We start from the raw sequence: 72089 nt of genomic DNA on the forward strand, positions 1-72089 counted from the left end.
AAAAAAAATCTAATATAAAAGAAACTGAAACTGCATGTCTCCTCTTAGGCTGAAATTACTGCAATCAAAGTGGTCATGTTTCCGTATATGCTAGATCAAGAGGGAGCTAAGAAGTAGGGAACACAGTCTCAAGTACTTAAAGAGTTTCCACCACCAAAGAGATTCAATCATTGGATTGTACTCATCAGTAACTTAAGTTTTAGTAACAAGGATTGGTGGCAAGTTTTCTGTGACAAACTTAAGCGAGCCAAGATCATTTGTGTGGGTTCCAAAAATGGTAAAATGAACAGTAATTTACAGTAATGCAGACAATCACATACACCAAAAACTAAACAATGAAAGAAAATCAACATTTGATAGTCTAAGTAACTAATAGAGAAAAAGAAGAACACAGGATTTGCCAAAAGCCAAATATATGGGAGTAAGATGACACCCCAGGTTAATTTATCACCTACAGAAAAATCAGAATCAGCAAAAACTGAAAGGAACCATAATATATTGTTTATTTATTTGACAAGGATCCAACCAAAGGGGAACAATATGTAGAGCATCATGTATCTAAAACATGCCAGAGGCGGCAATCAGCTATTAAAAAAAAAAAGGCACCGGCAAAAAGGCCTTGTTAATGTTGGTATCTTCAAATTTTGACTGAAGTTTTTCTCAAGACATGCAGTTGACTTTTTTTGATGGATGATTAGAGTCAACAATATTATATTGCCATTTGACCTCACACCTCTCTCAAACTTCTAGGAAACAAAGCAGAATGGAACTAACACGAATATGGAATGGCTCAGATAAGATCCAGACATTGTACCTTCCATTAAAAGGAATCTTAGCTTTAGTTGCATTCTGCTTCAACTGATCAAAAGCACTAGCTCTAATTTTTGGGATAAAGCCCTAAATGATCTGTAAAAATGGATGAATGGCATGGATAAAATATATACATCATGGTGGGGCCATAGATCATGGTGGTGCTACAGACGAAATCGGATTGCATACTGAGTTACTCAGTACGCTCTTATTGTACTGAGTAAACTCAGTAGGGCCCACCTTAATCCCTAAATCCCTAAATCCCCAAATCCCAAAATCCCAAAATCCCCAATCCCCAAATCCCTAAATCCACAAATCATTTCAATCGGTATTGAGATTGAGAGAGAGAGAGAGATACCTCATGTGGATGTAGGAGAGAGAGAGCACCGAGAGAGACAGAAACAGAGAGAGGGCGCGGTGGAGAGAGGACCGAGAGAGAGAGAGAGAGAGAGAGAGAGAGAGAGAGAGAGAGAGGATGTACGAGAGTGAGAGAGGGCGGCGAGGGAGAGAGAGAGAGAGAGAGCCCTCACTGAGGGAGGGCAGGAGTGATAGAGAGAGAGAGAGAGAGCCCTCGCCGAGGGAGGGCAGGGGTGAGAGAGAGAAGAGGGAGGATGCTCGGGCGTGCGCGGCTCTTTTGAGCGCGTGCCCAATTTTGGGCGAGACTGGACGGTGCTCTGTGGGCCCCACCATGATGTATGCTTTTCATCCATGCCGTCCATCCATTTTTACAAATCATATTAGGGCTTTAAGTTGAAAATTAAAGGGAAATAAATCTCAGGTGGTCCACACCACATGAGAACAATAGTGATTAGATATCCACCATTAAAATCCTCCTAAGGCCCACTGTACTATTTATTTGACATCAAATCTGTTGATTTGGTCATCTAGGACCATATGAAGGGAAAAAATAAAAATAAGCTTGATCCAAAACTTTTATGGCTACTGATCATATTTTTAATGGTCAACGCTCATTCAACACTGTTTCCTATAATGTGGTCCACTTGAGATTTGCATATATCTCATTTTTGGTCTCATATTGTAAAATTATCTGTAAAAATATATGGACGACATGGATGAAACACATACATCGTGGTGGGAGCCATAGAGCACTGACCACTAGTCATTGGTTGGTGTCGGGGGAGTAGTCAATCTATTCCCAAGCGTACAGAGTAAATCCTATGGGGGCCACCATAATTTATTCATTTTATCCACTCCATCCATCCATTTTAACATATAATTTTATTACATAAGCTCAAAAATGAAGCCTATAAAAATTTGAAGTAGACCACATCATAGGAAATAGTATAAACTGAACGTCTACCATTAAAATAATTTATAAGGCCACCGAAGTTTTGGATCAAGTTGATACTTTAGTTTTCCCTTCATCCATGTATTTGTGATCTATTAAACAGGTTGGATGACAAATAAAAATCATTGTAGGCCATAGGAAGATTTCAACGGTGGAAATCATTATTCCTACTGTTTCTTGTGGTATGGTCCACTTCGTCCACGTCGTCCATCTGAGAGAGAGAGAGAGAGAGCGAGAGAGTGAGAGTGAGAGAGGGTGCGAGAGTAAGAGTGAGAGAGGACAGAGAGCGAGAGAGACTTCAAGTCTCTCTCACGAGCGGTCATGGGTCACGTGGTCGGTGCTCTGTGGGCCCCACCATGATGTATGTGCATGTTTCATCCTTGACATCCATCTATTTTTCATTTTATTTTATGGTATGAGACAAAAAATGAGGTATATCCCAATCTCAACTGGACCACATTATAAGAAACAGTGTTGAATAAGCATCGACCATTAAAAACCTTTTGGGGGCCATATAAAGTTATGGATCAATCTGATATTTTTTTCCCTTCATCTGGGCCTGTATGATCTAATCAACAGATATGATGTCAAATAAAAGGTACAGTGGGCCTTAGGAGGGTTTTAATGGTGGATATCCAATCACTATTGTTTTCATGTGGTGTGGTCCACCTGAGATTTATATCCCTCTCATTTTTAGTATTTGGCCCTAATATGATTTGTAAAAATGGATGGACAGCATGGATGAAACACATACATCATGGTGGGACCCATAGAGCACCGACCAACATCTAAAAATGGTTACTCGCCTTGATCATACTTCGTATGAGAAAGATATTGGGCAAACAAGATTGATCAACAATTTGAGTGAATTTTGATCTAAACATCTGAAGTTATTTACTCTTCATGTCCGGACTGATCAGATTGTCCAAAAACAGTTAAAGGTTGTTCATAATTTCAAAAATATATAAATGAATAGAAAACACAAACATCAGCTTGATCCAAAACTTCTATGGCCTCTAAGAAATTTTAAATGGTAGAGGTTCAATCACACTATTTCCTATGGTGTGGTCCACTTGAGCTTTGGATATGCTTCCTGTTTGTTCTTTAGACCTCAAATTATCTATTAACATGGATGAATGGAGTGGATAAAATAAATAAATAATAGTGAACCCCACAGAGTTTACTCTGATAAAGGTAACGAGTAATTCACTTAAATGTAGTGGAGAATGGTTTCCTTAAAACATTAATAATCATATATTGGGCCTGCCTAAATGTGATTCACATATCCAACCCACTCATTATGTGTGTCCCACTTGGATGAGGGGTCAGACCAAGTTTCAACCGCATCCAAAACTCATGTGGGCCCCACCAAGTGCTTTTATATTTTTTAGGATGTCTTCACATTGTTTTAAATGGTATGGCCCACTCGAGTTTCGTTTACCGATGATTTTTGAGATATCTCATAACTATAAATGGGACACATCAAATCCACGATGTTGATATTCGACACACATCATGATGAGGCCCACAAAACTTACTAACATCAATTCTTAGGTTCTCACAAGGTCAGTTATAAGTTGGGTTACAATTTTAACCAGAATATTTGGCCCATTTTACATGTCTAGTCCATTCACTCTATTTTACCAATCAATTCTCAATTTGACTAGTTACTTGTCTCAATCAGGCTACATATATATGAGAAAGATATTGGGCATACAAGATTGACAAACAATTTCAGTGAAATTTGATTTAAACATCTGAAGTTATTTACTCTTCAATTTGAACTGATTAGATTGTCCAAAACCGATTAAAGGTTCAATTAGTTGATGTGCCTAATAATTTAGTAATTTTATTTTTCACAAATAAATTTAACAAATTTTTTTTTTCAAAATGTATATATTTTTTTACTCTTTTAACTAAATATCATTTTTATTATAAATAAATTTAAGATTTTTTTCTACAAAATTTAGATTTCTTTTTTAAAAAAATATATATATTTTACAATTTGTCAATTTTTTCACAATTTTGTTTAATTTTTTAAAATTTCTTTTTCAAAATATCATTTTTCAAATCTCACTTTTTTTATATAAATTTTTAATTTTTCTTATCAAAATACAAAATCTAGTTTTCTTTTTTAAAAAATATATTTTTTTACAATTTGCCAATTTTTTGACAAATTTGTTTTATTTTTAAAATTTTCTTTTTTAAATATTATTTTTTTATATAACTTTTTAATTTTTCTTGCCAAAATACAAAATCTAGTTTTCTTTTTTAAAAAATATATATTTTTACAATTTTTCAATTTTTTCACAATTTTATTTTATTTTTTAAATTTTCTTTTTCAAAATATCATTTTTCAAATCTCACTTTTGTTATATAACTTTTTAATTTTTCTTGTCAAAATACAAAATCTAGTTTTCTTTTTTAAAATATATATTTTTTTATAATTTGTCAATTTTTTCACAATTTTTTTTAATTTTTAAAATTTTCTTTTTTAAAATATCATTTTTTTATCGAATTTTTTTTTAAAAAAATTATCAACATTATTCAAAGTTTTTAATTTTTTTTTCAAAATCTAGATTTTTATACAATTACAGTTTTTATTCAAAATTTAAAATTTTCTTAAACATTGTTAATTATTTTCTAAGCTTCTCAAATAATTTTTTTCGAAATTCATAATTTTTTCGAGTTTCTTAATTTTTTACCTTAGCAGTAGAAAGAGAGACAGTTGTTAAGAACCGTCTCTATTAGAGACGGTCTTTGACAGTCTCTAATAGAGACGGTCCTTAACCATCTCTAATAGAGACGGTCTTTGACGGTCTCTAACAGAGACGGTCTTTGGCAGGGATATAAGACGGCTAAGGACTGTCTCTAATAGAGACGATCTTTGACAGTCTCAGATGGCAAGTAAAAGATGGCCAATGACCGTCTCTATTACAGACGGCCAATGACCATCTCAGATGACTGTATATAAGATGGTCAGTGACCGTCTTAAATGATTTATGGACGTTTAAATTTTTAAGACAATATTAAGGACGGTCAGGGGCCGTCTCTAAAGCGTCTTTAAACCAAGCAGTTTTAAAGACGGCCCAGAATCGTCTCGAAATCTGTCCTTTTTTTCCATTTTTCACATAGTGGATAATCCTTTTTACTTCATCAAGGGTTTCTGATTTATCCCTTAGGAAGGCTACCCAAGTGAATATGGTAAAATCATCCATGATTGCCAATATGTATTTTTTTCCACCTCGACTCTCCATCCTGGTTGGTCCTATAAGATCCATGTGGAGAAGTTCGAGAGGTTTAGATGTGGCATTAGAGTCCACCTTTTTGTGAGCACTCTTAGTTTGTTTGCCAATCTGGCATTCGCCACATATTTTGTCTACTTTTTACAATTTAGGTAGACCTCTTATTAGTTCTCTTTTGCTCAATCTATAGAGATTGCAGTAGTATACATGTCCAAGGCGTTTATGTCATAACTTGGTCTCATCGGTATGGACCATGTAACACAGTTGACTAGATGAGCTAGAATCACTTACGATGTAGCAGTTTTCAGACGTTCTACGACCAGTTAATATTACTGAACCATTTTTGTTTAAAATTTCACACCCTAGGTTAGAAAATTTAACACTGATTTTTATCACATATTTGAGAAATGCTTAACAAGTTATGTTTTAACCCTTCAACGTATAAAACATTATCAAATAAGGGGAGGTTAGAAAGTTGAACCGTACCTTGGCCAATAATCCTGCAGTTGCTGCCATCACCGAATGTGACTGAACCATCAACCATGTCTTTGAGATCGGTAAATAGACCTTTATCACCAATCATATGCCTTGAAGATCCACTGTCTAAGTACCACTTTGAATGGCTTAAAGCTTTGAAAGTCGTGTGAGCAACCAAGCAAGTAACCTCAGGAATCCATTTCATAACTGTTTTGGGTTTAGGAGTATAGTTGGTCTTTTTGTATTTATAATTGTTGTAAGAATGACCCACTGAGTTAGATTTTAAGAGCTCCTTAAGTAAATCAACTATCTTTTCAGCCAAAGGGTTTTAATTCTGATTTTTATAGTTGATATAATTACTTTTAGGTTTGAAAGATTAAAAAGTTTTAACATTTTTTGAAAACTTTTGATTTCAACTATTTCCTTTTGAGTTTGAAGATTCTCCTTTCACAAACTTAGGAAAAGTATTCTTCTGTTTAGGAAGAACACTTTTATCGTAGCCCAAACCAGATCGGTCGCCACATTTTCTTGATCCAGACAAAAGTTTTTCTAACTTTGGATCACCTTGGGCATATCTCCATGTATCCTTTAAACTCAAAAGAGAAGAGACTTCAAGTTTAAGTTTTTCATTTTCAAATTTTAGGTTTTCAATCAGAGAAGTTTTGAACTTTAAATCACAATTTGATTTTTCAAAACAATCTGAAATGTGGGACTTTTCTAAAACAAGTGATTAAATTTTTCTTTTAAGTTTTAAAAACTTTTCTTAAGCATCTTGAAGATCTTCTTTATTTTCACAATCATTGTTCAGATTTTCTTCACTTGTTGAATCATCGTTATCTGAAAAAGTGAATTTGGCTAGAGTCATAAGGGCTTTAACTTCACTCCCTGACTCGGTTTCAGAATTTTCTAATTCAGAAGAGGCTTTAGAATCAGAGGATTCATCCTAAGTAGCCAACATACTCTTCTTTTTGGGTTTGTCCTTTTTAGGACACTTATTTGCTAAATGGACATATTCTTAGCAGTTGTAACATTGACTATCTTTTAAAGATTTTCAAGTTCTGGTTTTAGATATTTTCTTATCGTTTGATTTTTAAAAGTCAACCCTCTTTTTACTTTTGAAAATCTTGTAAATTTTTTTTTGCTAAAAGAGCCATATCATCTTTAGAATTTTCTAAATCAGAATTTTGTTGAGAAGTACATTTAGAAGATTTAAGAGCGATAGATTTACCTTTAGGAGCTTTAAAGTTTAACTCATAGGTTTGTAAAGAACCAACTAGTTCTTCTACCCTCATATTGTCTGTATCACGAAGTTCCTGGATCGCGGTTACCTTAGAATTGAACCGTTCAGGAAGTGAGCGTAGTATTTTTCCACACACTTTACTTTCTAGGATTTTATCGCCAAGACCCCACATAGAGTTTACAATGTCATTTAATCTTATATAAAAGTCCATAAACATTTCATTTTCTTCCATATGAATTTCCTCAAATTTGGTTGTGAGGAGTTGGACTTTAGATTTCTTGACAATTGAAGTACCCTCGTGTGTCATTTTTAAAATATCCCAAGCTTGCTTTGCAGTATCACAGGATATAATTCTTTTGAATTCATCCGGCGATAGTGCGCAAGTGATTGCATTTAGTGCTTTTGCATTGACACTACTCTCACTTTTCTAAACTGTGGTCCAAGTGAAATATGGTGAAACTTTTATTGATTTTGAACCATCGATACCAGTTACTTCAGTGGTAGGGGGTTCCATTCAGTCACTGTGGCTTGCCACACGTTCTCATCTATGGATTTAAGGAAAATCCTCATCCTGGCTTTCCAATAGGCATAATTGGAGCCATCAAATGGTGGAGGCCTAGTGACTGAAAGACTATCAAAATTTGACATCTTATAAATAGCTTAGATCGATTAGCACAGGAAATAAATCCAAATATAAAGAATTAGAACGAGCTATTAGGCTCTGATACCACTTAAAAAGGCCTAGATATATGTCCTAGGGGGAGGGGGGGTGAATAAGACTATGCTAAATTTAAAATAATAACAGAAAATAAAACAATAAGATAGCCAAGAACAGGAAAGATAATAATTCACAATACAAAATGTAAAGCAATCACAAAATCTAGTTGTTCTAAGGACAACCTTTCACCATAAAAACTAAGGGTTTATGGAAGGACAACCTTACTAGAACAATTAGAGAATTAAAAGCTAAAACTATAAAGGAAAAGAAAAGAAATATCAAGAATTGAAATCTAAACTATTACAACATTCCCACAATGCTTGAAATATAAATATTACAACATTCACATCCACACATACATCCCACAATTTTGAATGATAAATGATATAGAAATTAAGCAAACATTCAAACTATAATACACAAAGAATTATAGTGGTTCACCTGTGTGTTCACCAACTGTTAAACAACAGCCACATAAATTGCTACTCCACCCCTAATATCCTCACACAGGGGATATCAGCGTTCACTATGAAAATAGGTTTCATAGGTTCACCTAAAACCTTCACAATTGTATCTTTCAACAGGCTTACACAATTCAAAAACCTCACTTTCTGAGTTTTCTGGCTCTCCTCAGATAACCAACACAATGAGATTTTTCTGGCTCAATCTCAAAAGAAACCAATACAATAAAAAATTTACACAAATGTAAAATACTTGAATTTCTCCTTTGTAGCAGCCCGGAAGAACCAATCGGAGTAGAAGTTTGAATGTGGAAGTTCAATGTCTAATACTCACTTTGAAATGGTTTTAAGTTCCAATTGATTTTAAATTAAATCCAATTAGGGCTAGCCATATTTGATTTTGATTCCAAGAAGTGGAATATCTTAATTCCTCTTTCAAATTAGATTAAAAAGTAGAAACAAAATCAAATAAGAAAAAGACAAAATAGAATATTAAATATGCACAATTAGCTTAAGAATGAATACAGACTTATCTCAGAGTGATGCCTTGATTTTACTTGAATTTGATTTATAAAACCCTGAAATTCGTGTTCTATTTATAGTTGTAGAAATCGAATCTACGACTGGTCTTGAGGACACTACGACTGGTCGTAGACCGAATAGATTTTTAAAATTTTAAGCGTGATCGGATAAAACCGTTTCACGACTGGTCATAGGGTGTCCATGATCAGTTGTGAGCCCTCCACGACTGGTCGTGAGCATCCTACGACTGGTCGTGAAGCAACTGATTTGATCGTTGTAGTTTGAGTCGAAGGTACACGACTGGTCCTAGAACGAGTCGACACTGTTCCTATGACCGATCGAACAGTCTCCAGGACTGGTCGTAGCTCAACCAAAAAATTTGGAAATATTGCAACAACTGAGGACTGGTCTGGGAATTTCTTGGACTGGTCGAGCCAGAGCTAAGACTAGTCGAATAGAGTTCAGGACTAGTCTTAGAACGGACCAAACATCTATAAAATGATTTAATTTGAATTATGTATATAAAATGACCTACCCTAAGGTCAATCATACCTTGAAAGTGAGGTATGAACATTGAGACTTCATTTCTTTAGATGATAGTTGACCTTTGAAGATTGTGAAGCTTGAGATCTTTCTACTTAATGTAACCTTGAGCTTGAGATCTTCTAGAGCTTGAATTACACTTCATCTTGCGTTGTACACTAACTTGAGTCTTTAAACATCGTTGTATCTTTTACTTGCATTTCTTAAAATGGTTTGAAGTAGTTCTTCGTTCTTGACTTGAAGCAAAGTGTTTAGAGAGATGATGCAATGTCTTGAACATATATACCTATGAGCTGCACAAGACATAGATTGAGGTTTTGGCACCACAAAATTTGACAACCAAAGGAGCAGGAAACTATAGCACTTATAGGTTCCCCTTTATCTAGAGTAAAAATATATGTTTTCAATGTTTGGACAATACGGAGAGATTGTTGTAGTGGGCTTAAACCCGATAAATCGATTATCTACCTGAACAGGGTAGAAAGTTCATTGTATCCCTCCTAGTCCTAGTAGATATTGGTCTTCTACTCAGTCAAAGCAGTGAGTCCATTGGTAGTCGCCCTGAATTGAGAATTGGGTCAAGCCGTGAATGCTTCATAGGCATATGGTTCCGTAATTCCATAGTTCGATTATTATAGACATTTGGGGAATATTAAAATTTATTAAAAATTTTGAGTTTCACATTTATAAGGTTGTCTTTCGAGTCTTAGTCAAAGAGATTTTTCATTTTAATTCGTGTCCAACTCATTTATTGTTTGTAACATCCTTGTCACTTTTAGTTACTTAATCATATATTATTATTATTATTATTATTATTATTATTGTTATTATTATTATTATTATTTGTTATCAAGTTGACTTTTATTTTACAAAATTTCATTTCGTCTATATTTCTTTTATATATATATATATATATATATATATATATATATATATATATATATATATATATATATAACCCGTATCTTAGCCCGTACCATTCCGTAGGCTTCCACGGTCCTCCCGGTCGAATTTCGGCGACCCGCGGCGTGTAGATAGCAGTTGCGCGTAACCTTGAGTCATATCCCGTATTTCAGAGTTGGCTCGACCTGAGACTTGTACCCTTGCGACCGCACCGTTGCCATGGTTCCACGCTGCATCTCGCACGCCAATGTGATACCCGGGCTAGGAGATGTGGGCCCATGTTCAGTTTGAGAAAACACCACGCATTTGTTAAACCTAAGAGAACATGTCCCATCAATCAAGTACATGTCTCATCCCCAAAAGCAACCCCTAAAGTCAACTTTCTCTCTCTCTCTCTCTCTCTCTCTCTCTCTCTCTCTCCCTCCACCCTTACATGTCAAGTACACACCTATCACTCACCCATCACTCCATCACTCACACTCATCCCCCTCTCTCTCTTTACATCCCATCCTCTCTTTCTCTCTCTCATTTCCCCATTTTTCAAGCAAGCTCCCATAGGAGAGAACCGTCCAAGCTTCCATGAAAAAAGCTAGGTGTGGCCCATCTTCCTACCTCCCATCTCCACCATCTAACCATCTAATGTCCATCATCCTCCATCAAAGTAGTCTAGGTGGGTGATCTTAGGATTTTCACCGTTGATTTTATTTGAAGGCCCACTTGTGGTGGGACCCACTTGATTATGTGTTGCAACACTTAGAGGGGAGCTCATAGTGGCAGAGCTCCTCCCTCACACACACGTCTCTCTCTCTCTCTTGATGTGTGGCCCACCTGATGATGAATGTATTTTATCCATGCCATCCACCGAGTGGGCCCACCCGGCAGTCCGTTTGGATGGACCTGATTGAAGGAAAAACATAACTATCAGCCTGCTCCAAGGCTAGTGGGCCATGCTAATGTGGAACCCACTCCGATGTATGTATCCTATCCACGCAGTCCAGCAAGTGGACAACCCTACTGCCGTTATGGGCCTGCATGACCATTCGAACATGCAAGGCTGTTTGGAAAGGAAAACGTAAATATCAACTTAATCTTTAAGTGGGGTGGCCCACATGTGTGGACTCCACCTTGATGCACGTGTACTGTATCCATACAGTCCATCTTTAGATCGGCTTGATCGCGAGGCCCGGACAGATCCAGCAGGGCAGGAATCTGCCCAGCAACAGAACTGCTGTGATGTATATGTCTTGTTCATTCCACCTATACAGGCCCACCTGGACAGATCCCACTCTTAGATGAACCGTCCCTACGTGGGACCCACCTGACATGCGTGGGTCATCCAGACCGTCCATCAATAGACGTCATGTGCATACCATCCATCAATGGACGTCTAGGGCTAGGCGTGGCGTTTGATGTTTATATACATATATATATATATATATATATATATATATATAATATAGATGCATATATATCGGGTGGGACCCACCTTGATGTAAGTATCTTATATCCACACCGTCCGTATTTGGACGGTGGTAGGTGCAGCCCATCGTGATGTTTTTTTTAGTTGTCCATCTGTCCAGGTGTGGGACCCACCCACACGTGCCACACGTGTGGGGTGGGACCCACCTTAATGTATATATTTTGCATTAGATGGGCGGTGTGATGTGTGGGTCATACTGTGATGTATGTGTTTTATTCCAACCATCCAGATGACTGGATGGTGGACCACCGTGATATATATGTTTCATCAACACCGTCCACCTATTTTATATGAACGTCATCCATCTATTTTATATCAGCATCGTCCATCTGTTTTATAATCCACGCCATGCATCTGTTTTATACCCACACCATCCACCCATTTTTCATCTGGACCATTTATCTATGTGGGCCCTATCGTGGTGTATGTTTTATCGGCACCATCCAACCGAGACGGGACCCATCTGAGGTATGTTTTGTATGCACACCGTTCATGGGCTGCAGTCCACCATGATGTATTTTATCCACGCTGTCCAGGGTAGACAGCCCATTATGATGTATGTGTTGTATATCCATGTTGTCCATCTGGTGGGTCCATTTGACTCGTGTAAGCCCACCTACTGTATGTGAAGGGCCCACCTGCTATACATGAGGCCCATGAGTGAGGCCCGATGTGATGTATTTATGGCCCATGTTTGAGGCCCACTATGATGTGTTTTGAGGGCCATGCGAGGAGGCCCATTGTGATGTAATTATGGCCCATATCTGAGGCCCGATGTGATGTGTATGTGACCCATGAGTGAGGCTCGATGTGATATATTTATGGCCCATGTGCCGAGGCCCATTGTGATGTATATGCGGCTCATGAGTGAGGCCCGATGTGATGTATTTATGGCCCATGTTTGAGGCCCACTATGATGTAATTGTGGCCCACGTCAGAGGCCCGATGTGATGTGTATGTGACCCATGAGTGAGGCCCGATGTGATGTATTTATGGGCCATGTGTCGAGGCCCATTGTGATGTATATGCGGCTCATGAGTGAGGCCCGATGTGATGTATTTATGGCCCATGTTTGAGGCCCGATGTGATGTATTTTGAGGCCCATGTGAGGAGGCCCATTGTGATGTAATTGTGGCCCATGTCTGAGACTTGATGTGATGTGTATGTGACCCATGAGTGAGGCCCAATGTGATATATTTATGTTCCATGTTTGAGGCCTACTATGATGTGTTTTGAGGCCCATGTGAGGAGGTCAATTATTATGTAATTGTGGCCCACGTGTGAGGCCCGATGTGATGTGTATGTGACCCACGTGTGAGGCCCAGAATGATGTATATATGGCCTAGATAGCAAGGCCTATTGTGATGTATTTGAAGCCTAGATAGTAAGGCCCATTGTGATGTATTTGAAGCCTATGAGATATGGCCCAATGTGATGTACATGTGAGTCCCATTAGGATGTATATGTGGCCCTTTGTGTAAGGCTCATTATGTTGTGTATGAGGCCCTTGTGTGAGGCCATAAGATGGGCCCACTATATGTTTGGCTCCAAGTGTGCCACTCCTTGGGAGCAATGATTAGTTAAATGTCCACATTGATGGGAAATGATGGTTAAATGTCCTCATTGTAACCTTCCCTTCTCCCTTTGTTAGGAAAATTATCGATGCCGATTAGTGATACCGATTATGAGTATGTGACAGCATAGCATCATGATACATGCTCATACGCATCATCTGTATGTTTGTTATGAGATATGGTTGACCATTGCATATGCCATGGGGCAGGATGTTTATGAGACTTCCTAATAGGTGGAGTCGTCCCACATGAGTACATGGCATGCGTAGGATTGATGTATGATTGAATTGAATGACTTATGCATCATGCATTTTGTGATATGACTACTGTACGCCCTAGTGATATCAAGGTTGTGGCATCCACAGGCATGTTGTGGATGGCCAAATGGGACACCGAAAATGTTTAGTTTGAGTATCTGGGCACGTTGGATGTCCTTGGTTGAAAGTCCCTAAACCTCCATGGCCAGGAGACGCTCTAACGTCAAGACCGAGTGGATACATGAGCGCATGAGGGCCGTATACCAGTAAGCCGTGTCTCCCACTATGTCGTAGTCGGTTGGGAGGGGGTGTGACCTTACCCGCCTAAGTGAGGGGGCAATATCTAGATTAAGTTTGACTAGCTTGAGGAATGGGTCCGTTATCAATGAGCCGAGCCCGATATTGGCAGGTGGATAGTGAGGTCTCTTCCACTTACATAGTTGTGCATTCGGATAGGGTCCAAAAGCTGACTTAGAGTGTAATAGACCCCGGTGATGATCCCATAGATGTATGATTCTGATATGTGGACTTATTGAGCAGGAGTTGCATACTCATTCATTCATTCACTATCTACTCGGCTAGTGTTGTGTAACTATTTATTTCATGTACCTTCGCAATGGCCAGAATTTTGGTTGGAGCACACGACTAACCTGAGATCAGGAGTTTACTGCATTGAGTCTATCTATTCAAATTTAGGTATAAGACTAGTTTGGATAGAAGTCCCTTGTGGTGAACCTCGTAGCTTGTGATACTACGTACTATCATCCCGACTTCACACTCTAGCATGGTCATTCCATTCGTACTGCATATTGCATTACATCCTCAGCATCTGATATTTGGCTCTTTATGACTCCTTATTTACATAGCTGATCTGTATTTTGTACTCTAATATTGTATGACCCATGGACTTGTCAGTATTTCTGCTTACTCTGATATCATATGATTCATGATCTTGCCAGTATTTCTGATATTGTATGATTGTGGCATTGTATTAAATACTTGGCACTTACCTTGTGCACACACTTACACCACCTTTTAAGCTTTTTATAAGCTTATGCACGATAGATGTGTGCACGTGATGTTAGGTTGGAGCAGCATTGAGCTTGGAGCATGCAGTAGTCTTCTAGAGCTTTAATTTTTTATATATGTATTTCCCTTTCAGCATTGTATTCAATTGTTTATATTAGTGGATATATGATGATGATGTTGCTTTTTGTGATTTGGGTAAACTTGTAGTTATGCTTCTTACGAGATAAATATACACTGAAAAATCCTCCTTGTAGGATCCTAGGATCGAAATCTGGTGTATATACGCTGGGAGCCGAGAATGGGGTACTATGGAAGCTGTCGGCACCGGATTAGGCAATCGAAAATTTTGTGAGCTCGGTTTTCGAGTTTGGGGCGTGACAATATATATATATATATATATATATATATATATATATATATATATATATATATATATTACTGATTTGTTTTATGGTTTAGCATCAAGTTTAAAGTCATCTCACAAAATTTCATTTCATTTGGATTTATAGAAAAATTATTAAAATTTCAAAGGTAACATGCAATTTTAAGCAACTCTATATATATTCTCATTATAGCCAAAATGCCATTCAAACATGGGTTGTTACATCACTTGTACAAGGAATAGAGGAGTTACTAGTCACTTAGATATAAGAAAACTATAGCCTAGTCAAAACAGAAACTAACCATTACATGTCAAACAAAGAGAAGCAATTCCTAACTACTTCAAACAACAAGTAAATAATTAACGTCAACACTAAACTACTGATTTTTAGAGTCGGGCGAAGCAAGGGGTGCTCCCTCCTCCTGGACGCAGCATAATATTGCCTTCATCGTAGGAAATAGTTTCTTAATCCTCCTTTCCAAGCTCCCTAGGTTTTCTTCCATCTTGGCCATTCGAGCATTGATCTCATCTAGGGGCTCATGCATACCCCAAGCAGTGAGTGACTCTTTGCCAGCCTCTTCAGCCTCCTCCTTACTAGCATTCTCATCACTTTCATTTTCTTCTTCTCCTTCACTCTCCTCTTCTTCTTCCTTATCTTCTTGATCTCCAAACTCTTCTATTTGGGCCTGTCATTGCTTGGGGCCCAACCCCATGCGATTCAAGGTCTCATCATCCAATATCTTAACTGGCTCGGAATCTCCATTTGATCCCTCGAACCCATGCTGGCGAGCTAGCTGAAAAACTAAATGGCTAAAAGGAAGGCCCAATTTTTCCTGTGTCGCCCTTGCAGCCTTCAAGATTTGGAGAAGTACTATGCTGGGAATGCACACATCTTCTCCATGGCCCACTCGGTAGAGGAATTTTACCATATAACGGGTGCAATTAGTACGGGTCTTCGCTCTTGAATACATATTATAAGTGCAAATAGGGTGGAGGAGATGATATTCTGGGGTTAGGGCTGACGCATAGATGGTGTTGTCCCTTATCCACGGAACCGTGTGTTCGCATAAGAGAAGAGCATGTTCCTCCCGACCTTGCTACATTGATAATTCCTTCTCGTCGATTTACACTTTTCCCTTCGGCATTCCAAGTATATGCGAGAAGGCCTCCACTCCAAAGTGGATGACATTGTTGCCAAATTCAACATCAAACCCCAAGGGTTTGTATTTAGGGTTCTTGATTCAAGCATAGAACGCCCTTGCTTATGCTGCATCAGCCCGAAGGCTTCCATCGAAGATGGGGCACCACCCTTTTTACACGAGTCGATTGAGTAGGTCATACTTACAGAACAAGTGATCGTCCACGGTGGTGGCCTCGAAGGCAACCTTATACTTCGCGAAATTCCCCAATTCTACCATGGCCGGCTCGGCGGCTTGCAACATAAGCTCTCCTTGAGCGTCATTCCTCCTCTTGGATCGGACTTCGCGACTCGACCCTTCTCGCAGATCGGCATTCCGTTTGCTTCGCCCTTCTTGCAGGTCAGCATTCCATTTGCTTCGCCTCTCATAGCTTGGCCCCACCTTGTCGAGAGTTGGTCTTTTCTTCTCTATGAAGGAAAGAATCATGGGAATGGAGAAGATTGAAGAAAGGATTGCAAGGAATGTCATTTTCTTGCTCAAGTTGAGTAAGGAAGATGGGTTTGTAAGGAAAGGAATGGTGAGTTTTGGGATTTGAATAAAGAGGAAGAAGGGAAGAGGGATGGGTTTGGATGGTGTAGGGCTTTGAGAAAAAAATGAGTTTGAATGTGCTTAGACAAGTAGGAATGGAAAGAAGAACCATTAAGGGTAGAGATGGGTTCTTGAGGCTTGGGGGATAGGAGAAGATGAGTGAAGTTTGTGTGGTTTGGAGTAAGGAAGGCGCAAATGTAAGAATAGGGTGGTATGAGTATGGAGGAATGGGTTTTGGATTTGAGATGGTTTCTTGAGGTGGGTTCAAGAGATTTGAAGGGAGAGGGAGTTTCTAGGGGTTTGAGGGAGATAGGGCATGGGAGAAATGATAGATTTGGGGTTGTAGGCCTTTCTTAAGCAAACAAAGTGGGCCCCACACATGTGACTTTTTCCAAAGGGGGGCCCCTTTGATCAGCCGAGGCGTGGCCATGCCCCCCGCCCTGGGTAGCCCAGCGTGGGTACGCCCCTCTAGGCGGTGGCCACGCAACTTGCTGGCCTCCCCCGGTGTGGGCAATGCCCAGGCGCCCTTGTGTAGCCCGGCGTGGGCACGCCCCTGGGCAGCGGCGGCGCCATTCTCTGCCTCTTCAGGCCTGGGCACTCCCCCCGGGCGGCAGCAACGCCGCTTTCTAACCTATATATCTCCCTCTTTCCTCCCTATTTTACCATCCAATTACCCAAAATGGACCCCAGGCATTAAAATTTAGTCAGCGGTGGCCCATTTGGGCATAGATATTTTGTGTTGTGGCAAACCTAAAATTTCTCGGCTCTACAGTTCCATCTCTCTGGCAATCCGACTTTGATTTGCTAGTCCGATGATCTTGGTGGACTAGAAAAAGTCCCGATTAGAAGTGCGGATGATCCTGACCGTCAAACTTGAAATGGACGTACCTTATGAACCAAAATGGGTTATCGGGCATACTATATATGAATTTAGGGTAAGAAGGGATACTTTAGTCACTTAACCTCACTATGCCGAGTTACGACACCGAATTTGTGAGCTCTCACTTGATTCCGAGCCGAAACATATTTTGGTGTTCCTAGACCCAACCTTTAATATCATCGCAACTCCTTTTTCTTAGCCTAAGTGCCTCCTAAGTTCAAATTCCTAAACTAGGACCTGAACACTCGAGATGACTAAGGGTTCAGCCCTAGGGTTCAACGTCGCTAAGTTTTAGCACTCCTATCTATGTCAGCGAATGCGTTATGATGAGTCCATAGCCCATGGCCTAGTTTAATTCCAAACTATTGCTCCGATACCACCTGTAACACCCTGGATTTCGGGGGCTGAGTAGATACTCGAATCCCAATATCTCGAGTTTCACTTATGCTTTGCAGAAGTGGAGTTCTGTAATTCATTTTACCTCGGCTTTAAGCAATTTCTAGAATTAAAATAAACTATGCAATGGCCGCCTCTTCCAGCGCGTCAGGCTCTGTGGTACTTGCATCCACGATGAGGTCTGGTCGGTGTTTTAAAACATCATCCCAGAGTGGGAGTGAGTGATCAACTCAGTGGGTTCCATTAGCAATAAGTTACACATGTTATCAATTCGATAGATACAATTAATGAAAAGCAAAGTGAGAATACAATTCCAAGACACTTTTGTTAATGCACATGCATGGTATTATGATATGATGCATGCCCTCACCATCCAACACTCCCTCGAGCGACACCATTTAATGATTACAATGCCAAACACTCCCTCAATGTGACGTGGAGTGCCGAATCGTCAACCTAACTAATGCAATGTGTGAATATTCATGTTAGCCGAGTATTTAATTAAGTCTGTTCATCCAACACGATTAGGAAAGCCGAAACACCTCCACTTAATCAATGGCCTTATCCAGATCACTTGACCCAGGGCGGCCGAAGCGACTCTGAACCTGCGATCCTTGATCCAAAATTAGGTATCATCTATTTGTCTAACAAATCAATAATTTCAAAGGTAATGCATGATACCCAAAGGTATGAGGATCAACTCAGTATGGGTCATCACCCAAACACCGAGTACGATCACTCAGTTTTGAGGTGCGGGCTTACCACATAACCAAATCACAAAAAGGAAGGGCTCATCACCCAATTCCATTAATGCCCGAGTCATTCGAATGGTACTCTGGCATAGAACCATTGGTCGGGTAATTTAACAAGGGTCGTTTGAACAATGACATGTCACTCCTGTGCTTGCTGGTCACTACGGGGAGGCTTGTCACCCCGGTGTAGCTGACAGTACGGACACAGTGTCTCATACCACCATGCCCAACTCTCGAGTCTTACTTGCTCACTGGTCACTACGTGGAGGCTCATCATCCCAGCGTAGGCCGACAGCTCGGACACGGTGTCCCATACCACCATGCCCGGCTCATAAGTCTTAGAGATTGTATCATTAATAGTTAATAGTGGCCTCTCAAAGGTATAGGGTGCTTCAAATTCAGGCAGGTGTGACCATATATGGTGAACATACATGGTTGGCCAACTGGTAGACTAATTCGGCTAACTCAGGTGAAGTACGACGCAACTAGCACTGGGTACAAGCATCCCGCGTAGTCCAACTACTATCGGTTCTCCGTCTTTAGCATAGATTGATTGGATTAGCCTAGGACAGCCGATCTAGTGGGCCTACCCTTGCGAATCTTTTTGATTTTGCGGGCCAACCCAATTTAACTAAATAGATACAGTCAATCAATAATACTAATAAATTAACTATGCATCTATAGGAACAGATATAAGCAATAATCAGGAAATTCTACTTTATTGGGCATTTTACCAAACATGCAGGCCGCGTTACAACTAACATAGCAATTCATGTGAGGTAAGGCATATTGAGTGCATAGGAAGGTGAGTAATGAAAAGCATGCAAGAGTTCCAAGTCATGTAATGTTGTAAGAAGACCATGTACTATTCCTAATTTTAGAGAATTTGGACATGCATGTCGACAATTATGCAGTCAGTTACCTCAATTCACATGTATGGGAGGCATGCAGCTCATTTCCCCCAAATTTCCTCAAGTTTGGGGTTTGGTTACATTCGAATTCTTAATAATGGAAAGGAAATTCAGACAAGGCAAACGTTGGATGGTTTGGAGCTAATTAATCCCCTCATAAGCAAGTTTAATCATAATAAGAATGAATGTCTACTATCATTTTCCTATATATATATATATATATATATATATATATAAAACAACATGCATAACAAAATTCTCATAGAAAATCATTAATTCTAGCCTAAGTTTGATAAAAGGCCACCTAAGGATAATGGTCCGCACCTAGAACAGTTTGACGGCTTGCAAAGCTGCTCCCAAGGTGTCAGTCCCGCAAATTGGAGTGTTAGAGCCCTGTGCCAATAGGATTTGCATGTTAGGATACATGCAAGGGGCCTAATGCACTACAAATTGAAAGGAGGTTGGAAGGATACCTTTAGTCTACTGACGGGGTGCTCCCGCGGCGATGGGGTTGCAAGCTACGGCATAGGATTGCGGTAGGGGAAGGAATTCCTCAACTTCCAACCTCCTTGAGCTTCTTCCTCACACTCTCCTCCCTCTCTACTCTCTCTCCTCTCTCTCCCCACTTGCAAAAAAAATCGTATGGAAGTGTGGGAGAGAGATTTTAGAGTTTATATAGTTGGGAAATTAGTCCAAATGTCCCTAGGTGGTCTAATTCAAACATATGTACCCCTAGTGGGTAGGTTTCTGGCCTATGGGGCCATCCTAGTGGCCCTCTGGCCCATCTGTGTCATGGAGCAGGTGCCCCATGGTCATGAAGGGTTGTTCCAAGTTTGGTGGTAAACAGATGTGTCGATTGGCCGCAGGGGCTTGATTTTTGATCGATGGTCACCAATGTTCGATCAGGGCCCCAATTATACAGATATGAGCAGGAAAATATCCCTGACTCATGGTCCAAGTTTGATTGCAATTCAACGGTTGGAAAAGCACAACTTCGTCATTTAGTGGTGGGACCAACTTACCTAATTTTAAGGTTTCAAGTCCCAGAAAATCGCACTTTTCAAGCTCTACCTTCACAGTCCAAGTTGTGTGGTTCATGGCATCAATTGGGCCCACCGTCCATGATGAACGTCAAGCCCAGTGAGACGAACATTATTCTATAATTTTGAAACTAGTGGCCCACTAACGAGCAATCTAGAGCTTGTTCGGATAATTGGAGCATTTTTTGAATGAATTGGGTAGGGAGATTTCTTGGGTGTAGTTTTTAGGGTATGAATTAACTAAGTTCATAGTGTGGCCTATTCAAAATTAGTGAAAATGGTTATTTGGTCATGATCACTTTAGATCATTGGTTCTTAAGCTAAATGAGTGACCGGATTGATTTGGTCCATTAGTTAAGATCCAGGCCATGGCTGCCTCAGCTTTGGGTAGATCTTTAATTGGTTATGGATATCTTGATTGGTTAGTGATAGGTTGGCTAGATTTAGGCCCTATGTGAACAAATCATAGGGCTAGATTCGATGCTTAAGTGATCGGTTGGATTCGTTGGCTTTCTATGGTTAATTAAACTTATTCATGTTGTTCTTTATTGGTACCTCTCATGTATAGGTTTACTCTGAACACTAAGGGTCAGTAAGTGATGACATAGGCTATATATATATATATATATATATATATATATATATATATATAAGGATTTTAGGCAATCCAAAATAGCGAAAATTCAAGGCATTACAGGTCTCGATGGATGTTTCTTCCCAGGATCATCCAGCCTCGTTTTGACTTTTAATTGTATATGTTAAATGTTCCAGGCTCAACAGGAGGTTCCTCTGGGAGAGCATGGAATCTCTGGCATCAGGTACAATTGGTCCATAGGTTGTCTGCGGCGACTTCAATGTTGTTGATGATAACTTTGAGGGCTGGGAAGCAAAAGCCAAGACTTGGAAAGCTCCGCTAAATTCAAGGAAGCCATCGATAAAGTCAGGTTATTGGATGCAGGATTCAGTGGCAATAGGTTCACCTGGTGCAATAATCAAGCTCGTAGTTCGAGAGTTGGGGCTAGGCTAGATAGGGTACTGTGCAATGGTGATTGGTTAAACAAATTCCCCAGATTCCATGTTAAACATCTGCCGAGGATGAATTCTAACCACGCCCCACTACTAGTGGCCTTCCCCAGACCAACCACGCCTGCTCCCAAACCCTTTCACTTTCAGAGAATGTGGCTACTAGACGAATACTTCTCTCAAGTAGTTGAGGATGCTTGGAGCCAAGAGATGTCGAACCAGCCCATGCTCAATCTGCTACTGAAAATTAAGAAGGTCAAGTTCAGTTTAAAGGCTCGGAATAGAGATGTTTTTGGAAACATTTTCCAAAACCTGAAAAAAGTGGAACACGAGCTTGTCTAGCTAGAGGTCCGAGCCCAATCCTCCCCTGCAGTCATCACTTTGGAAGAGTTTATTGCAGCTAAGCAAAGGGTAGCCTAGATAGAACTCGCTGAAGAAATCTTTTGGAAGCAAAAGGCTGGCAATAACTGGCTAAAGGAAGGGGACAGGAACACCAAGTTCTTCCACCTCTCGGCCTCCGATAGAGTGAGAAGAGCTAGGATCCATGTTATCAAGCTGGAATCGAGGGAAACTATTTCTGATTAGCCGGCCATAAAAAGGGAAGCAATTGGCTTCCTACAATCTCTCCTACCCTCTAGATCTACCTCGGATGCAAGCAACCTACTGGATTATATCCCTCCCCTCATTACACAAGAGGGCAACTCCCATCTTATGAGGATCCTGTCTTTTGAGGAGGTAAAAAAATTTGTTCTTGCTCTTCCTAAGGAGGGTGCTCCCAGTCCTAATGAGATGTTAGGAGCTTTCTATGCTGGCTGTTGGAAAATAGTGGGGAAGGATATACACGAAGTCGTGGTGGATTTTTTCCAAGGGGGTAGTCTTCCCATGACCTTCACCTCTACCCTTATCTATTTGATTCCTAAATCGTCGGGCGCAAAAAGTTTTGCTGATTTCCATCCGATCAGCCTATGCAACATTCTCTACAAGATATTTGCTAAGATTATCATCGATAGACTAAGTTCTCTTCTCCTGAAGCTGATCTCCTTGGAACAAGGGGCCTTTGTTAGGGGCCAGGTGATTGCTGATAACATCGCTCTTGGGAAAGAAATTTTCAGGGATATAAATAGGAAGGTTCGCGGTGGAAATCTAGTTTTGAAATTGGATATGGAAAAAGCCTATGATAGGGTAGATTGGTGCTTCCTGAATCAGGTCCTGCTTAAATTTGGTTTCAGTTTGAGCTGGGTGAAGATGGTGAAGTGTTGTTGGAAAAAAAAACTGGTTCTCGGTCCTTATAAATGGAGAAAGCTGTGGTTTCTTCAAATCCTCGAGAGGGTTGAGGTAAGGCGATCCTCTTTCCTCCGGCTTGTTCATTCTTTTGGCAGAAGTTTTCAGTATATGGCTCTCGAAGCTGGTTGCTAGTGGGCTGTGTAAGCCATTCAAGCTGAAACGGGGTTGTATACAAATCTCACACCTTCTTTATGTAGATGACACAATCCTGTTCCTTAATGAATCTTGTTATTCCCTTGACGTGGTGTGGAATTTCATATCCAGATATTAGGATGCCTCTGGTCAGAAAGTAAACTTGAGGAAGAGCTCCTTCCATTGTTCGTCCAAGATGCCCGTGGGTAGGCAAAGGTCCATTGAAAGGTCCTTTGGTTTTAGTCAAGCCGTGGGTGGTTTCTCCTACTTGGGGGTACCAATTGTGAAAGGTAGGATTAATTGTGGCATGTTTAAACCAATGATTGGTAAGATGGAAGCCAAGATTCAAGGGTGGAACATGAGGTACCTTTCCTAGGCTGGTGGATTAACTCTGATTTCCCATGTTCTGAGCGGTATTCTGGTCCACACTATGGCTGCTACGGTGCTTCCAGCGAAGGTTTTGGGTAACATGGAAAGATCATTTGCCAACTTCTTCTGGGGGGTGGCAAGATGGGAAGAGAAAACTCCATTGGATAAAATGGAGCTCTATTTCCTTACCCAAGGATGAGGGAGGGCTGGGCACCAGGAAGTTGAAGGAAGTCATGAAAGCTCTACACCGGAAGATGGCTTGGGGGGCTAGATTTGGGAAGGATGGGAGCCTATGGGCTGATTTCATGCGGTCTAAATACCTACAACCTGGAGCGATCTCTAGTCCTAACAATTGCTCAGCTTGTGCACCTCCTCTCTGGAAAGTCCTAGTGGGCCTGTTTCATATCCTGGACAGAAATGTTCAATGGGAAGTGAACCAAGGGGCCTGCAATATGTGGAATTGCAACTGGACTAGCCCTGGCCCCTTGGTAGACTTTCCCTCGCAAGATATCCCACCAAATCTCAGGGACCTATCAGTTACCGATTTTACTGGGGAGGATGGGCTCAAAACGGAGGCTCCATTTGCACTTCTAGATTGGATTCAGGTTCATATTCAGCAAGGTGGGTTCTGCTCTTCAGATGGTGAAGATCTTCACATCTGGCCCTTCAACCCCGCTGGTAAATTTTCTATTAAATCGGCCTAGGATGTTAGTAGAGGTAGCAGGTAGAAGAGGATCTTGACAAAATGGGTGTGGCACCCAAGTTGCCTCCAAAGATTGCCACGTTTATGTGGAGGCTTTTGGAGGGGGCTCTGTTAGTTGATGTTTGCATTCAAAGAAAAGGAATTCAAATTTCTTCGAAATGTGTCTGTTGCAGAGTGGATTTGGGGTCCAACCATCTCCCTAAATCGTTGGCGCATCTGTTCATGGACGAGAGTCTGGCAGAAAAGGTATGGAAGCAGCTCGCAAACGTCTTTGGGATTCCCCTGTTCCGTCACCCCTCGATCTAAGACCGGTTCAACTGATGGTGGCAAATGCCTCTCCCTAGTAGCAATAATTCTGTTATCCTGTAGTTATCCCCTATTTTCTCTCTTTGGGAAATCTGGAGGGCTAGAAATGAGGCCAGATTTGACGACCAGGTAATCTCTGTCTCTGGCGTTCTTAATAGAGAAAAATAGTGGGTGGAAAACTTGTTCTGTCATCATTAGAAGAACTCTCTTCGGTCATCGGCAGACCCAATGGCTTCTTCGGCCCTGCTTCTAGCCCGTCCGCTCCATTCTCACCTAGAATTTTCTATTGTAAGGTGGATCAGGCCTAGAGAGGGCTGGTTTAAACTTAATGTGGATGGCTTCACGCTAGCCAACCCAGGGCAATTAGGGGTGGAGGCATCTGCAGGGACAGTAATGGCAATATGGTCTTCGCGATTGTTACTGTCTATGGAAATGCTTCCACTAACAGGGCGGAAATGCGGGCTTGGGTGATCGATTGTATTAATGAAAAATCCATCACCACATGGAAATGGAGGTATTGGCGGTATAGAATTAGAAGGCAAGGAAATAGGGGATCTTTTTGGTTCTCCCTAATTCCCAGAGAAGCGAATGAGCCGGCTGAGGGTTTGGCTAGAGAAGGTAGTGTGCGGCAAGTGAACCAATTCTTCCGGGATATCTCCAGCCTCTCTCATCTTGGGTTGGATTCTTCTAGATAAAGTGGGGTCGGGCTCTATTCCGTATGGGATATGAAGGCAGGCCTTTCCCTTTTAGCCCTGCCCCAATAACCGCTTTTTCTATCTTTTGCCATCAATGAAATGCTCATTTAAAAAAATAAAATAAAATAAAATAAAATACGACTATAAAAAAGAAAAAAGAAAAAAGTACCATTTGTGTTAATTCATGCATGTTTAAAATTAGACCCGGTTTTTTTTTTTTTTTTTCACTTCCACCATCCACCGTTCACAAACCTTTTCATCCAGACTACTCACTATTTTACTTATAAAAATCCATTTCAAAAGTGCCAATTGGATGGGTTATAAAATTATGATCGCTCAGTAAATGTGATCGTAGAGCTATGTTGGTCCGCCACATGCCTAATAGTTTGGATGATTTAGATAGAAGGATAGGTGCCACACAATGTAGGACACATGCGTTTTTATGTAGCAAATAGTTTCTTTTTCTTTTTTTTTTTTCCTTTTGCCTTTTATTCAACTACTAAACCAGATATCTTGCCTTGAAACTCTAGAGGACTGATCATCTATAACCAACTGTAGTTTAACTTCACTAACAACACATTCGCGGGACTTTGTTTTAAGGAAAAAAATATTCGTAGTTGTCTAATATTTCCATAGTTAATAATTGTCATTTTGAAATTTGGTTGATTGCAAGTGGCAGACGTAAATTCGCGCTGTATTTATTTGCACCAGGAAAAATACTGTCTTAAGGGAAGCAACTCAAGAACTTCAAATGCTGATGAGAATGAAACATGATCACAAACTTCCTTTAAATACTAACATGTTTAAAAACCACCCAAGCATTTTGCTTGGGAGGTTAATCCATCTTTAATCAATACAACTAAAACAAATTTCATAAACATACATATGATTCCCAACATAAGTCTAATTATCAATATTCCCTTTCTATATATATAAATTTTGATATATGAAAAAAAAAAAAAAAACAAGAGAGAAGAAAAGAATTAAATCTCCTTTGTGTTATGTCATGAGCTAGAAATAATGTCAATCCCACAGTTCAACATCGAAGAAAGGCCATTTCCAGTTCAAAAATAATTGGAAATGCTTCTTTCTCCAACCTTGGTGAAGCCAAACACTACTCTTCTCATTCAAACGAGATTCTCCAAAACCTCCCCAAGACAAATGAAAGATGTCAGTAGAACTGCAAGTACACCTACCGTCGAATTCGCCATATTTACGAACGTTTTGATCCCCACCAACTTATCTCTAGCAAACGCCTTGAACTTGCTAAAAGTGGACTGCCGATTGCAGCATTTACGGCCCATATCCGGTTCTAGTCCCGGAAAGCCATGCATTACCATCACATCCATATGGACACTAACCGTCTTCGAGGGCTCAATGTGGTGAAAGAACGTCTGGGCCACATTATGGCTCGCAACGAACAATCCACGGTTGAATTCGATCTTCTCATATACGTCGAAGGTGGGTGTGCCCGGGGAATTGTCCATCTCACCATCTGCGTTGATAAATCCAAGAGAGAAATCGTTTGGTTCGTAGTCTGTGTCATCAGAATTCAAGTGCTTCAAATTGCGATTTTGATTGATTCCTCCTGCAGTCTAACTCTTAGCCAATGGTATGGTATCCAAAGAAATGTTCACATGCAATATTTGTGTGTGAGCTTTCACATGCAATGCTTTCTTTGCAGCCAATGTGTCACGTGTGTGAAACTAGCTACATCCAAAAGGTGGGCCACACCGTAATCTAAGACCAGTATGATCTGTTCATGGGACAAGTTGATCTCATTTTCGGATCAGGTGATCTTTAATGGTGTGACCCACCCTTTTCACGGCTTGGATGTTCCTCGCTAATTGCAAATTTCTATGTGGAAATCTTCACATTTCTCAGTTGATGAATGCACCCTTTTCTTCCAATCGAAGATGACCATTTCAAACATCAAGCCGGCCACACCGCATAACTCTAGAGATACAAGGCATGATTTTTCATGTTGTGACCCACCTGCTGTTTGGATGATTTTTCATGGTGATCCAACTGCTTTTCGGGTCGGTGTGATTTTTAGGCAGTAAGGAAAACATGAGGGGGTCCACATGTTGGACGGGTTGAATGTCATGCACACATTAGGTTGGGTGCATTGTAAGTTAAGCTTAACATTCAAAGCGTTACAGTGGATTCGGCCACTTTGGCAATACAATAACTTATGGCATTGTATTACCAAAAGCAGGAAAGAGGGGTGCATCTATCAATAGGATGTGTCTAAATAGAGGCCTCTTTGGCAATACAATAAGAACTTGTGGTATTGTGTTACAAAGGAAAGAGTGGTGCATCTATCAATAGGGTTTTCGTTTTTTCTTTTTTTGGTAAACTGTAGCCTCTTTCGCAATGCAAAAGTAACTTGTGGTATTGTACTGCCAAAAGTAGAAAAAAGGAGTGTATCTATCAATAGGGTTTGTGTAAATAGTGGCCCACCGAAGTAAGAAAAGAAATAAAGTAAAGAAACATGAGTTTAGTGAGTGAGGCGTACCTTTATCAGTGTTTGGCTCCTCTTTCTTTTGGAAATTTGAGATGCTTTCTATTAGCACTGTGTTGTGCTCTTGCGTGCTCTGCGAAATCACTAGCCGCATGTTAGTTACAGCATCCATGGCCCAATACGGGCTCATCCGTTCTTGTTAGTGAAAACTAATTAATTACAGGATTGCCTGCTATAGAAGCTAGGTGGGGCCCACCGTAATGTTACTGACATGGGTCCAAAAATAAGATAGTCCACGCCAAAGGTTGAAACATTCCTGAACAGAATGGAGAGCAACGGGATTTACGAAAGTGGAATTTGAAAGTGATTCAACGGTTGTAATTGATATCCTGAACGGGAGGTTCCTGTCGATGCGGAGGATGTGGTATTGGTGGAGCTGAGTTGATTTGTTCAGGGGTCAGGTAGCGAATCACAGATAAGCGGCTGTTCATTTAGCTGCACGAGCTTTCCCTTACCATTTTTTTTTTTTTTTTGGGTTAGCTTGTTAGTACACACCCATTTCAGTACACACACTCCATGTTAGCCACTCCCACTAGGGATCGATACCAAGACCTCAAGTGTTGAAACGAGGTATCTCCACTCTTTCCCTTACCATTAAGGAAATTTACTCTTTGATAAAGTAGGGGTGGGAAACTTGAGAGTCAAAGTTTGTATTACGTGTAATTGAGTATATTATAGGATATATGATAGGTCCCTTTGTTTTTCGAGGCGAGAGCATACCAAAAGCTTGTAAGTACGTTCATAAAAATAAATATATGCACTTACCTTAAATAAATAAAAAGTTAAAACATACCTGGGCTGGGCCGAAAGCTTGTAAGTACGTTGATAAAAATAAATATATGCGCTTCCCTTAAATAAATAAAAGTTAAAAAAACACCTGGGCTGGGCTGGAGAAGTTTCGAATCAGGCTAATATTTTCGTATTTTCAGCTCATCCTAGTAGAAATGAACGGATTTAAGGGATGTTTTAACATGGGCATTTTCCTACCCACTTTTTCCTGTGGTGAGGCTCACTTGAGTTTTGGATCTGCCTCATTTTTTCTCCACTTTATAACATGATCTTGCAAAATAGATGGGCGGAGTGGATTTCCCACAAACATCACGGTGGGCCCCACCTAGCTTCCTGTCGCAGGCAATCCGAGTCGGTATGGTAGAGAGCCACTTGGACGTCCACGTGGATGGGTAGACAGCGAACCAAGACCACCCAGCTAGCGGGCTCTGCATTAGATGGACCATGGTTCTAAAACTACACCAACAGGACTATCCCAGCGATAATTTTCCCTCTGAATTGTAAGTGTTAATTATTTTTTCCTTTTACCGTCCATTTGAAGGCCGCCCATCAAATACTTTAAGAACGTCCGTTCGGTCAATTTTTAACCACAGGCCATCCATGCAAGGGGCCATTTGTTGGACGGTCCAAGCCTACACACCGTTTACCTTGTCACGTGGAAGTGAAAGGGGAACTATATAACACCATGCTTGTGATGGTTCTATCCAAGTAAAGTTCACAGCAAACAAAACACGTAATCTTACACGCGCCACCTTACTCTCACAACTGACCCGTGGCATACATGTAATTAGCAGGGGAACCTACACAAGATCGAATCCGTTCATTCGGAGGGCCCACTATAGATGTGTAGATATCCAGAAATCAGGACAGTGGGATATATAGTTCTAAACACTGAATTAAGGATGGACGGATATTGAAAGTTGTATGATTTCATTTTACACTCGAATTCAGTGCTTAGGATTATCTGATAGACCTAGATTTTTGGGTATTGTATATAAATGGTGGGTCCTCCTGATGAGTGGCTCAGATCTCAAGTAGGCATGCACTTTTTACATGTGTGCCATGCAATGTGTAGGAGATAGGGAGTGCGAGTAAGATTAGCAAACCTCCCAGAAAAATAGCTTTAAAAGTTAGGGTCATTTTGTAGATTTGTGAAATTTATGGTAGTATTCCTACATACCTCCTCTAGATTTTTATGTGACATTTTTACCCCTCGCAAGTTCTCCACAACCTTTGCACCCTTGAACTCCTCTTCCAGATCACTAATCTCGATTAATTTCGACGAGACCACGTCGCCCACTTGATTTTTCTCATTTCTTCCACCGATTTCTAGCTCCGTCACCGGGGAAAGTTCATCGGAAGGATGATACTTCGCAGTGGCCCACATTTCCTTATGGTTGGATTGATCAATGAGTTGTTGTGACGCACAAGCAACGGATAGGATCTCTTGTAGAATGTCCACTTGATTTACATCAGGTCGAGAAAATACGGAATGCGGGCCCGGGAGATCAATCTGTGGGAAATCATCCATCTCCAATGGAGGCAATGTCAGCCGTTGATGCAATCTTGCGCGTTCTAGCGCTACATCCACCTGCAGAGACACTCAAAAAGCTGTGATAATGAGAACATGTGGGGGTAGTTTAGTCACTTAATAACTCAAGGGTATATTTGTCATTTTGTTAAAATTAAGGGTAGGAGGTTTGTTAGCCAGTTGAAAAAGTCAAGGTGAGCAAAAAGTCTAAAAATGATTTGGAGTTGGAAGCATTTTGATTTTGATTTATTTATTTATTTATTTTTTTTCTTCCAATGGTACGATCCTAGCTGTCTGATGTTGACTGTTGAATGTAGATTGGTGACCATCAGTTTGAACTGTGGGAGCCACCAATCAGATGGCTAGTATTGAGCAATCAATGTGATTTTTGCATGTTTGGCAATTGACATAGGCTCAACGTATGGATGGTCCAGATCATCTGACCATGTGGCTAATTGGCAACGATGGATTGATGGATGGACCGTTCATCATGTGAGACCCACCATCTATCTGACCCTGTCTGACAAATTAAAACAGTCTGATCATCGGGTGGGCCACATGTGTATAACAAATGCAATGGCTGACCCAGCCTCTTTTATAGGCCAGTGCTATATACACGGCGGGGCCCACTTGATGAAGAGTCCTGATTGTAGCTTACCCAACATGAGACGTGTCCCAAGATGAAATGTTACCTTAGATGGAAGAAAGGCAAAATCTGCATTGTCCGGAAATGGAGGGTCCGTGGAGCTAAGTGCCTCTTCTGCAAGAAACTGCATCCATGCCCCATCTCCTTGTTCATGGACGTGGAAGGCTCCTTGGACGATGCCCGATGAGCATGTATCTGATGGGAATGGATAGCCATTACTCTCCATATCTTCCCCTCTTCCATCAGAAGAGAGTTCCATGCCAGATGAACGGTCATTATGCATCCATTGAGAATGGTCGTCATATGGAGCCACATATTGGTCGTCCATCTTGGGGCCCAACCCATTCTTCTTAAACACGCGGCACAGCGCATAAGCGTCCTATAAGCAACATTCATCTTGATTAAAGCATTATGATGATAGAATGTGATTAGTACTTAGAAACTAAAAACCTGAGAAATGATCACCTACAACCGGTTTCATGTGAACTTACCTCTGTAAGATAATCTGAGCCATGCATAAGGTGGGCCTTGCCATTAAGATCGATGGGTACAAAAATCAGGCTGGTTCACCTGTGGGCCACATTCGAACTTCCAAGTGGACCATCAGCATCCTGATTCAGACCCATCCATTATTTTCATACAGGTTGGCCAGGTTGACGAGTGGAACGATGGGGCCCACTTCTTGCATGGATCAGATGTCCCAAACAGATGACGTGCTTGCATATGAATCTCAATGCAATCAGTTGTAAGTAATCACCGATCATTCCTCCTAACAATCAAAATTAAGAATAACGAAAAGAAAAACAAGAAGAAGAAGAAGAAGAAGAGAAGATTGCACCTGCAAGCCTGAGAGAGTTTCACATTCTCTTTCGTCGAGGCGGTATTCGTGCATGACCCAGTCCGTCCGTGAGCCGTGGGGAGCACGTCCTCGGTAGTAGACGAGCGTCTTCTTCATGCCAACTTCCCGCATGTGGGACATCACCTTCCGATCCTTCCCCGTTGCCTTCCAGTAGCCGGCCTTGGTCGCTCGATTCGTCCTCGATCCGTTCGGATACTTACGATCTCGAGGGCTGAAGAAATACCACTCAAGATCTTTGCTTGGCAAGAATGATTTCTCTGTGATTTAAAAAAAAAAAAAAAAAAACGATACATTTCACTAACATTCATTTTACAATGGTGATGATGGTCATACTTACAGTGGTACCGTGAAGATGATGATGATAGCTAGTGGTGAACACTTTCTTAAGTTGGGAGTTACAACATGGACGGTCTGGATTGACGTGCATGTTTGAAGATGATGATGGTAGTGGTAACCATTTTCTTAAATGGGAGCTAAAAACATGGACGATCTGGATTGATGTGCATGTATGCAAGATGAACGCAAACAAATCGGATATCAGAGCTTTAAAATGGCGGTTAACTATCACCCTAGTCTTCTCAATAAAGGAAGAGTCTCTGGACGAGAAATGATCAGATACAGCTGCTGTATAATAAGTGACTATACAACCATTTTCGTGAATTTGTCATATATGTAGAAAATCCTATCCGTCGTAAAGGTGGACCAACGACTTGATGGTGACCTGGGACCAAATGCAAGCCGATCTACTTCATTGGGAGGGCTACATCAGTACTGTAATTCACATCATCGGCTGTCATTCATATTGATGTTGTTTCCCGTTGTATGTCCGGATGGGCCTGACTTTCATACGAGGTGCTCATCATGGTGTGACCCACCTTTTTCAGAGCTACAATATTCTACACGTGTGACATGTTGGCGGGAGAGAAATGACTGTATTATAACTTACGATGCAGGCGCTGTATCTGATCGTCAGTACTCCTGATTGGTACGGAGGAAAATGAAGTAGAGAGCATTGCGAAATTCCAAATGTATGATTGATGTGGAAAAGGGTCTGGGTGTACAATCCACCCACCGTCCACGTGGCATGCATCACTATAATTTTGGACCTTCCAAATTATGGACCCCATCATGGATGGATCACAACTTGAAAAATATATTGAACTTAACCATCTGATTTTTACGGTTGACCATTTTATTTTCAGCCATTCGTCTGATATTCACCAATTTGGCAGTTGGGATCATGGATTGAAGACTCGGGAACTGGGACGGATTCATTCATTCTTGACTGAGTTGGGAGACCGAGTCGAGATGCCTCGTTCGAGTCAGGCAAAATTTCAACGCTGACTCGTTATGCGGAACACGATCGGACTGGATGGAGTCCGAGTCAATCGGGACGAGTCACATCCGACTCATTAGTCATCAATCAAAGGTTAGGATTGTCCGATTGATTCAAGTTCTGGACCACATTCCAACAGAATGGGGCCCATTAATTTTGCCGGTCGAGATTGACGTGCCTATATGCCACGTGTAAAGTGGACAGATTCCAATGGCATCTTTATAGAAGTTTCCTCTACATGAAAAGAGTACACTTAACAAGTATAGTATCTTTATTTTGGAAGAAATCTATAGAAAACTGAAGAAATCATCAAAACCCAGAACACATCTCTTGGAGACTATGCATGCACCTTTGCTTTTGACTCTATCTCTCTCTACTCTCTCATTCCTTTTTCTTTCTTTTGGCACTCTATTCACAACATACTACGATTAAAAAAATGAGGTGCTCATGACAATCTACAACGTGGGATGAGAAAAGAACAAGAATTCTTTTGTGGGCCATTTGTTTCCCCCCCCCCTTAATTGAGGACATCTTGGATGGTTCTCATTGGCTGCAGTCAGGGACCAGAGCAATGCATTGGCCATACATGGGCAGTCAGGGACCCATTTCTAGTGGGCCATACAATGGAAACTAGGTGATAAAAAAACTTACAATATTTTCATTGAAGAAGGATTCTTCAAAGCAACCATGTACATATTGCAAAATTCTAATGATAATAGTAGCAGTAGTAAATCATCGCTAAGTCCATACGTACCTGCAATGAGAATCATGCACAGGCCATAAATGTCCTAGGTAGCAGATCCAATCCATCTATCAGATTGAATCCTTAGCCGAAGAATCAGCTTGATCCACTGATCAGGTGGGCCACAGTTTGCAGAACAAAAGTACGGCTCTGAAAACTTGGCTGAAGTTTGCTATAACCGATCTGCCTTTTTCCAATATTGAGGCTCACATGCTGGTGGACCAGATTTATTTTTGGGAAAACATGTACAAGGTTGGACCAACCTAATGGATGAATTGGATCTCATACCCATGTGCCATGCTGGCACATGTGCGGCCTGTAGGTGGGCTTTATTGCAGCAAAGCTCTAATAATAACAATACAAAAGGAGCTTAAATAATTTTATTTTTCTTAAAGAAAAGAAAAGAAACAAATGAGGTTACTTAGATGAGATTATTATATTCTTCAATCATGTCTTAATGTTCAAGATTACCTTTACGTTAAAATATTGACAATTGAACAAAATAGCTATGAAAATGGGGCTATTTTATAACTAATTGTTTTTTTAAAGATAATTTATATTAGAATGTGTAAGCTTTTCTTTTGATATTTTATTCATACGAATATAATTACTTTGGGAAATAATCCCATTTTGATATTGATGATGAGAATTTGATGATTGGATTACCATTGTCCTTCTTAAATACAACATGTGAACTAAATCATTGTATCCTTTTTAAAGAAACCTAATCTAAACATGTTAAGACTGCACAAACCTATCAGTGTGCATGCTTTAATATTACTGAAATTTCTTAAAATGATCATGAGATTGATGATGACGATGATACCTGGTAAATCCCATGGCTCGCATTTGTAAAGATCGACTGCGGGAATGATCTCTAACTCAATCTTACGGCCGTTGATCTTTCTCTTCAGGTAGTAGGCAACGAGTTCTTCATCGGTTGGATGAAAACGGAAGCCAGGAGGTAAAGTCATTGGTGCCATTTCTTCTAGAGATGATTCTGATCCTTCTAAGTAGAAAACAAAATGAGAGACGGGCCTTGGATCCGAAAAATAAACAAGAAGACCAGCCTCAAAGATCACCAGCTGTACACTCTCCTCTTAATGGACAAAACCCTGGAATAATCAACCATAGAAGAAAAATCCCCACTTAGGAAAGAAGATCAAATTGAAAAATAGAAAGAGACCATCAATGATAATTAGAGAGAGAGAGAGAGAGAGAGAGAGAGAGAGACCTCGCGAGAAGAAGGTCCAAAAGGAAAGAGGATTGGATGTGTTGGAAGAGGGAGTTAGGATTTGGATTGATTTGAGATATCGATGGGGAGAGAGAGAGAGAGAGAGAGAGAGAGAGAGAGAGAGAGGGAAAGAGGGAGGTTGCGATCGCATTGCCTTTACCATTTTATATTTGTGTTTTCGGTTTCGATTCTCTGCATCGTTCCCATCAAGCTGCTTCTTCCCTTGTCTTTTCTTGAACGTGGATTCCCCGCTATCCCCGACCCCAGGAAGCTCCTGCTGTCGGAACCTAGGTGGGGCCCATCGTAATGTTTGTGAGTTTTTCCAGATCATCGTGGAAGCGAATTAGCTGGTGTATGGTACACCAGCGGTTTAGCTTGTGTATTGACGTTAGCAAGTTCTGTGGTCCCATCATGAGGTATGTATTATATCCAAACCGTACATCCATTTGGTGAGATTGTATTAAGACTTGAGCCAAAAAATAATACAGATACAAAGATCAAGTGGACCACACTGCAGAAAGCAGTAGGGGATTGAACATCTACAATTGAAACTCTTTTGGGGTCACAGAAGTTTTGGGTCAATATGATATTTGGTTTTCCCCTTCATCTAAGTCTTTGTGACCTGAAGAGATTGGATGGAAAAAAAACATTATGATGGGCTATGAAAAGGTTTTAGTTGAGCTTTGGAGATGATTATTTTTTGGCTCATGCCCTGAGATGATCTCCAAAAGTGGATGAACGGTGTGAACATAATAAATACATCATTTTGGGGCCCATGTAACTTTGATCACCAGCCAGTCTGGTTCGGATCACCATAGACTCGACTAGGAAAATGACACGGCAGGAAACATTGGTGAGGGAAATGCCTCCCGTTGAAACCTTTCCAAGGTCCACCGTGATGTTTATATGCCATCTGAACCGTTCATAAAGTCATTACCACTGGGATTCCATTGGGATTAACTGAATACTCCAATATTAGCATGATCCAAAACTTCGGCGGCTCCAAGGATGTTTCAACGGTGGACATTCAATCACCACTGTTTCCCATCGTGTAGCCTACTTAAGTGTTGATCTTCCTCATTTTTCAGCTTACATAAAAAATGAGATGGGAAAAAAGGATAGACCGGGTGGATTTCTCACGAGCATCAAGGTGGAACACACTTCCTGCGCCCGTGTCCTCGTTTGTTCTAGTCTTTTACACGTGGCAATATTCTATTGGAGCATCGAACCGCCTCTGGCTTATTAGGCTACCAGGGAGCAGCAAAAGCCTATTCAAGAATTTCGGCCGAATTACGTTTCACACGCCGACTATTTATCAAACATGGCCTATTCCTTTTCTTTTCCTTTTCTTTTCAGCCAAAAATCATTCGCGCATAAAATCCCAGCCGTGCAAAAGATGGACCTCACGATAAGGATCTATGTAAACTGTAATAGAGTTAGACCATCAATTGTCCATTGATTGCAACTGTGTAGTCTGATCGGTGGATCATTTTTCTTTTTCATCAAGATCATCTTTGTAGCGCGGCCCACTTTTGCATGGCGTGCATCTAGGGTAATGATATTTTGGTAAGAAAGAAAGCGTTCGATATGAGAGCACAAATACCATACAGTGCTGTTCCAAAGTGGCACTCATTTTATTAACGGTGCTGTCTGTCGTACCTTCATTATTATTATTATTATTATTATTATTATTATTATTATTATTATTATTATTATTATTAATTTATTTATTTATCATTCTTGAAAGAGATAATTAGAATGGACATGTATCATTACATAAGAAGCATACAATACATATAAGATATATAAAAATATTTAGCGCACATTTTCCAAAAATAATCGTTGGCATTGCCCGGGTGATACATGTCATTTCGAGGTGGAACATGGCCAATAAATTAGAAGCAAAAAGCAGTTCTAAAGTGGTTATCAAAACAGGTTTTGAAGAAGAGCCTAGATGGCTGAAGTGGTATTAAAGCGGTTGCTGTAACCATTGCCCATGGAAAGAAGCACATAGATGGTTACTTTAGAGAGGTTTATACATAATAAAAAAGGTGAATGAAGAAAAGTGTCTCATGCAAAATCAAACAAATCAAATATATCAATTATCCATTATAATCTTAACATAACCTGTGTTTTACCTTTTTTAGCATAACTAGTAAAGTAATTCTACATTAAGAGTAGCGGTAATCTACACTCATACATTGCACCATTCTTATTGTAATGCAAGTAATTCTTTTCAAAAAGATACTTTATAGTTACTTAATACAGTCAACTGTTATTATTTATTTATTTTCATTTATTACTTTTATATTTAGAAGTCTTTTGAACGGAAGTAAGGTGTAACTCATTTTTGAAGGACAAACCTTATCCAATGATAATCGCTTGCTATCTTAAACAACTTAAGAGTGGTTAAATAGGCAACTAATCTCCTCAAACAACAGTTATATAGTAAAGTTTGATGTTTCTGCCTACCTTGGCGTTTAGGGTTACAATTGTTCAGTTGAAATCCAGCCGCAATTTCAGTTCTAATATGCCCACACATATTATACAGGACTAAATTTGAAATTGAGAGGCCAACACTATCTGCCTTCGGATTGAAGGCCACGATTATGATGGCAATAATGATTTCTAAGAGCAGGTTATCTACAGCAAGGCTCACAAGATTGATGGTCCATATTCACGTTTAAGTAGAGAGGGACTATCACTTCTTCCTTATATGCAGTTTCCTATCATCAGTGCTGGGGCGTTGAGTTTGTACGACTGGGATCCAAGATTCAGTAATCCAAATCGTCAATATAATGGGCCCAATAGTAAATGAACCATTGATCGACACAAAAATAAATAAATTCCAGATTCAAATATCCTAACAGTCAGATTTTGGAGTTTTTAACAGACGGCACGTGGGAGCATCATGAAATCATGACAGATATTTCACCATGCAGCAGCTCGATCGCCACATAATTATTGACAGACGCTTGGATTTTGGGGTGACCTGAATGGTTGATTCAATAGACTCCTAGATTGGAAGATCCTGGCAGTAGAATATTTGTCCTTTTCGGTCCAGTATTTTCTTTATAAACCACCTATTTGCTGGCACCAACCGAAAGTGCTGGGATTATGTCATCTGGTGCGTGTCTATATATATATATATATATATATATACACACACGGAAACGCTCACCTGCGAACCAGTTCGTACGTACTACGTACGAACTTTTTTGAGAACCCATCATACGTGATGTGGATCCAAAATCTGAACCGTTCATGTGAAGCAGCACCTTCTGAAACCCCCCAAGCCCAAGTTTTATTTTGATCTAAAACTTTTATGGGCCATGAAAAATGAAAACAGTTTCCTCCCTTGATTTGTATTTCTCTTTGCTATGGCCCACTAGAATATTAGATCAAGGTGAAAATTTGTCACGTAAGGTTTTATGGGATTCCGCATCACATGGACCGTTCAGATTAGACACCCATTTCACGTGTGCAAAGTTGCGCACGTGCGTAGGTGCGCAGGGGAGCATGACTCATATATATATATATATACTTTCTTTCTTCCATGGCCATCCAGACGGACCAATTTATCAGCGGTTAGATCATTGAACCGTGGGCCTCATTTGTAAAAACTGAAAAACCAAACTACAATATAAGATAATCTGGGATGGAGCATTGCATGATACCACCACGATGCCCCATGCTACGATTCTGAAAACCCCAGAAGTGGGCCCCACAAGTAGGAAAGGTTGCGGATAGAAGAGTCTGCAACGTGTGGGTGGTCCCCACAAGCATGCAAGTGGCCCATTTGGATGACAGATACAGGACCTGACCATCTCATCAATCTCCGATTCTTTTGGCAAAGGCTAACACAGCTTTTAGTACACTCCTGATTTGGCGATCATGGTGGGGTTCACCACCTGCCTACTTTAAGTACACTCCTGATTTGGCGACGATCATATTTCTGGGCCCACAACCTGCCATAAACAAACGTGGTGGACCCCACCGACATCTATCCAATCAAATTTCACACGGGATTCCATATGAACAATTGGGAGTTCGTTTGGATCCATCGTGTTTGGCCGTCCACTGGGTCCAACCTGTACAGTGATTTGATGATCAGAACTTTCCATTTTGTGGCGTCTATGCCATTTGGCCCTCCGAAAGAATTTACGCTGAACTGATGGTGCTGATCATCAATATCTGTAAGTGATTTAGAAAAATGAAAAAGAAAATTCTTAATGGTTCAAAATCAATTTTAAAAATCAAAGGATAGTTAAATAGCTTATTTATGGTAGTAAAAGAAATTTGGACGGTACAAATTATTGGATCATCTCAGAATGTGTCCCACAGTGGGTGGCGATACACGCTAGAACCTAAGTCGCGACAGACGCAAAACGAGTTCACGAACTTGATAGATAATACAAATTAGACGAAAATACTCATCCCCTAACCTGACACATGGGAGGTTTTTAGCAGTGGATCCTGACTGTCCATCTACTGGATCCAGTCAGTAGATGGTCCAAGATTAAAACGCATAATCTGGACGATCCTAGCTAAGCAAACGGCCCACATCAAATGGGCAATGAAATGAAAATGATCAATGGTCAGCATTCAACAGGAAGAGAAAGGATGGCTAGGATCGTCCCTTCAATATGATCTTATACATCAGACCATCTACAGACAGCATTCTCTATCCGGAAGGTCTTGATCTACCTTGACGCCTGGCACGTGTCAGTTATTGGGATACGAATCTCCATGCGGGATGACAGTTAGACAATTCCTCGCATCATGCATGCAAGTGCGCCCGCATTAACTTAATACGTGATTAAACGGCTCCGATCGATCATTCTTAAAACCTCGCCGAGGAATTCCATATGGGCCCTACTTTTGACACGTGCTAGAAAGCTGCTACGTGGCAGTACAGGATCACTTGAGATGGACCCCAACTCCTTTTTGAAGTACAGCTTGTTTATCTCTCTCGCTCTTTTCCTTTTCATCAATCCATCTTCGGGTGCTATTCCCCTTTACGAGGTTATTCTTCTAAAAATCTCACATGAAAGGATCTGGACCGTTGGATGAGAATAACGTGCATCCCCAGGTTAGACTCGCCACGTAAGACAGGACCAACTTTTTCCTTGAAGAGCAAGTGTTCAGCGATTGATAGTCCGCCGGACCATGGATGGCCAAAGGTGTGAGAACCCGACCAATTTTCGAAGGGTTCGGTTTTCATTTTCTGGATGCGGGCGTAGCGGATAGGTCTATTGTTTCTTGAAATCTCTTATATAAAATTAAAATGCAATATACAATCCCTTTATATTAAGCTCACAAACTCAGATTATATAAATGAAAAGAGAGAGAGAGACCAAATTGTTAAAGTCCGTTGATATACATTGATGCACCGTCATCTAATACTAGAACTTTTAGAGTAAGTGGTTATTTGAAATGATATCAAAGTAGAAGTTCCTGTGTTCTAAGCGCCAGAGATACACCATGATACATCATAACATTTGAAATACCAAGTTGCATGGTATATATTGTTAGAAAATAATATGTTGGATACACTGAAAATAAAAAAAAATAAAATAATAAATATGAATTTCATTTCCCTAGGCTAAATCAATAAAACGATACATTGTCCTTAAAGCGTGATTCGCTCCCTTATCAATTATTGATGGGTTACAAGTGAATTGCTTCTATGATAAGACAAGCCTGTCTGGATCCGGCATGCAAAAATCACGATGAGTCCACTTTGGAACAGTTTAACATAGTAGATCTGTTTTGGCAGAATCAGATAGTGAAAATATTCACAGTATTTTAAAAAGGAGATCTGGAATATCTGATGGGAGAGATGGTGTTGAGATGATTGATTTTGGACCGGAATGGTCTAGTTTATATAGGCACCAGGTAGTGGACTGTTTCTACATGGCTATCAATGGTTCAGAACATTTGAAAAACCTTTCTGACCGTTGACCATTAATTCCAGCCATTTCTGGTCGTCGGATCATAAGATCAGACCGTTGGATCATTATGGCCCATCCGTTTTCAGACCGTTGTGGCTTTCAAGGCGGCTAGTCATTTTCAGAAACTGCTAAACGTTTTAAATTTATGATTTGACCGTTCTCAGTCGCTTATAATGCACTGGCTCATTTCAGACCCATCGCACCTGGGCTCTAACCACACTGCGTCAACTATTGCCACTACGGCCACACTGCCCATGCCCACGCCCATGCCTGAGTGCAAGCACGCACGCTCATGCGAGCGTGCGAGTGTTCCAGTGCATAACTCAAGCATCTCCTTCTCCAAAACATCCAAGTAAGAATACTGCCCACACATGTATATATAAACCCCAAAATTTTTTCTACCATTTCCGATGTGAGACTAAAAGAACACACCACACTTTTAATTTGAATTTCCCGAAAACCGTTTTGGTGGTAAAATCCTGAAATTTTGAAATTTTGAATTTTTTCAAAAAATCACAAATTTCAACAATCCCTCACTGATTTTTTTTTTAATTTAAACAAATAGAAAAATCTCTACCAAAGATAGAATAATAGTTATTATATACAAAGAAAGATATCTTGCGATTTGAATCTTTCCTTAGTGTAAGTATTTTAAAATTATTTCAAAATTTCTAGTTGGTGCAGTATTGAACCAGTTATTCCTATATAACATAACCGAAAATATTACACACATAATATCTTCTGCGTTATGTGTTCCTCCACACTACTCGCTTAGCACTTTTAATGGCCATGTGCTTATCCGATTTCATGAACGATCCCGAGATAACTCTAACTCTCATGAGAAGCGGCACCACTTCTACATTCACATAGGTGAAATCATTTCTGTGTTTTCGTTACTTAAAACACTTGTCCTATTTGACTAGATTTCATTAAGAGTTTTAATACTCAACCCTTTTTTATAATGGCCAGCTCTTTCATCCTAGATGAGGCTATTTAGATTTAGTGTTGAAACTTTTCACTTATCAGTGATTTGTTGTTACCCATTGAACCCAATCTTTATAGATTTTCTAATTTTGAGTTTGGTTTCTTTCATTGGTGGAACTTTGATTAAAAAGTTTCAACCACATCTCTTTAAATGTTGTCCTTACTATCTCTCTCGTTAGAGGTTTAGTAAAAGGATCAGTCAAGTTATTACTTAACTTCATAAATGAGATCGCAATTATTCCATCTTAAATCAATTGCCTTACATAATCATGTCTCAAACTTATGTGTCTGGACTTCTCGTTATAGGTCCTATTGTAGGCTCTTGCTAAAGTAGATTCACTATCACAATGAAGTGAAATAACCGGTATAGGCTTCGCATATAATGAAATTTCTAATAGAAAATCCATTAACTATTCAGCTTCTTTGCCTGTAGCAGCCAAAGCTATGAACTCAGATTCCATTATTGAGTGCATTATGAAAGTTTGTTTCTTAGATCCCTAAGATATAGCTGCACCTCCTAAGGTGAATATCCACCCTGTAGTAGACTTGTTGTCCCATGCACTCGATATTCAACTTGCATCAGTATATGCTTCCAATACTGCTAGAATTCTGAGTAAAATAGCCATATTTCTTTCATTTTTTTTAATAACCTACAACTCTACTTATAGCTTTCCAGTGTTCAATACTTAGATTACCCGTAAACCTACTTAGTTTACTCACAACATATGTTATATCCAGTCTTATACATTGCATCGCATATATAAGACTGCCTATAGCACTAGCATACTCTAGTTGTGCAACATCTCTTCCACTGTTTTCTTTTAACTTGATATTTGGATCAAATGGGGTTTTTGCCTCTTTAATTTTCAAGTGATTAAACTTGTTTAGTATTTTCTCAATATAATGAGACTGACATAATATAAGACTTCTACTATATTTTTTAACTTTGATATCTAATATAGTATCCACTTGTCTAAGATCCTTTATTTTGAAAACTGAAGAGATAAACTTCTTTATTACAGTTACATCTTCTATTTTGTTACTGATTATTAACATATCATCTACATACAAGTATATGATTACAACATAATCATTACATATTTTTGAGTATATACATTTATCAGCAATATTATGTGCAAAACCATAAGACCGAACTTTAAAATCAAATTTATCATGTCACTGTTTTAGTGCATGCTTTAATTCATATAAAGACTTAACAAGTCTACACACTTTTCTTTCATTGCATGGTAGAACAAACCCTTCTGATTGCTCCATGTATACCTCCTCATCGAGATCACTATTTAGGAATGTTATCTTTACATTCATTTGATGGATATGAAGATGATGTATGGATGCTAAATCAAATAAGATCCTAATCGATGTTATGCTAGCTACTGGTGAATATGTGTCAAAATAATCAATTACTTCTTTCTGTCAGAAACCTTTAGTAACTAACATTTCCTTAAAGGTCTGAATTGTACCATCAGTGTAATATTTTTTCTTAAATACCCACTTACAAGGTATTGGTTTAGAACCTGAAGGTAGATATATCAGTTCCCATGTTTGGTTAGATGTAATTGAATCCATTTATCATTAATGGCCTCTTTCTAAAAAGCAGAATCTCTTGAAGTCATAGCTTCACTAAAGGTTTTAGGTTCATCTTCTAAAGTTAAAACCATAAGTATTTTTTTAATGACCATCTCTCTATCACCCTCAACTAGATGAAAAGAGAATCGCTGATAGTTTATTTGATTAGGATCAAGACTCTTCTCTACTCTTGCTCTTTGACTCCTACAAGGTTCACTTGGTGTTTCTACTTCTAGTTGTGTTTCTTTTATAGTTTCATTAGAAGATTGAATCTCAGTATTCTTTTTTTTCATGAATACAGAGTTCTCAAAGAACTCTACATATCTAGACTCTATGATTACATTGGAGTCTAAGTCTAGAAGTATATAGGCCTTACTATATTGTGCATATCCTATAAGGACGCACCTGATAGTTCTTGGTCCTAACTTAGTTCTTTTAGGTTCTAGAGTTTTGCAGTATGCAGGATACCCCCAATTCTCTAAGATACCCTATGTTTGGTTTTCTTTCTTTCCATATTTCGTATGGAGAGGTCTTGGTTTTCTTAAATGAGATTCTTTTTAAAACATGGCATGCGGCTAACGACGCTTCTTCCCATAGGTTTAATGGTAACTGTGCTTATATTAGCATTGAGTTGACCATTTCAATAAGGTCCTATTTTCTCTTTCTGTTACACCATTTTGTTATGGTGTATAGGGTGTTGTACATTAATGTATTATGTCGCGTTCTTCACAATAGGTAGAAAATTCATTAGAAAAATATTCTCCTCCTCGATCACTACGAAGGATTTTAATCTTTTTAACTAATTAATTTTCTACTTCGAATTTATAGATTTTGTATGCATTAAATGCTTCATCTTTTAATTTTAACAGATATACATATACATATCTTGAACAATCATCTATAAATGTTATGAAGTACATCTTCATTCTATGGGTAAGAACGCTATTTAGTTTATATATGTCAGTATGCACTAGGTCTAATATTTTAGATAATCTCTCAATATTAGAGAATGGTTTCTTAGTTATTTTAGACTGTATGCATACTTCACATTTATCTTTATTATTATATTGTATGATATTAAGCCATTCTTAGCCATGAGCTTTATGGTACTGTAGTCATTATGGGCTAGTCCACCATGCCATAACATAATAGATTCAATCATGTAAGCAGAAGAATTCTTTTCATTCAAAGAAAATTTAATCATCTTATTATAAGCATAACCCTTACCCACAAAGTTTTCGTTCTTGGACAAAATTAGCTTGCCTGATTCAAACACAACCCTAATCCCAGGTTTTCTTAATAGATCCCTTGAGACTAAGTTCGTCCTTATGTCTGGGACATGTAGTACGTTAGTCAGGATTATCTTTTTTCCAGAGGTAAAGAGTAATTCCACAGTTCCTTTGTCCATAACTTTCAATTGACCTTCATTTTCCATTTGAACCTCTTGACCATTGGTCACGTCTTCATAGGTTTTAAAGGTAGATCGATTGTTGTATACATGGACTGTGGCACTTATATCATACCACTAATCGAGAATTTTCTCTTGAACTAAGTTCACTTCTGTGACCATTGCTACGATATCATTGTCTACTGCATTAGCCTCCTTCTTAGGCCTTTTGCGGTCCCTACAGACTTGGACGAAATGTCTGGTCTTGCCGCAAACATAATAAGATCCCTTGGGTTTGCTGTTTTTCTTCTTTTGGGTTTTCTTGAATTTTCCTTGATTTTTGTTAGGTTTAAGGGAATTAGATTTCTTATAGTTATTATTTTGGGATGGTTTTTCTACTGCATTCACCTTGTATGAATATGCACCATTAGAGTCATCCTTCTTGTCTTGGTTACAAGATTCCTCTTCAATACGAATATGTTTTTAGATTTGTTCCAGTGTAAATTCTTTGGATTTATGCAGTAGCTTCTTCCTATAGTCTTTCCAGCTCGGAGGCAATTTTACAATAATAGCTCCAACTTTAAAGGATTTAGGTAGGTCTATTTTTAAAACCTTTATTTTGTTTACAATTAATTGTAATTCATGGATTTGGGCCAGCAGCGGCATATTGTCTATTATCTTGAAGTCGAAATACCTGGCAATTAGGAATTTCTATGTACCTTCCTCTTCAGCCTTGTATTTGTATTCTAGCGCACTTTATATTTCTTTAACTGATGTGGTCCCCGTTTACAGATCGTACAATTGATCAAAGAGAGCGTTAAAAATATGGCCATGAGACAATAGTTCATCTTCTTATCACTTGATCCTAGCAGTGACCTCTTCTAGAGTCTTAGTGTCCTTCGCTTTAGGCAGAGGCTGGAGAGTTGGGTCTAGGATGTAGAAGATCTTTAGAGCAGTTAGCTAGAATTTCAACTTGTCCTGCCACCTAGTAAAATTTGAACCATCGAATCGGTCCAATCCGATCATATCCTGGTTCGTCAGTTTGACTAATGCAACGCTTTCGGTGTTCATGATCACGCTTTAAGATAGTTAGAAAATAATCTGTTAGATACACTGAAAATAAAAAATAAAATAATATATGAATTTCATTTAATTAGGCTGAATCACGTAAAATGATATGTTGTCCTTAAAGCATAATTTGTCCCCTTATCAATTGCTGATAGGTTACAGGCGAATTGCTTCCAGGATTAGACAAGCATGTCTAGATCCGGCGTGCAACAATTACGATGGGTCTACTTTAGAACAGTTTAACACAGTAAATCTGTTCTGGTAGAATTAGATAGTGAAAATGTTCATAGTATTCTAAAAAGGAAATTTGGAGTATTTGATGAGAGAGATGGTGTTGAGATGATTGATTTTGGACCGGAATGGTCCAGTTTATATAGGCACCATGCAGTGGGCCATTACTAGGTGGTTATCATTGGTTCAGAATGTTTGAAAGTGTGCCAACTAGCTTCTCTATAGCCACACTACCCATGCCATTGCCCACGCCCATGCCCACGCCCGTGCCCGAGCCCGAGTACGCGCATGTGTGCATGCGTGCGTGTGTTACCCGAGCATCTCCATCTCTAAAACATCTAAGTAAGAATACTACCCACACATCCACAAATAAACCCTAAAAACTTTTCTACCATTTTCGATGTGGGACTAAAAGCGTATACCACACTTTTAATTTGAAATTCCCTAAAACTGTTTTGGCGGCAAAATCCCGAAATTTCAAAATTTTGAATATTTTCAAAAAAAAAAAAAAAAAAACACAAATTTCAACATATCATAACATATGAAATAGCAACTCACTATTTCCCATGGTGTGGTCCACCTGAGATTTGGATCAACTTAATTTTGGGCTCATGTCCTAAAAGGAACTAGCAAAATGAAAGAGTCAGTGAGATGAGAAACTCGCTTGACACAAATTTTGGGATGCGTGCATGCATGCGTGTGTTGCAATGCTATGCATTAGAACACACAACCCGAGCATCTCCATCTCCAAAACATCCAAGTAAGAAAACTACCCACACATCCACAAATAAACCCCAAAAACTTTTCTACCATTTCTGATGTGGGACTAAAAGCACACACCGTACTTTTTATTTGAAATTCCAGAAAACCGTTTTGGCGGAAAAATCCCGAAATTTCAAAATTTTGAATATTTTCAAAAAAAAACACAAATTCCAACATATCATAATATATGAAATAGCAACTCACTATTTCCCATGGTGTGGTCCACTTGAGATTTAGATCAACTTAATTTTGGGCTCATGTCCTAAAATGAACTAGCAAAATGAAAGAGTCAGTGGGATGAGAAACTCACTCGACTCAACCTAGTTAACCTGAGAAACTTGCTCGACTCGACTAGGAAAAACTCAACTTGACTCTCCTCAACTCAATCATTTTTTCCCTTTTTTTTCATCTTTGCAGCCAGTGAGCAATGGAGCAAGCTTGTAAGACTGCTGAGGCTAGCTATACCAAAAAGGCAAAAATCCTCTCGACGATGAGGTACTGTCTCGCTATCCATCTCTCTCTATGCATATATGTATGTATGTATTTCGTCTTGAAACTATCTGTTGTTCGATATTTTGTTTTTCTCCTCAATTCAATTCTTCACACCTTCAAACCTTGTCTCATGCTTTCTGCAATGCTGAGAGGGAAGTTTGTATGGTAGAAGTGGGGTCCATAGGTGATGAGGCAGTGATTTGAACTATTAATTTCATGGCTTAAAATGCTAATGTAGAACCCTAGGGTGAATGTGAAATGTTGGTTTATTTTCATTCTTTAACCTTCTACCCATCTTTGCTTCGACCACGATTGTAAGGGTAAAGTGGACCCTTTCATCGTTGGTTCAAGGTCAGCTCGTCCCTACCTCATCTTTTCGTCTGTCTCTTAGGGAGCTGGGTATTAAAGCTCCCATCCGCCTTAGGAGGCTCATGAGTCTTCTTAAGTGGGCTAAGCCAGAGAAAGGATGGGCTAAGCTAAATGTAGATGGTTGTGCAATTCGAAACTCGGGTTGGTCTGGAGGAGGTGGGATATGTAGGGGAGATAAAGGATATTTCCTTTTTTCCTTCTCGCTAGGCTATGGGGTGGGTTCAAATATCAGAGTAGAGCTATGTGCGGTCCATGATGGTATTTGTCACTACCTGAACCTGGGGCTCTCAAAAGTAGTGATAGAATCAGACTATAAGCTAGTGGTGGACTAGCTGAATGGTTCTTCCACCCCCGCTTGGTCCTGGAAATACTGGCTCTCTAGGATCGATTCAACAAAGTGTAGGGGCCAGTTGAGGTTCGTGCATATCTGGAGGGAGGGGAATTCTCTTGCAGATGGGATGGCCTGCCAAGGTAGTGCTCTCCAAGAAAGCTCGCTTGTCCAACTCTTTCCCAACTGCCCTCCCACATCATGGGGCTTTTTTTCTTGGACAGAGTTAAGTTGGGATGTATTAGACACTCTACGTAGGAAGAGCCTCTAGGGTCGCGATTTTTTTTGGGCTTTTCTATGTTTCTCCCCATCTTTTTGTCTTTCCTTGTCGTCGCTTATGATAGGCTTCCCCTTGGGCTTATTTTCCATTAGGGCAGCCCGAATGTAGATCGAGTGTATAGTATTTTCATGGAATGAATATTTCAGTTAAAAAAATTTCTTTAACCTCCTATTAATTCGCCACTATTCAACGGTTATGATTCTTCCAATTTGTCATATATTTGAGGTGAAAAATATAATAAATTGAGGTGGGAACAGGCTTGCATCGACTCGAGGTAAGATTGCCTTGACTCGATCTATTAGCTCACCTCAAACGGTTTAACAATCAAGGAAATCTCCAATGGTAAGTTCGAAGGAGCTTGAGAAGAGCATGAATGAGTCAAGGCAATCTTGGTCCACCTTGACTTGACTTGGATCGATGTACAACCCTATTTGTAGAGCTCAACCCATCATGTTCTTAATATTCCGCCAAGGTGAATTGACACTCCAAAATTGGTCATTCCAATACTCAAGTGATTTTAGAGGTTTTAAGCATTATTTTACATGATGTGTCCCATCAAAGTTTAATTTAGCCCAAATTTCAATGCCAAGGAAAAATACCAGTGCACGTAGTTGGATGTTGTTGATGCAATTTTCCTGTAGACCATTCTTAATAGATCATCGAGAACATGCACACAAGAAAGAAAGAGACAAAAAAGACCTTGGCTAGTACAGGGAACCCTCCGATGCCTAAGTCAAGAACTTGGATCTTTATAGGAGATGATCTTTTAGGAAAAAGAATCACCAATCATATGAAGGATTAAGTATGCATGCCTTTCACTGGCTAAGGGCTTCCCTATTTATATGAGTGGTAAGATCATATTGTAGGAAGAGTTTTCCATTTAGGAGGCCAGACACGTCGGAGATCTTCCCGCATGGATCTCCGGCTATGTCGAAGATCTCTTCGAGATTACGGGCATTCGAGATCCTCGGGATTCAATCTTATCTCCCAAAGATCTCGGGAGAGATCTTCGAGCTGTTCAGGAGATCTTCAAGTCAGTTGCTTGGGACAAGGTCGGTCGGCAAAGGTGGATGACGCCTTAGAGGTAGGTAATACCGAGTTGTTCGATAGCTCAGCATTCACCTGAGGTCTTGACAGATCAACATTCACTTGAAGTTGATACTGACTGCCAACTTTGTTGGAGACTGTGCTAAGCTATGGCCGACCTATAGCCGACCTATAAATGACCTATAGTTGCGCCGGCCTACACAATAGATTGGCTAGTAGTCATGTGGACCTATGACTATACCGACCTTGTAGAGTTGGCTCATTTTATAGGTCGTTCCATTTTTCCCCCAACAGTTAGCCCCCTTACTTCTGAGTCGATCTCATAGGCTCGAAAAATAAGTTAGATGTAGCTTAGGTCAGTTTATGCTATCATAAATGCTAGTTATGGCGGCTAGCATAGAAACCGAGGCACAACAACAATTATGTACGACATAGTCAAGGTGTCATATCATGGCTTGAGGGTGCATGGTCTGCTAGGCCATCATTTCAGCATTAGACCAATGAGGGAATGATGCATGGCCATTTCTCGATATTAGGGTCAACTGACGCATAGGGTCGCGCCATGTGTCGAGACGGGGTAGTCGCGGGGACGTCGTATGGAACATGCATTGATGGGCACACTTAAGTGCCGCCGCATGGCTTTCCTATATAAGGAAAACCCTAATACATTTCGAAAGGTCCATTTGCATTTACCCCTTTTAGTCATCTTCCTTAGCAGAGGCGATTTCTGGTGACTGTACTCATCAGTGACTAGGCAACGTCTTCTCCACGGTGAGCTTCATTTCTTCATTCACCCCCTCCCTTTCTTTTTTTCTTTATCAGCGACTCTCAACATCTATAAAAATAGCCACCATGTCTGACTCCTTCAGTTCATAGGAGGGGGTCTCTGACAGCGACAGTGGGGTGAGTAGCCTTCGCACAATGTTGAACCCACTGTCCCTGTTAATGATGATGGGCAACGCTAATTTCTGGGTGTCGTAGTCATCGAGGGTAACGGAGAGGTCCCTGACAAATTGACTAGTTAGGGTGGAGCGCAACCTATTTGATGAAGAGGATGTAGAGGGCTCCTCTGGTGAGGAGGAGACAAAAGGTCCCGTAGCTTAGACTGGTACTGAGGCTGACTTGGCTTGAATTAGGTTAGGGTACCATATTCTCAAATCATTGACTCTCTGGGTTCCTTAGTCGGATGAACTTCCTGATCATCCTCCAGAGGGAGTTGTTGCCATCTTCTAGGTCGCCCTTCAATGCGACCTTAGGCTCCCTCTACAGGGTATAGTACGATGGGTGCTCGCTAGTCTAGACTTGGCCCCGGGATAAATGATCTCCAATGGATAGAGGGCATTGATTGGCTGTGTCATCTTATGGTCTGAGCTAGAGCAGCCCGAACTCACCATCGAGGAGTTTATCCACTTATGCCAGTTGAAGCCCAACAAAGTTCACCTAGGCTGGTATTATCTCTCTGCCTGGTGGGGGACTGAAGGGGGCATCATCACAGACCCCATCATCCAATAAGAATTGGAGGGACAAATGGTTTTGGGCCTCTGGCTGTTGAGAACTGGCAGACCTAACCTTCTATCATCACTTTGTCCCTTCAGTGTTCAATGAACCAGGTCGACATTTCTCGAACTTAACTCTTCCTTAGCTCTTCCCTGATTGGTCGATCTTTAAGTGTTCTTGACTTATTTGTACATGTCTTCTCTCCTGCTACAGCTATTCCCAAGTATCCTTCCCTGCTGGATGCTGGATCTCTTACTCGAATCAAGGGAACACGATCACTAGGGAAGGAGGAGAGATCTTGAAGAGTACTCCTTCAACCCAAGCTTTTTCTTAAGTTGGGTCTAGATACCACCCTCACTGGTAAGAGTTTTGGAAAGGACTTTAGCTAACCTATAGGACTTTAGAAAAACTTCATTGAATTTTATAATTAAGTTTCCTCCTATTGTGATGCAGAAATGCCTCTAAAGCTTGCCCTCTGCTGAGGCCCATTTCCAAACGCTAGGCGCCGCCCCTTGAGGAAGTTGTAATGTCAAAAAAGAAGAAGAAGAAGAAGATGACCTCCAAGAGCCAGGGGAGGGTTGGCCCTTCGTCTCCTACTATCATTATAGAGGTTGGAGATAAGAAGGTAGCAACGGAGCCTACCCCTGCTGCTGCTGAGGTGACGGTCCAGACGACTGTCCATGAGGAAGCTCCACCTGCGGAGGTCCAAGGGGTCATTGAGCCTTCTTCCGAGGCTTGGCCTGTAGAGGTTGAGGGAGCCAGCAGGCCGACTGCTGGGCCTTCTGAGCTTCGTGGGGGGAGGGCGGGGGGTGGGGGATGTCCTCCCAGGAGCATTCACAAGACTATAGAGGAGCTTCTACCTTGGGCTGAGTGACACATGTCCAAGAAGGAGTTTTTCCATATACTGGACTCTCCTCTAGACGCAATCCTTGCATCTGCGGTGAAGGCCCTTCTTGGGTGAGTGAATCTTCCTAAGTCTTTTCCTTTCCTCCTCATTCACTCGGTATTAAATATTTTCTTTCGTGGTTTTTTGGCAGTTCGCCCCATGCATGCTAAAGGTGCATTGTGACATTATTCAGGTGCGGAGGTAGGCATGAGAGACTGAGTAGAAACTCTCACTGAAGGAAGCTGAAGCCGATCAGTCTCGTGCTGTGGTAGTTGTTGCGGAAGCTCATGCTTGTTCTCTAGAGGCTGAGATGGAAGCAATGAAGAATCTTCTTATTGAGGCTTTTGATAAGTCGACCAAACGGGAGGCCGAGGTAAAGGCAAAGCTCGAGGATGTCAAGTTAAAGCTTGGGGATGCCGAAGCAAAGCTCAAGATGGCGGAGGCAGAAACTCGAGCAGCTATCTCCCTACCTCAGGAGGATGCCGTCCAAGAATACAAGTCTGTTAAAGCATATTCGGAAGATAGAAATTCTTTATACCAGATGGGCTTCTCAAATGCGTCGAGGAGATCAAGGAGGCCTTTCCTGAGCTAGACCTCTCTGGTTTTGAAGATGCTGACTCGGACTTCGAAGCATCTGGTGATGACACGCCTCCCGAGCAGCCCCCCCGAGGCTTGACGATCGACTTCTTTTTGTAATCCCCTTTCTTTCTTAATCAATGTAAGTCGATGTAATCATGCTCTTGGGAGCTTATCAATAGAATTCACTCTTCTTCTTCTTTTTTGAAATGTTGTGCCCATTCGCGGATTTTTCTAAGTTAGGTAGATCGGACCTAAGTCGAATTCGATGGGTAAGTAGGATCTGATAGATTGGTCAGCCATAAGTCGAAACATGTAGGTAGATCGCCCATAGGTTGGACCTAGTAGATGCACCGAACGTAATAGGAATCAGACTAGGAAATTTTTATTCATACTATCTTGACAATGTACATTAAGCTTCACATCAATTTTCTAAGGACAATGGATCTTAAGATGTTAGGCATTCCAAGGATGAGGCATGAGTTGACCATCCAGGTCTTCCATGTGGTATGATCCAGGTCGGCTTGTACTCATTACCACGTAAGGCCCTTCCCAATTTGGGCCCAAGGTTCCCGACCTTGGCTCCTTAGTTTTTTGGAAGGTTCTTTGAATAACTAAGTCACTATCTCGGAACCTCCTAACATTCACCCTGACATTGTAGAAACGTGCCACTTGCTATTGGCGAACAACGGTTCAGATCCGAGCTTGTTCTCTCCTTTCCTCAAAGAGGTCGAGACTTAACGCCATTAGCTTGGAGTTTAATTGTTCGTCGAATGCCTCTATCCAAGCCGTTGGTAACCCAATTGCTACTAGAGTGACTACTTTTGCCTCATAATCTAAGAAAAGGGAGTTTCCCTAGTGGTCGTCCAAGCGGTAGTTTGGTATACCCAAAGGACATTAGTGAGTTCCTCAGCCCATGCTCCCTTAGATTTTTTTAAGCTTGGTTCGGAGATAATGCTTGATAATCTTGTTGACCGCTTCGACTTATCCGTTGGCCTACGGGTGTCGTGACGAGGAGTAAACATTACGGATTCTGAGGTTTTCGCACATTCCTTGGAATTGCTTGTTATCTAACTGATTTATGTTGTTGGAGACGATCGTGTGAGGAATCCTAAACTTGCATATGATATTTTTCCAAACAAAGTCTATAATCTTTTACTCGATTATTTTTGCCAAAGGTTCGGCTTCGGCCCATTTTGTGAAGTAATCGACCGCGACCATGACAAACTTGGTCTACTCTTTATCAGTTGGGAGAGGACCGATGATGTCGATTTCCCACTGGAAAAATGGCCATGGCCGGGTCATAGTAGTGAGTTCTTCAAGAGGTTGTCGAGGTACATTCGCGAAGCGCTGACATTTGTCACACTTCCTAGCAAACTGCTGAGCATCGACCTGGATGGTCGGCCAATAATAGCCCTGCCGAATGACTTTATGGGCTAAAGCTCGGCCTCCAGAGTGGTTTCCACAGATACCCTCGTGGGTTTCCCTTAAGACATACTCTGTTTCATCTGGTCAGAGACATTTGAGATAAGGGAGATAAAACCCTTTTTTGTAGAGGATGTTGTTGACCATGGTGTAGCGAGCTACCTTGGTCCGTAGTCTACGCGCTTCTGTTCATTCTCCATGTAGCTTGTCCTCCTTGAGGTACTCGACGATTGGATCATCCAAGTAGGTTCTGATCTTATCGGAAGAGCTATGGTGTGGTCAGACTCATCAATGCTTGGTTTAGTAAGGAACTCGATTGGAATAGATCTTGGAATATCGTCTTCATCCGTAGTGGTTAGCTTTGTTAACATGTCAGCTTTGAAATTTTTCGCTCGAGGAATTAAAGCTGTATTACATTTTTAGAATTTTTTGATTAATTCTTTGGCTTTCTGTAGATAGGCTTTCATGTGTTCCTTCTTGGCTTGGTGCTTCAGCTATTTGATTGACGACCAACTGGGAATCGCTGAAGACTTCGAGGTGTTAAGCTCTCATAGTGGCTGTCAGCCTAAGTCCAATGAGCAAAGCTTTGTATTCTACTACATTGTTGCAGGCTTAAAATCTGAATCTTAAGGCATATTGCATGCATATATAGTCTAGGATCTCCAGGACTATACCGAACCCACTTGCCGTAGAGTTGGATGGGCCATAAACATATAGCGTCCACTTAGGTAGGTTGAGATCAACTTGGGAGTCAGATGCATGGTCGGGTAGAATATTAGGGACAAGTTCTAACCTGGGTAGGTTGAGATCAACTTGGGAGTCAGATGCATGATCGGGTAGAATATCAGGGACAAGTTCTAACCTGGGTAGGTCAGTTTCTTGTTCAAATGGAGGAGTTAGTTCGACAATAAAGTTAGCCACTGCCTGACCTTTAATAGCTGTTCTGGGTTAACACTTGACATAGAACTCACTTAACTCAATCACCCACTTGGTCAGCCTTCCCAAAGCTTTAGGCTTTTGGAGTACTTGACAGAGTGATTGATTGATCAAAACGATAATGGTGTGAGCTTGGAAGTACGATCGCAATCGCCGAGAAGAAACGACTAATGACAGTGCTAGTTTCTCTAGACTTAGATATCTAGTTTCAGTTGAAACTAGGTCTTTGCTGACGTAGTGTACTGAGAATTACTTTCTTGCATGTTCCCTAATTAAGGCCGAGATAACTGTTGCATTAGAAATAATCAAATATAGCAGTAGAGATTCTCCTTGCTCAGGTTTGGAGAGTAATGGCGGTGACCTTATATATTGTTTAAGCTTTTAGAAGACTGTCTTACATTCTTCCGTCCAATCTACTTCCTGTTTTCCTTTCAATCGCTTGAAAAAGGGAAGACATTTGTTTGTAGCTCGGAACACGAAGTGATTGAGTGCAACGATTCTTCCTATAAGTTATTGGATGTCTTTGATCATCTTTGGTGAATCCATGTCAAGCAGAGCTTTGATCTTTTCAGGGTTTGCTTCGATCCCTCATTAACTAACCAGGAAATCGAGGAACTTACCCGAACTAACCTCGAAGGTACATTTGCTTGGATTTAACGTCATCTTGTATGTACGAAGTATGAGGAACATTTTTTTGAGATCAAAAGTGTGATGCGTGGCCTTGATGCTCTTGAAAAGCATATCGTCGACGTAGACTTTCATTGTTCTCCCTATTTTGTGGGAAAACATCTTGTTGACTATCCGTTGTCAATGACAATGGTTTTTTTTAAAATTATATGGATGCATTATAATTTGATTTTAAGCAGAATAAGCATCCATAAAACTAAGTAGTTCATGCCCTACACTGCTGTCGACAAGCTAATCAATTCAAGGAAGGGAAAAACTATCTTTGGGACAGGCCTTGTTCAGGTCTGTATAGTCAACATAGACCTGCCATTTCCCATTAGACTTCTTGACAAAGACTATGTTGGCTATCCAGTGGAAATAATAGACTTTCTCAATGAATCCGACTTTAAGAAGTTTGTCGACTTCTTCTTCGATCACTGCATATCATTCAGGATCGAGCACGCAACACTTCTGTCGAATTGGTTGGTGGTCGGGGTTGACATTCAAGCGATGCATGATGATTTTTAGGTCGATGTCGGGCATGTTTTCATGAGACCACACGAAGACGTCTACATAACCTCTAATGAGGGCAATCATCCTGTCTCGTAGTGGAGGTGTCAGGGATGACCTAATTTGGATGGTTTTAGATGGGTCAAAGTCGTCAAGTGGAACTGGACAAGATCTTCCACAGGACAACCTCTTTCTCAAGAATCTTCATGAGGATCTAGAGAAGTGACGGTCATTGATTGGTGCGAAGCCCTTAGTGCCGTTTTGTAGCATTGTCGAGCTTTGTGTTGATCTCCCTTCACTAATCCGACACTGTCGAGTTTCGTGTTGGTCTCCCGTCACTGATCCGACACCTTTCTCGATCGAAAATTTCATGGCTAAGTGGTAGGTCGAGACCACAGCTCGCAGGGCGTCGAGAGATGGATGGCCGAGGATTGCATTGTATACAGATGGACAGTCCACTACTAGAAAGTCGATCATCATAGTTACCTAATTCTACCCATCTCCGGCCATTAGTGGAGCTGTATTGATCCTTCTGGTACGACCTTAAAACCTGAGAAAATGAGCAATGGAGTCTTGACTGACTAACTCTCATCTTATCAAACGCTTATGTGAAGAGGATGTTTACTAACGATCCAGTATTCATGAGGATTCGAAACACTTTATGATTGGCTATGGTCAGGGTGACCACAAGTGCGTCATCGTGTGGATGGTGGATTCCTCAGGCGTCCTCTTTGGTAAAGGTCAGGCTGCAAGTCTCCACCTTTTGTTCTTTCGAAGGTTGGCTAGTGGTAAGGATCTCGCGTTCTGAGTCGAAATGAATGATGCTTCATGCGTGGGCTTTTGGAGCTTGATTTGAATCTCCTCCACCCCCAGGGCCCCCGACAATGGTGCATATTTCTTCTGTTGGTTCATTATTGACGGGCTGCGCATCTTTTGTCATGGCCCGATCCTCTCGATGACTTACGCATTCTCTAAGGTAACCGTTACGAATGAGTGCTTTAATTTCCTGCTTGAGGTTGAAGCAGTCGTGCGTCAAATGACCGTGATCTCGATAGAAAATGCAATATTTTCTTTTACTCCTTTTATTAGGATCAAATTTCAACTTGCTTGGATAGGTAAGGATATGCTTGTCCTGAATCTCCATCAAGACTTGTTCGGGCGTTTTGTTGAGAGGAGTATACGTCTTGAACTTGTTGTCAGGTTGTTTATTCGTTCGATGGTTGTTGTGTGATTGGTCATCCTTCCTTTTCTATTTGTAGTGGTCAAACTTGGTTCTACCCTTGTTTGTTGTTCTTTGGTTGGGGGAGCTTTATTCTCGATAGCATCTCGAAGGGCATGAGCCTCTTTAGCGTTGGCATATTTTTGTGACCTGTTCAGTAGATCGGCCATTGTTGTTGGCAGATTTTTGTCCAGCGAAAAGAGACACTGACGGTCTCTCAGCCCTCCCATGATCGCGGTTAAGGCGTGTTCTTTAGAATGCTTTCGAACCTGCAACGCTTCCAGATTGAAGCGTTTGATGTAATCTTTCAATAGTTCGCTGTCCTTTTGAATGACATGAAGGAGGTGGGAGGCTAGTTTGAGTCTTTTCTTTCCCCCTATAAAGTTTGTGATGAAAACTTGGCTGAGTTGGGAGAACGAACTAATGGAGTTCGGCTTCAACTTCTTGAACCACAGTCGGGCAGCTCCAGTTAAGGCAAGGAGAAAGCTCAGCACATTATTGCGTTAGACACATTGTGGAGCTCTATATAGATCCTAAAAGATTCCATATGCTCTAATAGGTCGGTATTTCCCAGGAATGGAGTGATCTGAGGTAGACGGAATATGTCCGACAGTCGTGCCTTCATGATGTCGACAGTAAATGGAAGCTCGATTTTCTCCATTATTGCTTCCAGTGAGGTTAATGCATTTGTGCGGTAGGCTTCTCACATGTCTCCTATTTGACCATGCAAGTCCTTGAGCTCGGCCTCCCAGGGCTCGTAGCTTTCAACAATAGTTTCAAATGGGGCTTTGTCGCGCTTCTTTTGGTCTAGCTCGTGGCGTATATTAGAAGCGGGCAAGGCTGCAGTCCCTGAAACATGAGATGGGGCTGGATTGGTCAAACCGTGTTGTCGGCTTCTCTGAGAAGCGACGGGCATATTGGAAGGCTGAGGGGGAATGTGGCATGCTTGCTCATTTTCCTTAACGGTCGTCTTTATATGTTAAGGTTGTAATTGTTCTAACAACTGCCTCATGAAGTTCATATTGTTGTTCAGCATTTCGAACTACTGCTCGAGGGAGTTCAACTGTCCTCCTTTGACATAAGACTACTGACCTTGCCTCCCGAGATCGGAATCAGGGTGATGTTAGGAGGAAGAACCTCGATGACTATCAGGCTGCTACGGGGGCAACGTAAGGTCAGCTGCAACTGGGGAGACTCGGGTTTTCTTCTTCCCTTTGGCCATTGTAATCTTTTTAGTAAAGCAGGAAACGACTCTAATTTCGTTCCCACAGATGGCGCCAAATTATTGATGCAGTTTTCTTATAGACCCTCAAGAACCTACAAACAAGAAAGAAAGAAACAAAGGAGACCCTGGCTAGTACAAGGGACCCTCCGATGCCTAAGTCAGGAACTTGGGTCTTTATAGGAGATAATCTTTTAGGAAAAATAGTCACCAGTCATATGAAGGATTGAGTATGCATACCTTTCACTAGCTAAGGGCTTCCTTATTTATATGAGTGGGAAGATCACATCGTAAGAAGAGTTTTCCATTTAGGAGGGCGGATACGTCAGAGATCTTCCCGCATGGATCTCCGGCTATGCCGGAGATCTCTTCGAGATTACGGGCGTTCGAGATCCTCAAGATCTGATCTTATCTCCCGAAGATCTCGGGAGAGATATCTTCGGGCTGTTAGGGAGATCCTTAGGTTGGTTGCTCAGGACAAGGTCAGTCGGCAAAGGTGGATGACGCCTTAGAGGTTGGTAATACTAAGCTATTCGACATATGAACATTCACCTGAGGTCTCGACGAATCAGCATTCACATGAGGTTGATACTGACTGCTAACTTTGTCAGATACCGTGCTAAGCTATGGCCAACCTATAGCTGACCTATGGTCGTGCCGACCTATAGCCGACCTATAGACGACCTATAGTTGCGCCGGCCTACTCAATAGATCGGCCAGTAGTCATGTGGACCTATGATTATACCGACCTATTTCGTGGTCATCTTTTCTTTGCCAGTAGGTTTCTTGCGAGCAGTTTGACCCATTGGGTCCGTGCTGGATGTAGAGTTGGCTCATTTTATAGGTCGTTCCATTTCCCCCCAACAGATGTCATGCACAAATCTAGTGGGCCCCCACAAATCAGGTGTTGGTTTAACTTTAACTCACAAAGGTTTGAAGTGGACCTGCATTTGAAGAAAAATGGGCAATGTGGGGTTCACAGGGCTATTTCCAATCACCAACGTTAGAGCACAAGTATGTTCTTTGAGCCCACCATCTAAAAGCCTTTGGTGGTCTTTCAGACTACTGAAACGGTCCTATTCTCACATTCTGTTCTTAGGATTGATGCTTGAGTGATCACATGAAATGCTTCATTAGCTTCAAAAAGCAGCAAGCAATGTTCTATCCCTCATGCAATGGAGAAATAATATAATAAGAGATCCACCAGTATTTAAGTAAAAAGAGCATTTGGGTCCTCTATTTTTTACATAAACTTTGATACTCTGGCAGATCGTGATTGATGATATGCATGCACTTAGAAACTACATAGATATTTGAATACGTGCCATACAAGCAAGTCAAATTAAACTTTCCCAGTTATGTTTCTCAGTTGAGATGTATCATGAACAAAAAGTTACAGCTTATTTGATTATCTAAACATTAGATGGGTGGATTTTTATTGGATGGTTAAAAATGAAGAATATCCAACGGTTCTATTTCAACAAACAAGTGTCCACGTATCAGAGGATAGGATTGTTCAAGCAATCTGATTGTGGTATTTGGCGACGTTGAGTTCCACGATTTCGGGGTTTAACTTGAGTTAATTTATGCCACGTGTATAGTTTCTGGGTGCCTGTGTATCAAGCGTCAGACTCTGCCTGAGTATCATACTAGTCATTTTTTAACGGCCGAAAGGGGTAATCAGCACCCTTGCTTTAAAATGTCCATTGCAGAAAACAGCTTCACATGAGCCGGTATCTCAGACCCACACATGAATCTAAAGGCCAAAAGGGCAAAAGTGAAACTATTAGCCCACAAATACTCATGTGGGGGTGGGACCAAAGGTATGTTTCGGTCCATGAGAAATTATACCTGCAGTTGCCCCACACGTGCAAACCCTGCTCATGTGTGTGTGACATCAGAGCTGCTCATCAGGCCATCTCCAATGTTTAGATGCTTTGGCCGAAAAAGTTCAGACCATTGGGATTAGAAGGTGGGCCACAAATGTACACAACAAATGAAGGGTGAATAGAAACCGATGGATCATCAAAATCTCAGTAGACATATGACCTGCCTGATGATCGTATTGCTCTGATTTTGCAAACATGGCAATTAGACGGTGAGAATAGTCTGATGAACGGCTCTGATGTCACACACACATGCTTGGCATTTCCACATGCGAGGGGAGTGCAGTTACAATGTGGAGCCATCAGATCACATGATGGATATATTCCGTTCAATTTGCTTTTAGATGGGCTTAGGAAAGGGGTTGAGGTGAGGATGAAGTATGTTGAGTGAGGATGAGGTTTCAGTTTATAAAGTTGGGGCCCATGTTCCCTTGGTCGGTCCAAAGCGAATAGACCTGACCCAAAAGTCTCCTGAATTGGATTATCCTAGCCGCCAATCTTGGGTCTTTGCCAACTGAACGTTACAGGCGTTGGTTAATTTCTCTACTTGGTCGTAAATTTTCAGGGCACTATATTGAACGGTTGCCATTGCCTCATTGAGGATATTTTTGGTGCACCTTTCATCCACATTGAGGCCCAACAGATCACTGGTTTGGATCACAGAACGATTGGTCGGCAACGAGCTAATGATTCATCGACTTATGGAGGACGGGTGTGATCATGTTTCATTTACACGTGACCCACACCGTTTTTGTGTCCCACCTTGTAAGGACCATGCCCTAAAAGTTTCTAAAATTGGTAGATCTTAGCCACCGGAAAACATTGATACTTCGATGTGCATTTATTAGAAATCGTAGGTGCAGCTTCAGCCTGGCTCAACCCATAAATAAAAGACTCGGTGACTCGGACTGACTCATTCGGTCCTGGGTTAGTCGCACCGGATGACTGATTGAGTCCGTAGCGATTCAGCCGAATTGCCCCCATCTCTAATTCAGGGCCCACTCTAAAATTCAACAATTGCTTTGTGAGATTGAGTCAGCTTACTTTTGTCGGGCATCTCTCTTCTAACTAGAGTTTCCTTCTTTGGAGTCAATGATAAATGCTAATAATCCCCATACACTTTCGAAAAGTCTAATCATAAGTAATCCTCCGTGCAACAGTAGAGATTGGTGTGGTCCAAATGTAACCTATGTCACGTGATCATTTGAAACATGGTTAGCATGCAAAAGGATCCACATTCCCAACTTTTGTCTCTTATTTTGAGCCACGGAATAAAACAGTTTCATTGGATGATCATATCATCCAATTCATGCTCAAATGAATGGACCATCCAAATCAATTATTGTTTACGCCTTATGTAATGACTCAGATGATATCATTGCAGTAAAATCTCAACAAGAGATAATGTCGCACCCCGAACTAGGAAACCAAGCTCACAAAATTCCCGATCGCTGAATCCGGCGCCGACAGCCTTCGTAGTATCCCATTCTTAGCTCTCGCAACCTATACAGCAGGTTCTGATCCTATGATCTTACAAGGAGGATTTCAAACATGATTTTGATTCAGTATAAGCATAACCATAAGCATAACCCATAAATAATAACCACAAAAACACCATCACAAAATCCACTATGATAAAAAACTTTGAGTACAATGCGTATGAAGGGAAATACAAGATAATGATAATAACAGAAACTCCAAAAGTTCGACTGTATGCTCCAATTGTGACGAGGCTACGACTGCGTTCGGGCGTCACCTGCACTCATCAATTATGCATAAGCTTATAGAAAGCTTAGAGGGTGGCATAAGTGTGTGCGCAATATGACCGTGCTCAGAATACAAGGTCAGAGTAATGCGGAGTCATACTGATGAGTACGTGAATGCAATCAGCCATACCAAGGCTATGCAGTGCTATCGGCCATATCAAGACCATGCGATGCGAGATGCAAATCAAGCATGTCAATCCTCATCCAAATCTACATATCAACACAGCTCATCAAATATCAGTACAGTTCTCATTTTGGATAATCACTGGGATTAATACACTCTACGCCAACTTGCCGCCCATATCCGAGCGCACAACTGAGAGAGTGGAAGAGACCTCACTATCCGCCTGCCAATATCGGGTACGACTCATTGATAGCGGACTCATTCCTTAAGCTAGTCAAACTCAACCTAGAAATTGCCCCCTCACTTAGGCGGGTAAGTTCACACCCCTTTCTAATTGACCATGGCAAAGTAGGAGACGCGGCCCACTGGTATACGGCCCTAGCACGCTCATGCATCCACTCGGTCTTAATGTTGGAGTCATCCTCTGATACCATCGGGTTTAGGGATTTTCACCCAGGGACATCTATGGCGCCCCGATGTTAGAAACAGTATTTCAAGTATCCAATCCAGTCATCCACGATGTGCCTGTGGAGGCTATGGCCCTGATATCCCTAGGGCATACAATAATCATAATCACATAAATGCAAGTGCATGAATCACTCTACCAGACATGCAACAATCCTACGCGTACCGCGCGCTCATGAATGACAACTCTGCCTATCAGGGAGCCCATAAACAATCTGCCCAATGACATATGCTATGATCAGTTACTCCTCATATCAAGCATATATATGATGCGTATGAGCATGAATCATGGATCTATACTAAACATGTTATATGGTGATGGACTCTGTTCATAACGAAGATGGGCCTAGACGACCTATACACTACAAGTATGGGCCTATCAATGGGCCCTGGGGAGAGTGACAATGCAGACATTTAACCAACATCGTCCTTACAATGTGGGCATCAAACCATCATTGCTCCCAAGGCACGGCCTACCATGAATATCATTACATAAACCATAGTGGAATCACACATTGCAATGGGCCTTATGAACATCCCGTTGGGCCTCGACCCAAGGGCTCTAAATACATCAAATGGGCCGCATCCATGGGCCTCATATATATCCAGGTAGGCCTCAACATCGGGCCTAATCAAATGGCCCAAAACAATGTGCCGAATCAACTAGGCCAAGTCGTATGGGCAGAGTTCAAATAAGCCGAACCCAGCTCATCTACTTTTAGAAATCAATATATATAAAATGAATCATATTAAAAGATCAACTAGACCATATCACAATAATAACAGTGATAATGATCAAAATATCATTTGGACCGCATCACAAATAGTAATGGAGATAGTAATTTTCACTGTTTAGAAAATTTCATAGGGGCCACCATAACATTTGTTTCTAAATAGGAGGAAAAACAAATTTCATATTGGTCCAAAACTTCTGTGACCTAAAGGGTTCCAGTGCTGGATGTTCAATCCCCACTGTTATGGTAGTGTGGTCCACTTGATAGCTAGATCAGTCTTGTCATGCCCCAAATCCGAAAATCGGGCTTACAAAATTCCCGATCGCCAAATCCGGTGCTGACAGCCTCCGTAGTACCCCATTCTCGGCTCCCAGCGTGCATACGCCAGATTTCGATCCTGGGATCCTACAAGAAGGATTTTCCAACGTACATTTGTCTCGTAATAAGCATAACCACAAGTTTACCTAAATCACAAAGGTAACATCATCATCACATATCTACTAATATAATCATTTGAATGCATTGCTGAAAGGGAAATACATATATCGAAAATCAAAGCTCTAGAGGTCCGCTGCATGCTCCAAGCTCAACGCTGCTGCAACCTAACGTCACCTGCACACATCTATCATACATAAGCTTATAGAAAGCTTAGTAGTCGGTGAAAGTGTGTGCACAAGGTAAGTGCCTAGTACGCAATATTAGAGTAATCAGAGTAAGCGGAAATACTGACAAGCCCATAAATAATGCAATATCAGAAATACTAGTGAGTTCATAAATCATACAATATTAGAGTAACGCAAAAACATGTTGATAAGCCCATAAATACCATCAACCTTATGTAGGCTATGCGATGCAAAAATATAACAAACCAATATCATATATTAAGGAAGCAATGTATATCAGCTATGCAATAAGGAGATAAAGTAAGCCAAATGCTATGTGCTGAGGATGTAATGCAATATGTAATGCGAATGAAATGACTAAGCTGGAGTGTGAAGTCAGGATGATAGTACGTAGTATCACAGGCTATGGGGTCTATCACAAAGGACTTCTATCTAAACCAGTCCTATATCTAAATTTGGATAGTCAGACTCAATGTGGTAGAGTCCTGATCTCAGGTTAGTCGCACGCCTAACCAAAATCCTGGCCATGTGAAGGTACATAACAATTAGTTGCGCACCACCAGCCCGAGTGGATAGTGAATGAATGAATGAATATGTAACTCCTGCTCAATAAGTCTACATATCAGTACAGTTCCTCTCTGGAGAAATTATCGAGGTCTATTACACTCCAAACCAGATTGCCGCCCCATCCCGCGTAATAAGGTAAGTGGAAGAGACCTCACTATCCGCCTGCCAATATCGGGCCCAGCTCGTCGATAGTGGACCCATTCCTTGAGCTGGTCAGACTAAGCCTAGCATTGCCCCCTTCTCTCAAGCAGGTAAAGCCGTACCCCCTTCCAACCGACCATGACACAGTGGGAGACATGACCTAACGGTATACGGCCCTCATGCGCTCATGCATCCACTCGGTCTAGACGTTAGAGAAACCTCTGGAATTAAGAGGGTTCTGGAACTTTCACCCAAGGATATCTATAACACCCCATGTAAAACAGATTCCGGTGTCCTATCTGGCCATCCACGATATGCCTGTGGAGGCTATGGTCCTGATGTCGTTAAGGTGTACGGTGGTCATATCATAAAATGCGAGATGCATGAGTCATACCATCTAATCATGCATCAAACCTGCCTATACCGCATGCTCATGTGGGGTAACTCCGCCTATCAGGGAGTCCTACAAACAACCGGCACTATGGCATATGCAATGGTCAATCATATCTCATAACAAACATGCAGATGATGCATATGGGCATGTATCATGATGCTATGCTGTCACATACTCATAATGGTATCAATAACCGGCATCAACAATCGGCTTCGACAACGTGGACATTTAACCAACATTGCCCCCAAGGAATGGCCCACATAGAGCCAAACATATAATAGGCACGCGGCCTCATAAAAAGGCCTAATATACAACACAATGGGCCTTACTCAAGGGCCACATATACACAACAGGTGGGCCCTGCTCATGGGCCTCAAATACATGACATGTGGACCCTACACATGGGTCTTGAATACATCACATGGGTCATGCATCATGGGCCTAATACATGTCACAATGGGCCTTGCTCATAGGCAACGAATACATCATAATGGGCCTTGCCCACAGGCCATGAATACATCACAATAGGCCATGCCCATGGGCCTCAAATACATCGTAATGGGTCTTAACAATACAAACGGGCGGGCCCCGCCCATGGGTTAAAATACATCATGATGGGTCGTACTAATGGGCTTCATGTATATCAAATCGGGCCTCACCAATGAGCCTCATCTATATCAGATTGGGTCGCTCCAATGGGCCTCATGTATATCGAATCGGGCCATGCCAATGGGCTTCATGTATATCAAACCGGGCCGCACCAATGGGCCTCATGTATATCAAATCCGGTCGCGCTAATGGGCCTTATTATATCAAATCGGGCCATGCCAATGGGCCTCATGTATATCAAATCGGGCCGCGCTAATGGGCCAGAATACATCACATGGGTCGCATCACATGGGCCTCATATATATCAAGGTGGGCCTCGACAACGGACCCTATACACATCAAGGTGGGCCTCAACAACGGGCCCTAATACATCACAATGGGCCTCAACCCACTGGCCCCTGATACATTACATCGGGCCTCATCAAATGGGGCCCAAATACATCAAATGGGTCGTATCAACGGGCTGAATCAAATGGGCTGATTCAAATGGGCCAAATCAAATGGGCTTCACGTATATCAATCGGGCCCACCCTTATGTATTTTTGAGATCCAACCTATTCATAAGTTAACATAGAGGTAGATGAAGTAAGAGCAAAAACATCAACTGAATCGGAACTACCGTGGCCTTTGAGAAGTTGAATGGTGGATGTCATGGTCCACTATTTAAACGGTGGGGTCCACCTGAACTTTAAATCTGACCTATCCCTTTTGTTCTTGCCATGAAATGATATCTCAATATAGTTGGACGGTTTGGATACAACGTATGCATCATGGTGGGCCCCACCGTCCAAACAGTGAACGGTGTAGCTGAAATACACACATCAATTGGGGGCTTGCGGGCTTGCTATCATCCAAAGGAGCAGCTAATGGTTATTGTACATGCAGCTCGCTACATAAAAGGGCAGAGGTGGGTCCCACGTAGGGCTCACCCTCATGTGTGTGTGTGTATATATATATAGTATTATATTATAATATAATATATAATATATCATGATATTTTAATATAATATATTAATATTATATTTATTATATACCATGTCCAAGCCCTGGACGGCCTGGACATACACATACACCATGGTAGCCCCACACGTGGGGTGGGTCCCACCGTCCAGGGACGGTGGACGGTGTGGATAGAAACACATACATCATTGGGTCCCACGTGGGGCCCACCCAATCTGTTGATAAGACCACGCAAACCTAGATGTAGAGGAAAAACAAATTTCATAATGGTCCAAAACTTCTGGGACACCCAAAAGGGTTTCAATGGTAGACGTTCAACAATACTGTTTCCTGTGATGTGGGCCACCTGAGCACCACATATGGCTGATTTTTAGAGGGCCCACCGCCCAAAAAGGGGCCCACCAAATGCACGGTGTTGATCCCCAACACACATCATAGTGGGGCCCATGGCTGGGACTGTGGGTCCCTGCTTGCCTGTCCGTCTGTCAGCGACCCTCTGGCAACAGCAGTGTCCTGCTGCATACAAGGATACCTCCATGTATCCTTTAAACTCAAAAGAGAAGAGTTTTCAAGCTTAAGTTTATCATTTTCAGATTTAAGTTTTTCAATCAAGAAAGTTTTGAATTCTAAATCGCATTTAGTCTTTTCAAAACAATCTGAAATATGAGATTTTTTTAAAACAAGAGACTCAAAATTTTCTTTAAGGTTTGAAATTTTTTCTTTTTGGAGTTTAAGTTTGACAGCAATTTTACAACTTTCCTTGTATAAGGCATTGTAAGCATCTTAAAGATCATCTTCATTTTCACATTCACTATTCAGATTTTCTTCACTTGTTGAATCATCGTTATCTAAAAAAGTGAATTTGGCTAGAGTCATAAGGGCTTTAACTTCATTGCCCGACTCGTTTTCAGAATCTTCTGATTCAGAAGTAGCTTCAGAATCAAATGATTCATCCCAAGTAGCCAACATGCTCTTCTTTTTGGGTTTATCCCTTTTAGGACACTTGTTTATCAAATGCCCATATTCTTGGCAGTTATAACATTGACTATCTTTTAAAGATTTTCAGGTTTTAGTTTTAAATCTTTTCTTATCATTTGATTTTTGAAAATCAACCCTCTTTTTACTTTTGAAGATCTTGTATAACTTTTTTGCTAAAAGCGCCATATTGTCTTTAGAATTTTCTAAATCAGAATTTTCTTGAGAAATACATTTAGAAGATTTAAGAGCGATAGATTTGCCTTTAGGAGCTTTAAATTTTAATTCATAGGTTTGTAAAGACCCAACTAGTTCTTCTACCCTCATATTATCCGTATCACGAAGTTCCTGGATCGCGGTTACCTTAGAGTTGAACCGTCCAGGAAGTGAGCGTAGTATCTTTGCACACACTTTACTTTCTAGGATTTTATCGCCAAGACCCCACATAGAGTTTACAATGTCATTCAATCTTGTATAGAAGTCCATAAACATTTCATTTTCTTCCATATGTATTTCCTCAAATTTCGTTGTGAGGAGTTGGACTTTAGATTTCTTGACAATTGTAGTACCCTCGTGTGTCATTTCTAAAATATCCCAAGCTTGCTTTGCAGTATCATAGGATATAATTCTTTTGAATTCATCTCGCGATAGTACACAAGTGATTGCATTTAGTGCTTTTGCATTGGCACTGCTCTCACTTTTCTGAAGTGTGGTCCAAGAAAAATATGGTGAAATTTTTATTGATTTTGAACCATCGACTCCAGTTACTTCCATGGTAGGAGAGGTCCATTCAGTCATTGTGACTTGCCATATACTCTCATCCATTGATTTGAGGAAAATCCTCATCCTGGCTTTCCAATAGGCATAGTTGGAGCCATCAAATGGTGGAGGCCTAGTAACTGAAAGGCTATCAAAATTTGACATCTTATTTATATCTTAGATCGTTAGCTCAGGAAATGAATCCAAGAATAAAGAATTAAAAGCGAGCCATTAAGCTTTGATACCACTTGAAAAGGCCAAGCTATATGTCCTAGAGCGGGGGTGAATAGGACTATGCCAAATTTAAGCTTTAACAGCGGAATAAAAGAATATGATAACCAATTAAAAGAAATCAATTCACAATGCTGAAAATGAAAAGCAACCTCAATAATCAAGAATTAAGAGGTTGATACAAATGTTGTTCTAAGGACAACCTTACACCATAAAAACTAAGGGTTTATGGCAGGACAACATTATTTCTAGAATGTTCTTTGTATTAAGAACTCAAACAGAAAAGGAATAAATAAATAGCAATGAATTGAAATAAATTGCAAGAATTTAAATCTAAATTATTATATTACAACCACTACGCCAAAATTGTGAAAAAAGGACGGTCCAAAACCGTCTCAAATGACCAAAAAGGACGGTCATGGATCATCGCAAGGGCCGTCAAATTTTGACGTGTCATATTACTTAAAGGACGGTTGAAAACCGTCATTTTTATTGACAAAAAAAGGACGGTCATGGACCGTCCTAAAAAAGGACGGTCTCGGACCGTCTCTTATGAGCCTTTAAAGGACGGCCATCGACCGTTCTTTAAAAGGACGGTCATGGACCGTCCTTAAAAAAGACCGTCGTAGGCCGTCTCTAATAAGCCTTCAAAGGACGGCCATAGACCGTCCTTTAAAAGGACGGTCATGGACCGTCCTTAAAAAGCACTGTCATGGACCCTCTTATAAGCCTTTAAAGGACGGCCATTGACCGTCCTTTAAAAGGACGGTCATGGACCGTCCTTAAAAAGGACTGTCATGGACCGTCTCTTATAGGCCTTCAAAGGACGGCCATAGACCGTCCTTTATAAGAGGATCAATATATATTTCATCGTATTCTTCCTGATATACACCTATTATATAATAATATTTCATCATATTCACATTCACATCCATCTAAACAACCCAAACTACGTAAATCCAACATAAACTACATTCATCCAAATACAAACTACATCCATCCAAACACAAGCAATCTTATCCACATTACATTCTTCCACACATAAATACATATAAGTTTAACATCATAAATAAAAAAAGAAAAAAAATCAGCAACAATTTTCTTTGTGTTCTCTCACCTGAAAAAAAAATATTAAACCAACAAAACATTATAATTCAGAATCATGAAGAATTGCATAAACTTCTTTTAAAAAAGCGGGCACTTTTTAAAAATAAAACTGATCATTAAAATAGGTTTAGGTTTAGGTTTTAGGTTTTAGGTTTAGGTTTAGGTTTAGGATTAGGTTTTAGGTTATAGGTTATAAGTTTAGGTTATAGGTTATAGGTTATAGGTTAAGGTTTAGGTTATAGGTTTTGGTTTAGGTTTAGGTTAAGGTTTAGGCTTAGGTTATAGGTTTAAGTTAAGGTTTAGGTTTTAGTTATAGGTTATAGTATATAGGTTATAGCTTTAGGGAATTGAGAATAGGTTAAGGTTAAGGTTTAGGTTTAGGAAATCGGGTCCGAGTTCGGGATCAGGTTTAGGTTTGGGTTATCAAGTTTAGGTTTAAGCTTAGGTCAGGGAGTTGAGATTAGGATTAGGTGTAGGTTTAGGTTCAAGGATTTGAGAATACATTTCGATTTTAGGTTTTGGTTTAGGTTTTAGGCTTATGTTTAGGTTATATGTTTAGGTTATAAGTGCAGGTAATAGGTTTAGGCTTATGTTAGGTTAAATGCTAAGGTTTAGGTTTAGGTAATCGGGTTCGGGTTCGGGATCGGGTTTAGGTTTGGGTTTTCAAGTTTAGGTTTAGGTTTAGGTTAGGGAGTTGAGATTAGGATTAAGTATAGGTTTAGGTTTAGGGATTTGAGAATACATTTCGATTTTAGGTTTAGGTTTAGGTTTTAGGCTTAGGTTTAGGTTATAGGTTTAGGTTTAGGTTAGGTTATAGGTTAAGGTTTAGGTTTAGGAAATCGGGTTTGGGTTCGGGATCGGGTTTAGGTTTGGATTTTGAGATTAGGATTAGGTGTAGGTTTAGGTTTAAGGATTTGAGAATACATTTAGGTTTTAGGTTTAGGTTTAGGTTATAGGTTTAGGTTTAGGTTTAGGTTAAGCTTTGGGTTTAGGTCATAAGCTATAGGTTTAGGGAATTGAGAATATGTTAATGTTTAGGTTTAGGAAATTGGGTACGGGTTCGGGATCGGGTTTAGGTTTGGGTTTTCAAGTGTAGGTTTAGGTTTAGGTTTAGGTTAAGGAGTTGTGATTAGGATTAGGTGTAGGTTTAGGTTTAGGAATTTGAGAATACATTTAGGTTATAGGTTTAGGTTTAGGTTTAGGTTATAGGTTATTGGTTTAGGTTAAAGTTTAAGTTTAGGTTTAGGTTATAAGCTATAGGTTTAGGGAATTGAGAATATGTTAAGGTTTAGGTTTAAGAAATTGGGTTCGGGATCGGGTTTATGTTTGGATTTTCAAGTTTAGGTTTAGGTTTAGGTTAGGGAATTGAGATTAGGATTAGGTGTAGGTTTAGGTTTAGGGATTTGTGAATATATTAGGTTTTAGGTTTAGGTTTAGGTTATATGTTATATGTTATAGGTTTAGGTTTAGGTATAGGTATAGGTTATAAGCTATAGGTTTAGGGAATTGAGAATAGGTTAAGGTTTAGGTTTAGGAAATTGGGTTCGGGTTCGAGATCGGGTTTAGGTTTGGGTTTTCAAGTTTAGGTTTAGGTTAGGAAGTTGAGATTAGGATTAGGTGTAGGTTTAGGTTTAGGGATTTGAGAATACATAGGTTTTAGGTTTAGGTTTAGGTTATAGGTTACAGGTTTAGGTTTAGGTTTAGGTTAAGGTTATAGGTTATAGGTTTAGGTTTAGGTTTAGGGAATTGAGAATAGGTTAAGGTTTAGGATTAGGAAATCGGGTTCGGGCTTGGGATCGGGTTTTGGTTTGGGTTTTCAAGTTTAAGTTTAGGTTTAGGTTAGGGAGTTGAGATTAGGATTAGGTGTTGGTTTAGGTTTAGGGATTTGAGAATACATTTAGGTTTAGGTTTAAGAAATCGGGTTTGAGTTTGGGATCGGGTTTAGGTTTGGGTTTTCAAGTTTAGGTTTAGGTTTAGGTTAGGGAGTTGAGATTAGGATTATGTGTAGGTTTAGGTTTAGGGATTTGAGAATATATTTAAGTTTTAGGTTTATGTTTAAGTTATATGTTATAGGTTTAGGTTTAGGTTTAGGTTAAGGTATAGGTATAGGTTTCGGTTTAGGTTATAAGCAATAGGTTTAGGGAATTGAGAATAGGTTAAGGTTTAGGTTTAGGAAATCGGGTTCGGTTTGGGATCGGGTTTATGTTTAGGTTAGGGAGTTGAGATTAGGATTAGGTGTAGGTTTAGGTTTAGGGATTTGAGAATACATTTAGCTTTTAGGTTTAGGTTACAGGTTTAAGTTTAGGTTTAGGCTATAAGCTATAGGTTTAGGGAATTAAGAATAGGTTAAGGTATAGGTTTAGGAAATCGGGTTGGGGTTCGGGTTCAGGTTTAGGTTTTGGTTTTCAAGTTTAGGTTTAGGTTTAGGTTAGGGAGTTAAGATTAGGATTAGGTGTAAGTTTAGGTTTAGGGATTTCAGAATACATTTAGGTT

The 72089-nt window shown here is 40.6% G+C and overlaps 1 protein-coding gene across 3 annotated transcripts; it reads right to left on the bottom strand.

Annotated features, from left to right (window-relative positions):
* Window positions 1-25928: 25928 nt before the first annotated feature.
* On the bottom strand, window positions 25929-34930 carry LOC131243087 (NAC domain-containing protein 54-like). 3 transcript variants are annotated; one of them, XM_058242176.1, is made up of 7 exons: window positions 34830-34930; window positions 34422-34710; window positions 31497-31774; window positions 30705-31037; window positions 29662-30072; window positions 27687-27765; window positions 25929-26663 (listed from the first exon to the last, which is right to left on the bottom strand). In XM_058242176.1, the coding sequence occupies exons 2-7, from the start codon at window positions 34576-34578 to the stop codon at window positions 26296-26298; spliced, it is 1626 nt and encodes a 541-aa protein (XP_058098159.1). In that variant the 5' UTR covers window positions 34579-34710; window positions 34830-34930; the 3' UTR covers window positions 25929-26295. The 3 variants fall into 3 exon arrangements, with proteins under 3 accessions (XP_058098159.1, XP_058098158.1, XP_058098157.1); XM_058242175.1 differs by having other exon boundaries at window positions 25929-26705; XM_058242174.1 differs by having other exon boundaries at window positions 25929-26756.
* Window positions 34931-72089: the final 37159 nt, after the last annotated feature.

This window comes from Magnolia sinica, chromosome 4 (genome assembly GCF_029962835.1).
Source record: "Magnolia sinica isolate HGM2019 chromosome 4, MsV1, whole genome shotgun sequence".
Classification (NCBI taxonomy): Eukaryota; Viridiplantae; Streptophyta; class Magnoliopsida; order Magnoliales; family Magnoliaceae; genus Magnolia; species Magnolia sinica.

What these genes read in the sequence shown, in the direction of transcription:
- LOC131243087 (XM_058242174.1), bottom strand. Translation starts at nt 34,578, where the DNA reads ATGGCACCAATGACTTTACCTCCTGGCTTCCGTTTTCATCCAACCGAT. An exon ending in AAACTCTCTCAGGCTTGCAG is followed by an intron (nt 31,038 to 31,496) that starts GTGCAATCTTCT and finishes TGTTGCTTATAG; the next exon opens with GACGCTTATGCGCTGTGCCG. An exon ending in CACATAAAAATCTAGAGGAG is followed by an intron (nt 27,766 to 29,661) that starts GTATGTAGGAAT and finishes GTGATTTCGCAG; the next exon opens with AGCACGCAAGAGCACAACAC.